The sequence below is a fragment of the Gopherus evgoodei genome, chromosome 1, assembly GCF_007399415.2.
Source record: "Gopherus evgoodei ecotype Sinaloan lineage chromosome 1, rGopEvg1_v1.p, whole genome shotgun sequence".
Lineage (NCBI taxonomy): Eukaryota > Metazoa > Chordata > Testudines > Testudinidae > Gopherus > Gopherus evgoodei.
Genome location: NC_044322.1, coordinates 227,481,722 through 227,553,810, shown reverse-complemented (window position 1 = coordinate 227,553,810; position 72,089 = coordinate 227,481,722). Strand labels below are relative to the sequence as shown.

The window sequence follows — 72,089 nt, the reverse complement described above, 5'->3', positions numbered from 1 at the left end:
TCACTGCCAAACATAAGCGACACAATATCTTTGCAAGCTGGCAGAACACACTTCTCACCTATCATATGTGGGTTCTTGGCATGAGTGATTCGTAGAGACACAACATAAGAGGTTTCCACAGCTGAGGACATTTGCTGTCAGAAACTTCCACCTGTATGAAGCCTGGCTTTCTTGGCCATTTCTTCTCTACGTTTGAAAAAATCCACGTTTTGATTTTTATGCTCAGGATGTCTAGTTTCAAGATGTCGCTGCAGTTTGCATGGTTTCATTGGTTCAGCAGACAAAACTTCGCAGCAAATGATGCATTGTGGATTTTCAATAACTGAGGTAATGATGCTGGTAAAACGAGGTTTAATGTAAGATTCAAGGTACTTTAGCTTTTTACCAATAGAGGTGGCCATTATTTTCAGGAGAAAATATGCACCTATGTGTCTGACTGTTACATTATAAATTACGTTATCTCCCCCCAATCTCAGTGTTCTGATTAGTTGCGTTTAATGTATCTCTTCAGCTGCTGAACAATCAAGCCCTCTTGTATTGTCTCAATCCCAGGGTCGGCCTTAGGGAAAATGGAACTGTGGGTGAACTTCTATTTTGGAGTCCTTTGGAGGCAGAGCAGGGCTGGGGTGGAGCTGGGCAGGCTGGACTGAGGCTGACAGCATGGAACCCCCATGTAACCACCTTGCGACCCCCTGAGGGGTCACAACCCCCAGTTTGAGAACCCTTGTACTAGTGTAAACCCTTTGTCACTGAGAACTAATGGAATTTCTCCTGGTAGCTCAAGTGATGGAGGTTTGTCTGTTTTGGAGAGAAAAGTCTTTAGTTCTCCATCCTATTTTGTGTGTGTGCGCGCACTTTGGCTGTTTGACTATCATGCCTTGCCAGAACACCTATTACTGCACAAATATGCCCACAAACAGTTACTGCAGTGGCTTCTCATCTGAATCACTTACCGTGCGATTATCAGCCCCTCAAAAGGAGGGATATATTGCAGATTCCCTATCTTGGTGACAGAATGCTCTCTCTGCAAAATAGTCAGTGATTGGAAGGCAGATAAGTTTTCCCTTCTCTTGCCAAGCCAAACCAACTGAAAAATGTGTCTGGCACTATTAGGTATATGAGATAGTTAAATGCTCCCCAGCCCCTCAGCCCTCTACAGCTATCTGTCAGCAGTGTAGGCCTAATCATTTTGTTGCCATAGGTAAGCTGCTGTACGGGTGTGTGGAATATTGTGTGTGTCCACTTCCTATATTTGCCAATTGATAGAGTTAGCTTAATGCCAAGATATTTAAAATCTATTAAGTAGTGTGTTTTTATTAAACATTTAATACAGTATATTCCCTGTTTTCCTTCCATTTTTTTCTCCTTTGCTCTATTCTCTTCTCCCCTTGGGTCTTGCCTGCTTTCTCTCTCACTTTCACCAGTGATCACTTTCTTTATTCCCATACCTGTCACTTATGCCATCTGCACTCTTTGCACTCCATAACAAACTTGCTCTTCCACTCTGTCCCATTCTCTTCTGCTTAACGCTCCATCTCGCCTGCTCACTCCTATTGAACAGTGCAGCAGAGCTGGGTGACGTGATTCAGAATCACTGGGCATCCCTGGGTCTATGTGACTGCTGTTGTCCAGGAATCTCCCCTAACCCATCAATTCCAGTGGAAGGGTGAAGGGTTCTCCTCTGCACAAACCAGGGGAAGTGGGAAGCAGCTGGGTGTTTTTTCCCAGCCCATCTCCCAGTCAGCGGGGGAGTAGCAGTGAATTTCTAGGTCTCTATAGTTGTTCTAAACCTACATGAAGAAATTTGTCAGATGTTTCCCCAAGTAAGCTGAGGGATCTGGGTAGCTGCCAGAGGGTCGTGTTCACATTCTGATGGATTTAAAGTCATTTTTGAAGTAGAAAAAGGCAGGGGAAAATAACCTTAAAACTGCAGAACATACAGAAAACCCTCCATCTCATCCCAGAGCCTCAGCTTAGCTGGAAAATTGCCCCTGAAAGTGTTATCCTTTGTCTCCATGGCTCCTTTTTATGGCCCCTCACCCATATGGCTGCTTCCTTCCTTATTACCCCTCCACTTCCTCCCTCTCTCTCCTCCCTCCCCTCCATGGCTGCTTCCCCTTCTGCCTCATTTCCCCTCCCTGCCCCATGGCTCCTTCGCGCTCCACTCCCGGCTTCTTCACTTTTCTGGCATATGCCTCTGCTTTTGAGTGCCTCCAGTTTTTGGATGCTTGGCCTGAGACACTGAGGGCCAGACTTTCTGAGGGGCTGAGCGCTGCAGCTCTCATTGACATCTGCTGGAGGTGTGGGCGCTCTGTGCGTTCAGAAAGAAAAAGAAGCTGAGGGAAAAAAAGAAGTTGTTCACCAAGGCAACGCTATTTAATCAACCAAAGTATCCAGAGTTTACTGCCAACAATATGAATTTCAGTAGACCACATTTAAGAAGGGGTGGGGAAGCAAATGCCAGCAAACTAGTGATGTCTTCCCTTTGCCCTTCTAGAATCCTTGCTAGGTGATTGTTGCTAGTATTCTTAGACACCTGGGGTACATCTACACTACAAGATTATTTCGATTTTACATAAACCGGTTTTGTAAAACAGATTGTATAAAGTTGAGTGCACGCGGCCACACAAAGCACAATAGTTCGGCGGTGTGCATCCATGTACCGAGGCTAGCATCGATTTCTGGAGCGTTGCACTGTGAGTAGCTATCCCGTAGCTATCCCATAGTTTCCGCAGTCTCCTCCGCCCATTGGAATTCTGGGTTGAGATCCCAATGCATGATGGGGCAAAAACAGTGTCGCGGGTGATTCTGGGTAAATGTCGTCACTCATTTTTTCCTCCGTGAAAGCAACAACAGATGATCATTTCGTGCCCTTTTTCCCTGGATTGCCCTGGCAGACGCCATAGCAGGGCAACCATGGAGCCCGTTTTGCCTTTTGTCACTGTCACCATATGTGTACTGGATGCTGCTGACAGAGACGGTACTGCAGTGCTACACAGCAGCATTCATTTGCCTTTGCAAGGTAGCAGAGACGGTTACCATTCCTATTGTACCGTCTGCCATGCCATTGTAAATTGGCGATGAGATGACGGTTATCAGTCGTTCTGTACCGTCTGCTGCTGTCATGGGTGCTCCTGGCTGGCCTTCGTTGAGGTCGGCCAGAGGCACAAAGACAAAAATGGGAATGACTCCCCCAGGTCATTCCCTCCTTTATGTTTTATCTAAAAATAGAGTCAGTCCTGCCTAGAATATGCCGCAAGTGTACTAGAGAACCAGTGTACCAGAGAACCAGAGAGCACAGCCGCTCCGTGTCAGATCCCGCAGAAATGATGAGCTGCATGCCATTCTAGGGAGTGCCCCTGCAACAACCCCACCCGTTGCTTCCCTCCTCTCCCAACCCTCCTGGGCTACCGTTGCAGTGTCCCCCCATTTGTGTGATGAAATAATTAAAGAATGCAGGAATAAGAAATACTGACTTTTTAGTAAGATTAAATGAGAGGGAGGCAGCCTCCAGCTGCTATGATAGTCCAGGCAGTACAGAATCCTTTTCTTTAGACATGGGGGGGGGGGCTGATGGAGCTCAGCCCCCAGTTGCTATGATGAAGACGGTTACCAGCCGTTCTGTGCCATCTGGTGGGAATGATCGGGAGTCATTCCTATTTTTACCAAGGCACCCTTGGCCGACCTCACTGAGGCCAGCCTGGAGCACTCACAGGATGATGAGGACCCTATCAGTCATTTTGTACTGTACCATCTGCTGGAGGGGAGGGGAGGGGAGAGGATGCTGCTGTTCAGTGCCGCAGCACCACGTCTACCAACAGCATGCAATAGACATACGGTGATGTTGAAAAGTCAAGAAACAATTTTTTTCCCTTTTCTTTCCCGGGTGTGTGTGTGTGTGTGTGTGTGTGTGAATTGACGAGATATACCCTGAACCACCCCGGACAATGTGTTTGACCCTACAGGCATTGGGAACTCAGCCAAGAATGCAAATGCTTTTTGGAGACTGCGGGGACTGTGGGATAGCTGGAGTCCTCAGTACCCCCTCCCTCTCTCCATGAGCATCCATTTGATTCTTTGGCTTTCTGTTATGCTTGTCACGCAGCACTGTGTTGCGTCCTGCTGTGGCCTCTATCTATCATAGCCTGGAGATTTTTTCAAATGCTTTGTCATTTCGTCTTCTGTAACGTCGCTGTGATAGAACAGATTTGTCTCCCCATACAGCGATCAGATCCAGTATCGCCCGTACGATCCATGCTGGAGCTCTTTTTTGATTTGGGACTGCATCGCCATCCGTGCTGATCAGAGCTCCATGCTGGGCAAACAGGAAATGAAATTCAAAAGTTCACGGGGCTTTTCCTGTCTACCTGGCCAGTGCATCCGAGTTCAGATTGCTGTCCAGAGCGGTCACAATGGTGCACTGTGGGATACCGCCTGGAGGCCAATACCATCGATTTGCGGCCACACTAACCCTAATCCGACATAGTAATACTGATTTCAGCGCTACTCCTCTCGTTGGGGAGGAGTACAGAAACCGGTTTAAAGAGCCCTTTATATCGATATAAAGGGCCTCGTTGTGTGGACAGGTACAGGGTTAAATCAGTTTAACACTGCTAAATTTGGTTTAAACGTGTAGTGTAGACCAGGCCTGAGTCTCTCTTGCCCTGCACCTTGTGTACTCACTTACACCAGTGCAGAGTGGGTGGATAGCAGTCATGCTAAGTTGGTAACATTTTACAGCCACTTTGCACTGGTATAAATGCCTATGCAAGATACAGGGCAATGGAGAACCAGGAGGAATAAGCTGTTCGTCTCCAAGCAGACTGCTGGCAAACTGACACCCATCTCTCCTGCTTTACTGCTCCTTCCAATTTAGCAAGTCATCAAGGAACTTGGGAAAGTGAACACAAGAACTTTGTTAATTTCTCCTTTAATTTTTCCATTCAATAATGCAAGGTGGCAAGAAGCCAGCACCCTGGGGCAGATGGAAAGGATGCCCTAGTGGCTGGGGAGCTAGCCTGAGACCCAAGTTCAATGTCCAGCTATGCTGTATGCTTCCTGTGTGACCCTGGATATGTCACTTTGTCTCTGTGCCTCAGTTCCTCATCTGTAAAATGGGGATAATAGCACTGCTCTGCCTCACTGTGGTGTTGTGAGGATACAAACATTTCAGATTGTCAGGCACTCAGATACTGTGCTAATGAGGACTCAATAAGATCTAAAATAAATAGTTTCCCCTGTTGATTGTATCACAGACGAGTGTAGAAGTGTGTGCCTCACAGCTAGACTCTGACTTTTTTGCCCTTTCCCACATTCCTTTCAGTAGGACATGAGCTCTGTGCTAACTGTTCAGCTCAAGCTATTTTATTGGCAGATGTTACCCATAAATGTCATGGGCCTGATACTCCCATTTGTTGCTCCAATTTGCACACCATCTCCACACCTAATAGAGTTAAATGTCCTCTTCATTTAATAAAGAACAAAGTAGGCCTGGCTCTACCCCATCTTGCTATTTGAATACTATACATAACTCTTAAAATTCCATTCTGTAACTAGCTGTTTACAAACAGACACATCTAAGACAAAATAGCTGCGTGGTCTTAAACTACATTTCCCAGAATACCTCTGGTCTAGGGTCAGGGGTCACACCCCCTTCTCAGGGATAAAGGCTTCAGTCTAACACGTGCATTACTTTACAGGGGATGCCTGTTGCAAGGAGAGCACCTGAGCCAGCAGCATAGTTCCAGCTCTCACTGATCATTCTATGGCATAATCAGACATACAGTTCCCTTTGACAACATCATGCTAAAGTAGCTCTTTGATGATCTGCCCATAGTTTGGGTTACTCCATTGAAATAACTCCTTTCATAACACCTCACCAATCCATAAAAGTACAGGCTTTTCAAGTATCTCTCCATGTTCAGTGTATTCCCGGCCTCAGATTAAGATCTATAAGTTTCACATAACACCAAAACAAGAGAGAGAAATTGCTAACCAGGGAAAAGAAAAAAATAAAACCACACTTGTCTATTTCTCTGTCCTTCTCTTGGGCTCTCAGTCCAGCTACCTCTTCCAGGCTTTAGTTCCCCAGCCCATGAGAGACTGTCTCTCTTTTTTTAATCAGGGGATGAGTGGCAGGAGCAGTTACATAAGTGCTGCAACGCTGCAGCACTAGCAGTTTTCTCTCCTGTCCATGCACTGTACCTATCACTTGGTGTGCAGAGTGTAAGCTGGGGATGTGGGGGTGGGAAGGAGCAGCGGGAAGGTGCACTTTAGGTCCAAAGACTGCCTGCCTTTTTGGAGCTCCCTGCTAGCTCTTGGCTGGGTTGCTTGAGGCAGGGCCAAGGAGACTGAGACAGCCTTATGGACAATCTGGCCCTGGGATCATCTCAGAGGAGGGTGTGTGGGTTATTGAATCTCCATGAGCTGTTATCAATGCTTGGCTATTCTGTCAAGAATCACAATGGGTTTTATGATGTGGATACATATCCCATGGGAACTGGGCTAGGAACTCCCAACTCATTTCACGTAGGCCACTGGTAGCAAGAGTGAGACCTGAGATCAGGGGAGCTGGAACAATTTGTATAGTGGGGATGCTGAGAGCCATTGAACCAAACTGTAAACCCTGTATGTGATGGAAACCACTTCAAGCCAGGGGGTGCTGCACCCCTAGTTCTCGCACCTATGCCTGAGGTGTTTGGATCCATGGCTATTGCATGTATGGCAGCTGCTACGTATAGATTTGTTTATTCCTTGGGAAACATACCTCTGATTCTTACAAAAGCAGAAGTCTGAAGAAAAGGCATTTGTTTATCCCTTGGGAAACATACCTCTGATTCTTACAAAAGCAGAAGTCTGAAGAAAAGGCAATAGCTGTCATTTGAGAAAAAAGGTTTATTGGAATTTTTGTAAAAGGAAACGGTTTTTGAATACATTATAAATATTTTGCCATGTGTGTAATTGTTCAAATAAATAAATAAATACTGCAATATAAACAAGTAGTTTCTTCTTAAAAGCTGGTGATGGCCAGCACCTCCTTCAAACAACGAAACTGTCAAATCCCACTTCAGTTCTGTATGGTTAAATATATGCTTTGATGTAAAAGCCATTCTACGTTTCATGACCATTGGCGGAGAATAATTTATTAAAATAACCCCTTTTTTCTCCATCCCAAATAACACCCCACCATTTCTTGTGTGTATGGTTGTAGTGTAGCATTACACAAGGGTGGAGTCCTGCAGCCCTTACTTACATGAGTCCTTACACTCATTAACTCAAGTCTTGGAGACTCCCTTGTAGTCATTGGAGCTAAGACAATTTATACAGCTAAACATCTGCCCCATTAAGTTCAGCAGGATCACTCATGTGACTATGGGCTGCAGTATCTGCCTTTAATTTAGATTATGGACCTCATTCTCTCCTCATGTATGCTGGTGTAATCAGGAGTAACTCCATTAAAGCAAATGGGATTACATTGATATAAGAGGAGAACTGGGCCCTATGAGAATATACATTTATTCTTAATGCTCAGCTTTAAATCCAGCATAAATCACTAAGGGCGAATGATTTTTTCCTTTTGGCTATTGCAAATGTTTGTTCCACTTTAAGGTTCTGGAAAAGCACCAATGTGCACGTAGTCTTTGTCTCATAACTACTATTGCAGTCCAGAGTTCTCTGGGAGCAAAGTCCAATCAGAAAGGTACAGGAATCAAGTGGAATTATTAAAAAGATAATATATAAATAGTCATACCTGACCATTGTACAGACAGCATGGGAGAGAGTCCTGCTAAAACTTAGATGGTAAGAACCTCTCCAACATCCTTTTAGACTTAAGTTTACCTTTTAAAGCTAAATTATATTTGTTGTGGATTTAAAGAATTTTCCTAGTCTTGGTACACTGGACCTGATTCTGCTCTCATGTCACTGGTCTAAATCTGGAGTAATTCCACTGAAATCAGTAGACTTACACAGAGGTAAAACTATTGAGAGAACAGAAATAGGCCCAATGTCCATTCCAGCTCAAACTTTGATGGTAAAGATATGTAAGAAAGAGAAAGCTAATTTAAAAGACAGCAGCAGGACAGATCCTGTGCTCATTTGTAAATCCAGAGCAATTCCACTGAAAGCAGTGGTCCTGATTCTGATACCACTTGACTGGTGTAACTCCATTGCTTCAGTGGAGTTAACTTCTGATTCTCACAGTTGTGAGATCAGAATCAGGCCTGCCATCCCTTATAGATGTCCTTATAGTCTAGACTATTATACAGTTATTAGGATGTCAAAGGGCTATTAAATGCATTTAATAAATATAGTATGCAGATAAATCTGCATCTGGAGGAGAAAATGCACAAATAAAAACACATTAAACATCCATTACATTAGACTCTTCTGCAGAGCACTTTGGGCCTGATTCTGATCTCTCTCTGGTGTAAATCAGGAGTAATTCCAAAGCAGTCACATGGACTTAAAACCCATGTAAGTGAGATCAGAATCAGGTCCAGTAAGAATGATGAGATGGGAAAATAGCTATATGTAGACACTGGGCCAGATCCTCACTGGTGCAAATTGGTTTAGCTGTGTTGAAGTCAGTGGAGCTATACCAAAGATCTGACCTTTAATCTATAATGAAAAGCACTGCACTGCAGTTCCTCTCAAGCAAAGGCCCTTCCAAAGCCAGAAAACAAGCTTCTGATGATGAGCACTAGCAAGGTTGCTGATCTTGTGAGGACTCCATTCTGATTTCCTTATGCCTCATTTCTGAAGTGTTCATTATGGCTGGAGTAGCAACAGGAAAACAAAGCGAGGCTTAGAGTCAATGTTCTTATCTCATGGATTCCTTTAAGTTTAAAGATGCAGGGTCAGATTCATCCCTGCTATAAAAGAGTCAGTTTATTTATATCATGGATTAATCTGGCCTGAGAAACTTCCTGAAACACTCCTGTATTTTAGCAGGTAGTGCTATGGTTTGTTCCACATCTGTCTGCACATTTGGTGCTAGTGACTTGATTCTGCCTGATGGAAGACACTTAGATGCAGGATCAGTCTGTCATTCCCTCATCTGGATAGGTAGCCATTTGAGTCAGGAAAGAGAACGCTGCCCGCTGGAGTTGAGTTCTTTCCTACCGCATGTCTGGGCAGGCTTCCCCATGTTAGAATTCTGATAAAATAAGAACTGTCTTGAACCATCATCCATACCCAGAGCCCAGCCTTTTTGGAGGCTTGAACACCTGTTTCAATTTTTTTCTTCCATATATTCATTACTCTGCTCTTGAGTTTTTCAGGGCGCACAGCTGAACTTCCACATTAATTTTAGAGCTTTTCTGCTTTAACTATACTTGTGGAGTACCAGACAATCTCATCATGAAAGATGAGTTTTCCAGCCCAGAAGGCCCAAGACGATTATGATAAAATTCAGACAGACCATCCAGACTTTACCTAGACCTAATCAACCCCCTGATCATTTTGAGGTGTGTTCATCTTGAATTTACTAGCTACAGATTTTGGTGCATCCACATCTTAACTAAAGATGAGTAGAACTCAAGGTGGGTGGATGTGCAAGTCCAATGAGCAAGCTTATCCATAATGTATACTGACCGCTCTGATCTAGAATTAGGCTGGCTTTTGTTCTTAGTACTTGGAGCTCTTAAGAAGAATGTATAAAGAAACACAGGGCTATGTAGGGACTTCACTGCTATCATTCTAGAGCACCTCATGATCACTTAGAATATCATGGAGACAGCAGGGATAGAACTCAGGTTCTCCTATTCCTGAAACATCCACTCTGACAATTCCAGCTAGATAAGACTCTCCATTAGCTATTAGCATTCTGGGGCCTATGACACACAGATGGGCAGCTGTGATTCTTTCTAACAGAAGTCTTTGGTGTGCTAAGCTGTCCAACACAGTATTATCACAATTTGTTATTTCTAGTATTTCCGATTTCTTTCTGAGTTGGAAATTCTAAGAATATAACTCTTCTCTCTGTATTTGTGCACTTCTGTTCTGGCACCTGGTTGCATAGTATAGCGGGAGCTATGAACAAAACCTCAAAGTAATTTCAGTTTGGGTTTAGTTTGAGCCAGTTCTTATTGTATCCCTACTAGTATGACAGTTATTAAGACCAAATTCTCCTATCATTTACTATACTTTCACACTAGTGTAACTCCTTTAACAGAGTTACTCCTGATTCTCACTGGTATGAGAGGAGACTCAGGCTCGAATCTTGTGCACAATAATGTTTTCTGTATAATACACAATCACTAATTAAAACAGCTGTGCTTGTGCAGCCTCCTGATCTAAAGTTTGAAGAGTAGGTCAGAAGCAAACTTCCCTGCCTACATTAGAGTTCTAAACATTCTAGGATCCAATTCTCCTGTCAGCCGTGTCAGTAGCATAACGTCAATGACTCAGCCTTCAGTGGAATAACTCTAATGGAAGCTAGAGGAGAGTCAAGACCCTAAAATGGTTGGTTGGTGTTAATACCTTGCAAAGCTTATTTCAAGTAAAATAAAGCTCCACCTGTAAAATAACATACAATTCCGTGTTCCTGTAATGTCATCTACAAGAACAAAGCTTGAGTTCAAATGTTTTCAATGCTTTTCAGATTTCTAACAGGCCTTGTGAAAGTTAAATATTGAATATAAAAGATTTTAGGGTTCTAGCCAGTTCTCTCTCTCTAACCTATTCACCTGTGTCTCCTGTCTGCAGAGGCGTGGCCCTGGCTATCTTGTAATGTAAAAGCGCGGACTTCCATTCCTTCTGACATCCATCATGGCGAGCGGGTCATCTGGGTTGACCACATCATTTGGATTGATTCTCATGGGTTCTCTAGGCAGGTGAGCAAAGTGAGTCTGCAACCTCTGAGGTCCTGTGTTAAAGGCCTCTCCCTGCGGGATCAAAATCTGGAGGGGATCAATGTCAGCATTTCTAGTGTGCCTGTGGGGTTCAGGTGTGTTGAATCGGATCAGAGGGATTTCATTTCTCCTGGGCAAAAACTGGGAGTACGGTGGTGGATTCATACCAGGGAAGAAAGCTTGTTTAGCCCTGCCCAGGCTGACCAGAAAGTTGTACTTGGGAGATTGGTACACATCATATCCATTTTCTAGTGTTCTTTGTTTAAATATGCAGTCCTCTTGACTGAAGTAATGCTTGAGAAACAAAAATAGAACAATCATTATTAGAAGTATTTAATTGTTAATAAGTGTCAATACAAAATGCAAAGGCGATGGGCCAGATCCTGCAGCCATTAGTCATGGGAGTAGGCCCACTGGCTTGAACAGGCTATTTTGTGAGAGAAAGGAGTACAGGACTGGACCTTTCAGTTTTGACAAGGGCCTTAGGGAGAGCTGTACAAATACAGACATCCTCCGGGTTACGCAAACCCGACTTACGCAAATCCGCAGTTATGGAAAAAATTCATAAGCTAGAAATAGTTGTTTTTTCTTTTTTTTTTTAATGGTCGGGTATACGTTTCCGACTTATGCAAAATTTGAGTTACACAAGGCGTTCTAGAACAGAACGCTTGCGTAAGTTGGGGAGCGTCTATAATTGACTTTTCAGTTTGATGGCTGAATTAAAAAGTCAGAGAAAATATGGTATGGGATCAACCAAAACCCATTTTTTTCCCCAAGTTTTTTGGTGAACTGAAAAGCTTTTAAAAATTGTTTTTGTGTTTTTAACCTTTAAAAAAAACAGTAAAATTCAAAATGAAAAGGATGCTTCAAATTTAAACATTTAATTTAGAAAAATATCAAAATCAAACATTTTGATTTAAAAAATAATTCCCTCCCCCCACTTCTAATAAAACCCCAAAAAACAATTTGACCTGGAGTCATAAAACATTTGGGTCAACTGAATCTGCACCTTTTCATTTAAAAATATATATATATATCTAGCGCTATTCTTAAGGCCCTATCCTGCAAGATGCGGAGGGCCACCTGTAAAGTTTTGAACGGCTCTCATTGACTCTCGTGGGAGCTGAGGTGCTTAGTTCCTTCTAGGATGTACTCAGTGCATTGCAGGATCCGACCCTTATCTCTCACCAGTCTCTGATTGAGACTAGGTAACAACTTAGTTTTATTCGAATAAAGATCTTTGCTGAAAACCTCTCAGGAACTCTGAGATACAAGAGGAATGTCAGATAAATATTTGGCTATCTTTATGAAGGCTCTCCTGTTGAAGCCACTTCCCAGCCTTGATTGCAGACAGCAAAAATTCTGGCCGATCACTATTGACTTAACTCTGACCTTGCTTGCTCCACTGTAACACCCGTGGTTTTTGTGGAGATTTCACGTGCACCAGTGTGGTAGAATGAAGCTCAGTATAACTGACTAAAAGGAGCAAGTTTAACCTAAACCAAGGGCCAGGTCCTTAACTGCTGTACATCTGCATAGCTCCATTGACTTGAGATATGCAACTTTACACCAGCTGAGGAGCTGGCCCTATAATAATAAGAGACCTGCTCTGCATTTCACTTCAGTCTTAGTAAAGTTAGGAGCACTCACCGATCCAAAGATATTTCCTTTAACGTCCATACATAGGTAGCGCCCGCTCTTTACACCTGTTATCACCACATAGCCAGCATCCTCAGATTTGATCATTAGGGCACCTGTTTAGAAAAATGTAGATGTAAATGGGGCATCGGTGATCCTTTTAGTATTAATTGATCTGACAGTTTCTTTGCATCCACTTCTTGTGTTTGGAGTTTAACTACAGTTTTGCAAAGTATCCTCTTATTCTTTAAAAAATGTAAGCTCAATACACAGAGCATTTTCCATATTTTTGTTTTGGCTTTACCTTTGTAAATATTTCTTGAACCCTTTTCTGAGCAAATTCCACTGTACATCTGGATTTCAGCTCTTCAGTATTTACCCTTAGTGGGAGATCCTTGCTTAAGCCACTCTTTCTCTCTAGAGCATGCAGCTTGGTTTTATGCCATGATAACAAGGAAAGTGTAGTTACAACGGGATTCATTGGCTGAATGCACACAACGCAGATGCAAAGTTAATTTGAACATCTTGCACTTCACCCCAGGGGAGATCATGATATCTTAGCAATACTGCAGCACCCTGAATATTTACTGTCACTTTCCATCCTGCTCATCTCATTGCCACAGGTGAATTTTATTATCAAAAGATTAACAAAGTGTGTAATCTTACTGGGGCTTATTCTCCACTTGGTCGCACAAGTATTATGGCCAGGTGACTAACTGAAGTATATGGAATAATATCAATGTAAAACTGGCATAACAGAGAGGAGATGCAGGCCCTTTTGTGTCTACTTTAATCAACAAGTCCTAACTGAGTTAATAATATACAATCATTCTGCTTCCTGGTTTGATCAAAACAGCCATAATTTATCACTCAGTGCTTTTTATATAAACATAAAACAAATTTTTCTCTTTCTTACACATTCCCCCTGACCCTTCCTGTCCATAGGAAGATTTTCATTCTTGATGAGTAGAATTGCAATGGATTAATAATATGTTAAACAATCTTCAATATTCCTAGAAGATCAGAGTTTGTTTTGAAATGGGCAGAGCCCTTTTAAAATATCATTAAGGACACCTGAATAAAGTACTTTGGTTTCTACAAGCTATGGTGTTAGGGCTAACCTTTCAACAACCAAAGAAGTGTAGCTGCATTGTGCAAGAAAAATAGATCTCCTTGGGCCAAACTGTGAACCTTTTAGTCCCACTGGAGAGTAGGGTGACCAGACAGCAAATGTGAAAAATCGGGACAGGGGTAGGGGGTAACAGCCACCTATATAAGAAAAAGCCCTGAATATCGGGACTGTCTCTATAAAATCAGGACATCTGGTCACCCTACTGGAGAGCAGTTATTTAAACGAGTAATATCATTGAACTCAATAAGGCAAACTCAAATGACTTAACTACTCACCAATTACCATCTGGCCATTTTCAAGTTCCCATTATTTAATGTGCAGTTGCATGTGCAACTACCTATTTTATATGTAAAAGTGTGCTTTATACACACACACACACGCACAGATTAGATGCCCACTTCTAAAACTTGTCTCTTGAGCAAATTTTCAGAGAAAGAAACCATAGATACCCTTGCAAATAAGCAATTAGGAAGGCAGTTGCATAGATGCAATTCTCCTTCTGTGCCCACCAGTGCAGGTTTTGTGGGCACAACCAGTTTGCATCCATTTACTCAATGTGCTTTTCTTTGAAAAATACGGTCCTTAGAGGCATAAGTGGCTTCACTGAACATGCCACTATCTGACTTAAATTTGGACCCTTGCAGAGTAAAGTAATGATATATCTTGAAGAGAAGATGCTGCTGATGGTTTTTGATTGCAGAGCACTACAGGTACTAGGATCTGTAGAACATTATTACTATTAAATGATCAGAGTTTACATTTTTTAAACCACTTTAACTTTTTTTAAACAAAAAGATTTTAACTAAATTCTATTTGTCACTTGGGGGCAATGCAACCATTTCATTAATCCTTGCTATCATTAATCTTTACTATCATTGTCTGAATACATCTCCAGCATATGATCTTAATATTAGCTCAGTATATTTTCAGTCTCCTGCTGATAGTTATCTGTTTCCCCGTCTAACCTGAGTTTGGATTTTTTCCATAGCCCTGCACAATAAAAAGTCTTGAGCTCTTTCCCGTGTTCTGGAGGCGGCTGTGTGACTAGTACACTACTTACTGTAAATGGATTGGTGAGGTGTGCCATCAACATAACCATCGGGGTTGATTTGCAGATGGAAACTGTTCTTCTCAGTAGATGTGTACAGGTGCATCAGGCTGTCTGTGTTTCCCCAGCTGGGATTCAGCAGTGGAGAGAAGTTGGGAAAGGCAGCAATAGCCTTGAAGCTGCATAGCACAAACAGCATGAAGTCCAGGCAGCTGCACTGACTGGGCTGTGACATGGTGCTCCTTCCTTAGTGGCTAGTGCAGTTATCTGAAACTTGATACTTTCTCACTACTGTGTGTGTCTCTCTTTGCCTTCTCTGCGTATATTTGGAGTATGAATCCTCAGATGGGTCCCCTACTTTTTTGCAGCGGCTTATAAAGGATAGCTGAATGACATCACACAGGAAAAACTTGTCCACATCCTTGGTTTTGTCAAAGCAACATTTTTAGGAGTGTCCTGAGACCTCAAAGACCCAGGGAAAAGGAATGCACGTAGGATCTCTGGAGGGAATGTAAGGTTTCTAAAGACAGCTCTCAAAAACTAATCATGCCTTCAAATAATGTCATCTGCAAAACTCTGACATCTGAAAGCTTTCTACTCCCCCACCAATAAATAAATAATAATAATAATAAAACAGCCCATTGTACTGTACAGAAATTATTTTGGGAAAAATCCTTTAGATTTGAAATTGAAATTTGTCATTTTTTCCTCCAGATTTATTTTTCCTGTGTTTCTGAATTAGGGCCGGATCCTATAAAAGTGCAGAGTACCTCCCTAGAGGGGCTAAGTGCCTTCAACTCCCATTCAAGTAAAAGGAAGTCAAGAACACTCTGGATCAGACCCATAATTAGTGTCCAAATCCATTAAAAGCCTATTTTGCAAATGCATGGGCCTGATTTTCCTTTCATGGTGGCGTAACTGCACTAAGTGTGTGTGGGGGGAAATCAAGCCCAGTGACATTAGCTCTCCTTTTATTTCTTCCTGTCTGAGTTCTTCACTTTGAGTCACTTAAATGATTTGCTTTTAAAGTGGTTAAGTAGCTGGAAACTTTTTATAAAACTATTGGAGAGAGACTCTGATAGTCCATTCCAGCTCTGTGCATCTAAGTAGCACTCACTTCACAGATTCTAGGTCTACTAACTGGAATAACCTTTGTGAATCTGAAATAGTTAACCTGTGAGCATTTTGTAGTACTGTAAATATAGCAAGCATGTTCTAAAAGACATGTAAAGGATGCTGTCAAGGTAAAACTTAGTATAAATGAAGAGAAATAAAAGTACAGCTGGGAGAAATTTTTTGGTTGGAATGTTTTTCAGTAAAAAACGCAGTCAGTGACAAACATATGGCAAATTCATGTGATTATTTTGCCACATAGTTTCAAAACCAAACAATTTCAGAATAATTTAAATATTATTTTGACATTTTGAAACAAAATGTTTCAATGTATTTGTTTGAAATGACTTTTCATTTCCAAATTTCCTTTAATTTTTTGTTACAATTTTTAAAAAAATGTTTGAAATAAAAACAGAATGCTTGTTTTGTAGAAATGGTCCATTCAACCCACAATAACAATTGTGTTTGACTTTTCAAAATTACCAAGAAACCTAAAAAATCCACTATTCACCCAGCTCTAATTAAAAAATAGTTTTGGATGTGACAAATGCTGCTCAGCTGTCCTGCCAGTTTTTGTGGTTTTAAGCAATATTTCCTATTTAAAAAGAAACAAAACGTTTTTCTGTCTTCTTTTGCTGTTTGAAAATCCCACACAAACAGGGTAGGAGAAACTGAGTGTGAATCTTTGAAACTGGACTATGCAAAAGTTGCTTCCAAATACACAAAATAATCTGAAGAATTAATGAAAAATAGATTAATTTATTTCACTTACAGAAATCAGAGGTTTTACTTTTAAGAATAGTAGGCACAATATTTTCAGAAAAAAATGTATTAAATTGGCAGTATACCTTTAAACATGATGCACCAAATTCTTAATTTTCTTAAGGAAATCTGGAGTAGTGCCATCAAAGGAAGGAGATTAATCCTAGATTTATACCAGTGTAACTAACAACAGAATCTGACCTGTTCTTTTTCTGTTCAATAATTGTTTGAATTAGCACAACTCTGCCAAATTCTGCTCTGTTACACCTGTGTAAATCTAGACTGACATCACTGGATACACACCTGTGTAAATGAGAGCAAAATGTGGCCTAAAGGGCAAGAACCTAAACTTGTGTAAACCAGCAACACTTCAGTGCCATCAGTGGAGCTGGACTGGTTTATACCACTGAAGATCTATCTCATAGTACATAGTACTCATGCATACTAGAAAGTGGTATGGTATAATGACTGTAAGGATTTATATTCTCTCTAACTACATTTTAACTAAATCCTATTAATTAAAGCTATATTAAAGAGATGTATCCATTTTTAGAGCTGTACAGTGAGGAAAAAAAATCTCAACTCCCTTATTTTAGTCAGATATTTGGAACATAAAAATTATCATACATGATCCAACCCATGGTATATCTAGTCCAGACCACTATTTGGGGGAGGATATAGCACCAGAAGCTTCAGAGGAAAGTGCAAGAAACCCTGTAATAAGCAAATGTGGGATAGCCTATGTCCTGGAAAATTTTCTCCAAACCTCTACTAGTTAGAGATTGATTCATATCCCAAAGCATGAAAATTTATAACCTTCATAAAACTTTTTTCAGTGTTTACTATATTTTCTTGGTATCCACCTAAACATCAAGTCTCTCTTGGTATATTAGCTTTAATTCAAATGAAACTACATGCTCCACCTCAGTGAATATCATCAGATACCCCATTCTTTCTGTGCTCTGTGTTAACCCTTGCCATTTTAGAAAGGTTTCCATAGGGTTTTGCTTAGCTGATTTTGCTTAGCTGTGTTTGTTTAAGCTCCAAGGCTAAAGCAAATTTGTTAAAAGTCTCTTCTGTCATATTGTTACCGTGGGTTTTGCTTTTTAAGGTTTTTGCTTTTTAATTTAATTTTTTTTATGTTTTAAAAATTGGAGTGTAAGTTTGGAGGGATTTTTATTTATGTATTTATTTTTAAAAAACAGTTTATTCCCTTTTTTGTTTCTTCCAGCTTGAACCATTTGTTACTTTGTATGTTGGTAATTTACTTGCTTCTCCAACACATTGAACTTTTGTATGTCAGTTTCTATGACTATTTGAGCTCTCTAGGTAGTTTTGGTGTGTTTGATAGAGGCGAGAAAGAAAGAGAGCAATGAATCCCCACAGTATATAGAGACTGAGCTATAGAGTCTTGTAGAGAGAAAGGGACAGATCTTGATGTTTTTTTGGGAAGAAAAAAAATTAACTGAGTTTGAGAACAAAAAATTCCAACAGCTTCTGAATTTCAGTATTGTTATGTTTATCTGGATTAAGTTAGCATTTAGGGGTCTTAGCTGAGATGTAGGCCCCATTGTGCTAGGCACTGTGAGCAGACATAGGAAGGAACAGTCCCTTCCTTGAAGAGTTTGCAGTCTAAATAGACAAGAGAGACTAAAGTATTATTACCACCGTTTTGCAGATGGGGAGCTAAAGCACAAAGAGATTAAGTGACTTGCCCAAGGTCACCCAGGAAGTCTGTAACAAAAACTGGAATTGAAACAAAATCCTCTGAGACTCAGGCTAATGTCTTAAGCATAGGATCATGTTTCCTCTATTGTTTTGTGATTAATCCAATAAGAGGGCTGGCCTAATATATTACTAGTTAATTTAAGTATTTACTGGAATAACAAAATTACTACTTTAAAAAAAATATTTTTCCTATTTCCTTATCTTTTCTTTTTTCCCAGTTTTCATGTGAGTACCCAGAAGGCTCTGGAAGCTTTCAGTAAGAAGAGGGGTATTTAAGGTTGTGGTTCTCCATTGATTTGATAGAAACAATTTTATAGGTTGGTTGGTTTCTGCAATGTGTCTTTGTTCCTTTGCTGACTTTCACTTCTATTTTTTCTTGGATTTAAACTGCTTGAGTTAGTTCAGAGAGAAAAGAAAAACAGTAGCACAAAATATAGGCAAGAATTGAGGTTAGACTTGAATGGCTATTTCCTTGTTTCCTTCACCTACTTGATGGGGTAGAATGTACTAAAGTGCTTCTTTCCTTAAAAATCACAGTAATGTGGCATACAGGAGTTCCTGGCTATCCTATGATGCTAGGATGTACTTTTATCAAGTGTTATCCTCCTTCATTGTTTTGCTAAAGGCTGGGACGAACCTGGAAACTTCTTGCTGAGGCCCTCTTAGAATGACTTGAGGGCCTATGTCTATTTAATATCTCCTCTTCTTGAAGCCTCAAGGCAAAGTAACCTCTAATCCTTCCAAGTTATCTAGGATAGGCCAGTAGCCAATGCTCCTTCTTGTACTTAACTTCAAGGACCAGTAACTCCATTAAGTGATTGGTGGAGTCACCAAAATGAGTACAGAAGGTGTTCTTGGTAATAAAGATGTCATCTACTCAAAGGTACTCAAGAGACGGGGATGGTTTGAAGAAGATGCCTCTAAAAGCAAGCTGGGGGTCCCCAAAAGAGAACCATGATGATACAGCTAAAGAAGAAAACGATTCAAGGGAGGAATGATGACTTTCAAATTCACAGACAGAAGGTGGCTGAAAAAAATGACACCGAGGACAATATGCAGGGGTGAAAGCAACTTAAAGGACTTACCAGTACTCCAGACTCCTTGGGGGCGGGGCCTCAACAGCAAGAGGCATAGCTTCTATTGGAAGAGGTGGGCTTTTAAATCCCCAGGCGCTTTGAATCAGGATATAAAGGGCCCGGGGTGTCGCTGCAGTAGCGGCCGCTGGGAGCCCTGGGCCCTTTAAATCACCCCTGAAGCTACCAGAGGTGCCTGGGAGCCCCGGGGGTGATTTAAAGGGCTCGGGGCTCCAGCTGCTGCTACTGCAGTGGGGCCCTGGGCCCTTTAAATCACCATCGGAGGGGGCCCCGGCCTCTGGCAGAGCTTTAATGGCAGGGGCAGCTCTAGGTATTTTGCCACCCCAAGCACGGCAGGCAGGCTGCCTTTGGTGGCTTGCCTGCGGGAGGTCCCTGGTTCCACGGATTCGGCGGCAGCCTGTGGGAGGTCCACTGAAGCCGTGGACCAGCAGACCCTCTGCAGGCATGCTGCCAAAGGCAGCCTGCCTGCCACCCTCACGGCGACCGGCAGATCGCCCCCCGTGGCTTGTTGCCCCAGGCATGCGCTTGCAGCGCTGGTGCCTGGAGCCACCCCTGTTTAAAGGGCTCGGGTCTCCGCTCAGTAGTGGCAGCCGGGAGCCCCTGGCCCTTTAAATCACCTCCAGAGCCCCACCACTGCTATCCTAAGGTTCCAGCAGCAGGGCTCATGTGGCGATTTAATGGGCCCTGGAGGGTAGTGGCAGTGGGAGCCCCGAGCTCTTTACATCACCACCCGAGCCGTGCTGCTGGAGCCCTGGGGTAGCAGCAGCAGCTGGGGTCTCCGGCAATGATTTAAAGGGCTCAGGGCTCCGGCTGCCACTGCTGCCCTGGGCCCTTTAAACTGACTTTGTTTGTAGCAATGACAATTACATAAAGTTGTATAAAAGCTAACCTGTGCTGCCACTCACTGCTGCCTGTGCTACCCTAGCTACACTACTATGTTTAGCATGCTAGCTCGATGACACACAGCCCCAGCTCCAAGTGTAGGCATACTCTAAGTGTTCTGAGAAACGCCATTCTTGTAGCGTTTACAAACTAACCAGAGGCAGACCCTGTTACTCTGGAGCCTGTTACACTTCAATATTGCAGATGAAAGAGGCAAAGAATAAACATTCAAATATAGGGGGAAAAACCCTTTATTGAAACTTTACTTACACTATACATCTAAAATGTCCTACTCGTTATTAGGCTTCTTGTTACAAGAATACATTATGTAGAATTGTTAGGATGAAGAGACCGATCAGCTCTACAAACTCCATTCTACTGTGGGAGATGAACATGTCTCCATCAGGAATACTTTTTATATCACCTTACTTTAGCGAGCTGTTCTATATCTCAGTCACTTTATGGGAGAAGAAACCCATCTTGATATCCACTCTAATCTTTGCGTGCTTCCTCAAGTGGCACATGTGATGGTGCTGTCCTCTCTGAAAGATGACCAGATCGTCTCCTACATTGCAGAGTGACCTTTACTTTAATTGCGTGATCAGATTGCTGCATCACTTTCCCTTTCTCTGATATTTTCCATCCATGTTTGTGCGTCTTCGTATTTTTTCTTGAGCTTTTGCTAGTATTTGCAACCATCTTAAGGTAGATCATCTGCAAATGTCATACAGTGCCATTTACTCCATCTTGTAACTCATTAATGAAGTTCTTAAATAAGAATGGCCCCAATTCTGATTCTGGACATCTTCCTCCTAACTAAGCACAAAGCCCTAACAGTCTCTTGCCCATCATTTGCTGTCTTTCAGCCAGGTAACAGTACATAGGGCAGGGCCCCTCTAAGCCATTAAATTAAAAATTTCAATAAGATTTTGCGAGCAACAGTATTTTTCTTAAGTGTTTATGAAGGGGGTAGAGTTGAGGGACAGAATGGTCAGAGATGGGATTATTATTGTTCTTATGGCAGGCTGCTATTACTGCTGCATTGTTAAGGTCAGATTTTTATTATTTAACATTCATGTTGTGATAGTAGCTAGAAGCCAACCAAAATAGTATCCTATTGTGCTAGGTGCTGTCCAAGGTTTTATTTTTTTTTAATGTAGAGTGTCTAAAGTTAATGTTTGATTACTTCAAATGCAAATCAACAAATCAGTATTATAGTCTGAGGTGGTAGTGCTACATAAACATAAGGTTCTCCAAGAGTTCCCATTATAAGCCCCTGTTTTCAGTTGCTTTTAACTTTGCCAAACTTTAACTGTTCAGACTGAAACCACCCATGCCAGATATCTGCCATGGGTTGAATATTTATGAAAAGTTTCTGCACAATGAGAATGAAATAGGGCTGTGTAGTGAAGAAGACTGTCTCTGGGACTGCTGCTTTATTTGTTGCAGAAGCTGGAAGGTGTCTTAGGAATGAGATGGGATTGCAGGAAGAGAAAAGATGGCTGCATGGTTAAGTCAGTTGAATGCTACCCTGGAGAATCATATTCTATCCTTGCCATTGCCACAGAGTTCCTATGTAATTCTGGGAAAGTCACTTAAACCAAACTTTTCACAGGAAGTCACTAGTTGTATGTTCCTCATTTTTTCAGTGTCCACTCTGAGACTCTGATATTTGATTTGCAGAAGTGCTGAGCACTTGCAACTTGCAGCTGTGCTTTGAAGACAAGAGCTATATATTGCTAACTATTCTGAAAACCAGCGCCTAGATATTTCAAATTGGGCCTCCCAAATTAATGAACCCTTTCTAGCTTAATCTTTCTGTGCCTCCATTCCCCAGCTGTAAAATGGGGATAACACCCAGTCATCTCAGAGAAGATAATTGTCATCACTTAGATACTATAGTGATGAGCACGGCAGAGAAACCCACAAGGAATTCTAAGGAGGGTTTAAACAGTGTGCTGTAAATCAGGCCTATGGCCACACACTGAGCTACGAGGAGAAAACAAAATATTGAATAGCTACTCAGTAAGTGAGCACCAGCATCCTGTGCACTGAGTGAGGCAGGGGTCCTGGGGAGAAAGCAACGTTGTCATGTAAAATCAAAGACTGTATCATAGTGTGCATACACAAGGATGAATTAAGATTGCCCAGGCATCTTTAATCTGGCATTTCTTTAACTTTTGAATGTTTGGATTTGCAATCTTAATATTCTTTTAATGTAGTTTTTTGGATGCAGTATATAGTTTAAAATTACTTTCTCACTTGTTACCTGCCAGAACCTCAGTTTGTGGTTTCTCCTTGATGTGATTGCTGCCACCACTAGTGAAAGCAGTTCCCTTCTGTCACTGTTAGTAACTTCAATCAACTTTGTCAAGAGCAACCCTGAACTCAGGTCTTGGAAGATTAAAAGGTCTCTTATGCTTTTTAACAGACAGCTATAAGAAGCTGCAATTTGTCCTGTCTGCCTGGGTTTGTGCACATAACAGATTGATCAAAGTGAGCATAAGAAGATCTCTTTAGGGTATATAATGAGATCATCTTCCAGAAATCTATCTGTAAGTAAAAATATACCTGCAAATCCAGGAAATGTTGACTACCTTTGAAAGTTTAGAAGCACCTGCACTGTTGTTGTTTAATGAGAAACAAAGGCCATAGTGCAAAGTAGCATGTGGCACTCCTGGGCAGTGTGGTGAGTGTGCTGAGCTATATCTGTAAAATGGGTGTAGTATTTGCTCTCCCAAGTGCCTTCCTAGCTGGGAGGCAGAAGGATGGAGCCACGGGCATTGCATCAGTGGTGGTGCCCTTGTGTTCTGGGAACAGCATTATCTGCATCCCCTTGGTGGAGAAGGGGCACCCTCTTCATATATATGCTCTTCAAGCTCTTATATATGAGACGTAGCCACAGGAGAGCCCATGCTTTGTTGCTGATTTGGGATCATCTCAGAAAAGTGTGTGCTTAAAAGTCCCTTTTAATAATCCCCACTGCACTGTGTGTCTTGCAAGAGTTCAGAGACTCCAGGCTTTTTTTTTTTAATCTTCCTCCCTTCCCCTCCTATAGAATGTTTATAATAGCTGCTTCTGGTGAGATCATGTGTTAGATGGTGGAAATAGAAGGGTTAGGTGTTTCTATAGCAGTTATTCCAGGAATAATAACATGCCGATTCAACAATATTGTGTGTGTGTGTGTGTGTGTGTGTGTGTGTACACGTGTACTCTCTTGCCACAGATTTTAGCCAAAGTGTTGTTAAACACATCCTGTACTGACCTTATTTGGATGACCCATCTTTGTCACACAGCCCACGACTAAAGCAAACATCCTGGCTAGGCTCACCTACGTGAAGCAAATCAAGTAAGCACAGCCCACTAGACTTAGGACTGCAGCATGTACCAGTAATTTCTGTGATGTGGGTGCCAAAGACATTATCTTGAATCTTAGTTCCCCCTTTTCCCCTCGACCATGGACTTGTAACAACAGTGAAAGTCTTGGAATGCAATTTTTAGCTTCAAAAATTGTAAATCAGCTGGGTGAGCCAGGTCAGACAGACAGTATGCTTTGCCGGGAAAAGGCAGTTTGACATGTTTTGCCTGCACAATGCAGGATGTGTGGGCTTCCTGAGCATTATTCGTCTTTTCTTTTAATGTCAAGAGGTCAGTGTCAGCGGGAGCGGTGGCATGAACTTTCTGTTCTGCTTGGTTGTTTCTAAGGCAAAACTTTTCACCAGCGGTTTTAAAACCCATGGACTTTCAAAATCCCACGAAAAAAAGGAACACCACCAGCCATGTACTGGATGAGAGGGGAAATAGATAACAAACCAACCAGCCCTTACGGTAAATCCCTCAATCACATATTTGTGATGCAATGGTGTGTTGTGCTGACCAGTTGCCAGGAAGCGCCTTGGTCTTGCTCCTGCTGGAGTCATTAACAAAACTCCCATGTGATTTCAGTGGGAGCTGGATCAGATCCTAAAACAGTAATGCCAAAAGTGTTCAGACTGGAGGGGGCCGATATTTGGATGCCTAACTTTAAGTAGCCTGAATTTTCACACATGCTGAGCTATCTGCAGCTCCCATTGTCTTGAGACTCAGTATCTTGTGCCAGTGAGTTTCATGGCTAAATGATATATCTTGTTTTTTATTTTCCACCCCCGCTTTAAGTTTTAAACATGTTGCTGTTTAATTTCATTGGGTGTCCTCTTGTTCTTGCTGGGAAGGTAAATGGTGTCATGACTGACCTTCTCTATCCCATTAACTATTTTTCTGTACATTTATTAGGTCTCCTTTAAATTTTTCTCCTCTCTAAACTAAACAGTTCCAATCAATTCAATTTCTTATACAGAAATCTCTCCATGTTTCTAATCATTTTCATTGCACTTCTCTGGACTGCTCCTATTCCTGCTGAGATGAAGGTATGGATGCCCCCTAGCTTTTTGCTTCATTGCAGCCCTGATTTGTACTGAGAGTGACCAGAGAGAAAGTGTGAAATATCAGGACAGGGAATGAGGAATTATAGGTGCCTATATAAGAAAAAGAAAAAATATTGGGAGTGTCCCTACAAAATTGGGACATCTGGTCACCCTATTTGTACTACACAGAAATAGAAACATTAACATGAAAAGCTATAAAGAACTAGAGAATGAGCCATCCCTTGTCTCATTGTAGAACATGATTCATCCTTCTGCCTCCCAGATCTCCATTCTGTTCCTACATTCACTTATACTGCACCAGAGCTTCAACTCTCTTGAATGGTTGACGATTCCTAACGCCAGTCATTGAACTGAGTGAGCTGAATAAATGGAAAGTAAGAAAATATTCCCTCTGCGCACTTGCAGAAGGTGCTACTGCTGTCAAAAGCTGGCTTATCACTTCAACAAAGTGCTCAGCTTGACTTTCACCTGTTCAGTGGTCATTCTCTAAAACTTGGCAGCAAATGTACTGCTTAATAATTTTTGTTTTTAATTTACGTGATTGTAACCTATTAAAATTTACCTTAACGTGGTGTCAATTTCAAATATAATTTTAAATAGTTTTGTTTTTAAAAATAAACCTGTATTTAATATAAAAAAAAAAGATTATTTTAATTTTTTGAAAACATCAATTTTTATCCACTCTGACTGTAGAAGACAGAGGAATTTATAGCATACATACATGTATTTAGGACTGACAAGTGATTTAAAAATTATTCACGATTAATTGCATGATTAAGAAAATCATGATTAATCGCACGATTAATTGCACTGTTAAACAATAATAGAATACCATCTATTTACATATTTTTGGATGTTTTCTACATTTTCAAATATATTGATTTCAATTACAACACAGAATACAAAGTGTACAGTACTCATTTTATCTTTGTTTTATTTTTGAATGCAGTTGGTTTTTGTACATAATTCTACATTTGTAAGTTCAGCTTTCATGATAAAGAGATTGCACTACAGTACTTGTATTAGGTGAATTGAAAAATACTATTTCTTTTATTTTTACAGTGCAAATATCTGTAATCAAAAATAATGTCAAACTTTAAAGCCTACAAGTCCACTCAGTCTTATTTCTTGTTCAGCCAATCACTCAGACATACAAGTTTGTTTACATTTGCAGGAGATAATGCTGACAGCTTCTTGTTCACAATGTCACCTGAAAGTGAGAATAGGTGTTTGCATGGCACTATTGTAGCTGGTGTCACAAGATATTTACTTGTCAGATTCGTTAAAGATTCATATTTCCCTTCATGCTTCAACCACCATTCCAGGGGACATGCATCCAGGGCCGGTTCTAGGCACCAGCAAAGCAAACAGGTGCTTGGGGTGGCAAGGATCCAGCATGGGAGCCGAGAACCAACAGGGGGTCCTGGGAGCTGTAGTTCTTTGGTTAGCTCCCTGCTTATAGAGCCAGCCCTGGAGCAGGGAAAAAACTACATTTCTCCCAAATCAAATATACTGATCCACTGTAACTTGCTGTAGAACAAGTAGGATAAAATTGAGCAAGAAATGCTTCCCAGTGGTTATTAGGACTGGAATTGCTGTTTTCAACAGCCACTGCTTTTTAAGTTTTATTTGTTTAAAAGGAAGACAGTGATACTGCATGGGCAAATTCCCTATAGAACAAAAGAATAATAAAGGCACCTCAACTTTTCCTCATTTACATAGGACAGTCTTATAATATGCATCCAGATATCCTCCAATCGCGCAAGCTGAAAATTGTTCCACTTTACTGCAGCTCTGTAACCATATGGGAACCAATCCTGTCTGTGTTCTGTGCACATCCAAAATTCCTGTTGAATGACCCACCCTGGGAGCGAGTTACCAGTGACCCAGGGCTGGGGCAGCAGGAGGGTGCAGTGGGGGGGGAGAGCCCAGGGCTGGGGCGGCAGGGGTGGGGGGGGCAAGAGCTGGGGTGGCAGGGTGTGTGTGTGGGGGGGGAATCCAGGGCTGGGACAGCAAGAGGGTGCAGGGCGGGGGGAGCCCAAGGCTGGGGTGGGGGCAGCCAAAATTTTTTTTGCTTGAGGCGGCAAAAAACCTAGAGCCAGCCCTGCATGCGTCCATGCTGATGATGGGTTCTGCTCAATAATGATCCTAAGCAGTGCAGACCGACACATGTTCATTTTCATCATCTGAGTCTGATGCCAGCAGCAGAAGTTTGATTTTCTTTTTTGGTGGTTCAGGTGCTGTAGTTTCCACATCAGAGTGTTGCTCTTTTAAGACTTCTGAAAGCATGCTTCACACCTTGTGCCTTTCAGATTTTGGAAGGCACTTCAGATTCTTAAACCTTGGGTCGAGTGCTCTAGCTATCTTTAGAAATCTCACATTGGTACCTTCTTTGTGTTTTGTCAGATCTGCATTGAAAGTGTTCTTAAAACAAACAACATGTGCTGGGTCATCATCCGAGACTGCTATAACATGAAATATATGGCAAAATGCGAGTAAAACACAGAGCAGGAGACATACAATTCTCCCCGCAGGAGTTCAGTCACAAATTTAAATAAATTTTTTTTAACGAGCGTCATCAGCATGTCCTCTGGAATGGTGGCTGAAGCATGAAGGGACATACAAATGTTTAGCATATTTGGCATGTAAATACCTTGCAATGCTAGCTACAAAAGTCCTATGCGAACACCTGTTTTCATTTTATGGTGATATTATAAATAAGAAGTGGGCAATATTATCCCCTGTAAATGTAAATTAACTTGTTTGTCTTAGAGATTGGCTGAACAAGAAGTAGGACTGAGTGGACTTAAAGGCTCTAATGTTTTGTATTGTATTTTTTTTAGTACAGTTATGTAAGAAAATAATAATTCTACATTTGTAAGTTTCACTTCCATGATAAAGAGCTTGCAATACAGTACTTGTATGAGGTGAACTGAAAAATACTATTTCATTTGTTTATCATTTTTACAGTGCAAATATTTGTAATAAATATTATATAAAGTGAGCACTGTACACTTTGTATTCTCTGTAATTGAAATCAATATATTTGAAAATGTAGAAAAACATTCAAAATATTTAATACATTTCAATTGGTATTCTATTGTTTATCAGTGGGATTAAAACTGCAATTAATCATGATTAATTTTTGTAATCGTGATTAATGTTTTTTAATCGCATGAGTTAACTGTGATTAATCGACAGCCCTAGTTTGTATTTTTAAGGCATCTAACAACTGTAAATAAGTGCTGATACGATGAGCTGCCATTCTTCTTTTTACAGTTAAGATATTTATAATATTCTCTATATCATGTATAGGGAATGCCGCAAGTACCGTAAATACCTTTAATAATGATAAAAAGGTAAAATGGAAACTTTAAGGGTGCCTACTGTATAAGATACAGGTAATGTCACTTAATTTCTCTTACTGCATTTCAGAGCATGATCAGACCCCTAAAACTTAGCCTCTCCACTCTGCCAGATCCTTTCATTTCCTAGTAATCCCTCAAAGAAATCCAACATAAATAGGTCCTCCACTTCTCCTTCTCCTATACTGGCTGATGCTCAGGCTTGGAAATAGCTGTATTTAGCCTGAGTGAGTTATTCAGGCTTAAAGGAAACTTTTGTTGTTTAATGGTCTTATCACCTTGTTTAATGTTTTACCAAGGCCACTGAACTGAGTTCAGACTCCCAGATAGAACTAATAGTGAAGCAGCAGAGATGCTAGTTTTTGGGATAACTTTGTCTCATGCACTTCACCACCTGTGAAATATGGTAATTGGCTTTATGATATTAGAAATATTTTGCTTTCCCAAGTTTTATTATTCATTTCAGTAAAGATTGACTTTTAGATCTAGAATTTTTCACACCATCATTACAGACATTTCTGCTCCTACACATCCTGCTATGTGCTGGCTCTGTTACGCTGGACAGTGGCAGACTTTAGAACTGAAGTGAGTCTATCACTGAAGTGATAGAGAGAGGATGACTTAGCACAGCATGACAAATGTTGGAAGAGAGAGAGTCAAAAGAGGAGCCCATTTTTATGGGACTGGGTCCAAGTCAACAAGGCACAGAATGGGCAAGGGATGGCAAATGAAAAGGAGAAAGTAGGCATGGGATGTGATGGGGGAAAGTGTTGTGGACAAGATACTGTTGTGAATTAGGATCATCTTAGGGTGAAATAGGAAAGCAAAGGTTTCACACCTAGCTAGGTAAAGACTGGAAAGAGAAGCCAAGATCGGTGCATGGAGAAGGGTATGGAAAGGTATCTAGGAACTTTGCAAAAGAGGGAAAAGTAGGAATTAGATACTGGATTGCAGAGGGAGTCCCTATAAAATATCTGAAGAGGCGTATGGTGGCAAATGTGGAAATGGGACATGTTTCTACTGTTTCACAAAAGGCACTAATCTGTGCACTTTAGGAGCCATAACTGGTCTGTATAACAAGAGGAATGGTGTATATTTTAATTGGAGAAACTTATTTAAAGGCAGTGGGCAAAAGAGCACTCTAGGTGTCAGCATAAGGGGCTGTAGAGGAAGGACCAGCAAATCAAAGACTGAGAGAACAAATCAGTCTGGGGATCCAGTTGGTTGAAGGAGCAAAAATATAGTAACTTTGTCCACTGAGTTATTCTTAGAAAGTGTTGAGGGAGCATGGCTGGTTTAGGCATAAGCAGGAAAGAAGAGGAAGTGGCTTCTGTTCAGCTCAAGATCTTAGCCATGGATTCATACTGCAGTCTGACTAAAGCAATGAAAGGAGAGGCAGGAAGTCATCAACCATTCAGTGGCTGGAAAGATGAACTGCACTCAGTGAGGGGGTGATGAAACACCACAGAGAGCTTGAGATTGCAGAGGTGTAGAGTGAGCTATTCAGATGAAGGGGTGAGTGGAAAGATAAAATGTGAATTCAGTCTTGGCTGTGGTTGTTAGTGACATCATCTCCTCAGCCCAAACAAGGAGACTGATCAGGTCAGAGGTGCCTGGGGAGGTAGCTTCCATAAGTGAGGGGACCATGGGAGAGTGCCAGGTGTCACTGAGGCAGGAGGTGTCAGTGGCAGTGTCTGTGATAATGTCATGGGCAAAGTAGGATATGCTACTGGGTAGATGATGAATCATGCCAGTTTGACAGGAGCTGAATGTGATGGGATGGTGGGTGATTCAGCAGCCATGGAGAGGAGATTGGAAAATGTCTGAAGGTGCAGGGGATCCACTCTGGTGGAAGAAAACAAGGAGGGCAGAAAGGGCAATGAGATTTAGTCTGAGGTAGCAACAGATATGAGGATCGGACAAGAGATGAGGCGGTGGGAGAAATGGAGGGTAAGACAGGAGTGGAAGCAACAAAACGAGGGATAAAGGAGAATAGGATGGTGGGTGAAGCAGGGAAGCATGGAGAGAATGAAGAATTGGGTGGGGAAGGGGAGTAGGAGTAATAGCTGAAGAGGAGGCTGAGGTGGGAAGAGGAAACAAAGGGAGAGACGGAGTGGGAAAGGGTAACAGAAGTCTGGATGGAGTGTGGAACACTGCACCAGGCAGCATGAAGAATTCAAAGCTTCTTCCAAAGAGAAGTGACTTTGTCTCAAGAGAGGCTACTGCTCATGAAGTCTGAGCCTTGGGTAGGGAAGGCTAGGTTCCTGGGACAAGAGGGAGCTGAGGGTCTGAGACTACAGAGGAAGGTGGTGGGACACTTCCGGGGCACAGTGGGAAGAAGGAAGGACAGAAATAAACAACCTGATAAAATTATAGGGAGTTCTCTCTCAACATGCAGTGGCAGTCAAAAAAAGCTAACAATGTTAGGAACCCTTAGGAAAGGGATAAGTCAGAAAATATCATAATTCTACTATAGGAATCAATGAATATGCCCATCACACCTTGAATACAGCTTTCCATTCTGGTCACCCGATCTCAAAAAAGATATACTAGAATGAGACAAGGCACAGAGAAGGTCAACGATAATGACTAGGAGTAAGGATCGGCTTCCATATGAGGAGAGATTAAAAAGCCTGGGGCTGTTCAGTTTGGAAGAGAGTCATCTAAGGGGGGAGCTGATAGAGGTCAATAAAATTGTGAATAGTGTGGGGAAAGTGTTATTTATCCCTTCACTTAACACAAAGACCAAGGATCACCCAATGAAATCAATAGGCAGCAAGTTTTAAACAAATATAAGGAAGTATTTCTTCATACAACACACAGTCAACCTGTGGAACTCGTTGTCAGGGGATGTTGTGAGGGACAAAAATATAACTGGGTTAAAAAAAGAAGTAGGTAAGTTCATGGAGGATAGGTCCATCAATGGCTATTCCCCAAGATGGTCAGAGACACAGCCCCATGCTCTGGGCATCCCTAAACGTCGAACTGCCAGAAACATCTGGCACTGGCCACTGTCAGAGGCAGGATACTGGGCTAGATGGACCCTTGGTCTGACTCTGTATGGCTGTTATGATAAAATAAATAGGCTAAAAAAGGAACTCTGCAAAACAACACACACTGTAGAGGTGGAGAGAAGCTTGACAGGTCTTTCACTTTATGAGCTCCCCATTGTCTCCTGTCTGGCTAAAAGAAAAAAGTTTCCCAAACAATCTTCTCACTTCCCTCCATTGCTGCTTCTCACTGCTGCTCCTAATTTGGTTCATATGAGACCCTAAGGGATAAATGCTGGGAGCACTGAATAAGAGAAAGCTCAAAGATGAACCAGATCTCGTGTTTCTTCATGACAAAGATGATGAACAGACAAGAGAGACAATTTACCACACAAGAATGGAAGCAGTGAAGTTTTACCCAGACCCAAAGCAGTTCATTTTTCAGAAATTTCTTCTTTTGAGAGAGAACCATTTGACTTATTAACTTTCCAGGTACAAATATCCAAATCTAAAGACCCGAGAGTTTTTTTCCCCTTTTGACACAAAGGTTTGCTAGTGCAGAGCATGTCAGGAATGTACCTTCCATTCTTGAGCTTGCCTCTGAGAGAGAGGCAGCCTCAGCTTACATGGACTCCCTTACATGGACTGTGTGACTCCCTTACATGGACACACCATCTGTCACTGGGTTAATTAGCTGTGATAACAAAACAACACCAAGAATGAACAGCACCACACTATTGTCAAGCAGTACCGGTGCCCTTTCAAGGAAAAACAAAACTCCTAGCTCCCCTTGAAGCTCTAGCCAATGTGTATTCTCAATACAGATACAATTGCCAGGAGCACCTGCCAGGTTTCGGGCAAGACAGCCATCAGCTGAGATGCATTAACATATTGGGCCTCAGTTTCCATGGATTTCACTAGGAGCTGTGGATGCTCAGCACCACACAGAATCAGGTCCTTGTATTGCAAAAATATTGTATTTACTCACTCAAGTATCATTACAAGCTACAAGTCTGCTCCTGTTCCCATTGAAGTGAATGGGAGTTTTTACCACTGGCTCCAACAGAAGCAAGATTGAGTGCATGTAATGTCATTAAGGCTCCATCTGAATGAAACCCCTTTTTTCATCTGAAGGGTCCCCCATTGCCATACATCTTTGCAGTTTAGAAAGGGAGGCACCTATTGTACATATCTACATCTCACTAAAGTGGCTTAAGGGCTGCGTATCTCTTGTGCGGGGTGGAGCACCCCTGTCTTTCGCTGAAGTCAATAGAAGTTGTGGGCATTCAGTAGTAACTTATAGCATCAGCTCCTAAACTATTTGCCAGGGCTTCACTGCCGAGAACAAAGCTGGTGGGTTGTAATGGAGATTTAAGTCCTCTGCTGCAGCATAGCACCTCTCTGAAGCAGTGTTAGCGGTGACTATTCATGCAATGCATGACCTTACAAGGGAATAATGATGAGCACTTCCAGGTAGGAACTGTCTCATTTTGTGTCTTGCATAACGCTGAGCGCACCCAGTGCTTAGCAAGTAATAAACAATAATTAAAAAATAGCTGCCCTGTAGGTGGAAGCACAAGCTGTAAAATCAAGAGGTCTTTAAAAAATTTTATTTTGAAACCTTAATTTGTTTGCAGGGAAAACTTTATAGTCCATAATTAGCATCACATATTAGCATGCCAAGTTCCAGCCGTGACATCTGATCAAGTGATTGCTGGAAAGGGATGCTTGAAACTCTTCCTAATCTCACAAACTTTCCCCCCTGGAGCATTATATGTTCCACCTAAGTCTGCTGATGAAGAATTGTCTATATCTTTTCTGACAGGTAGATGACTCTTTAAAATGGACAATTTAAGCTCCAAATTTGGCTTTAAAAAAAACAAAGCCAAAAGTATTCTTGTTATGTATCTACACATATAATAGATTTAATTCCAGCTGAAATTGTTTTTTAAAAAGAAATGATAAAAGGGGTCCTGGGAATATTTGCAACCCAGGCTTTAGGCTAACATATGGGAACCTGAAAATGAAGTAGACTAGAGGGAAAATGAAATGGACTCTTCTCTTTTCCTTGCCTAAAATGAAAGAAATGCACAAAGTAAGCAGCATGAACAATCAAAAGTAAATTAAATTTTTAAAAATTCTTTCATATATAAAGTGGTGGTGAGCATTTGTTTATGTCTTGTGATGGGGCAAGGCCAGATGGCTACAGTAAAGTGCTGAGGAATGAGCATGTTAGCCCCAGGCTAAACAAATCCCTAGTACCATGGTAACCAAATGGCAGTTGCTCCAGGTTAATCAAGGCACCTGGGGCCAATTAAGATCTTTCTAGAAGGCAGTGGAGATAGCTACATTGATTAGAACACCTGCAGCCAATCAAGGCAGGCTAATTAGGGCACCTGGGTTTAAAAAGGAGCTCACTCCAGTCAGGTGGGGAGGAGCCAAAGGAGAGAAAGTGTGTGTAGAGCTGGAAGCAGGGGGTGCAAGGAGCTGAGAGGGTGTGCTACTGGAGGATTGAGGAATTATCAGATAATCAAGCATTATCAGACACCAAGAGGAAGGTCCTGTGGTGACGATAAAGAAGGTGTTTGGAGGAGGCCATGGGGAAGTAGCCCAGGGAGTTGTAACTGTCATGCAGCTGTTATAGGAGGCACTATAGGCAGCTGCAATCCATGGGGCCCTGGGCTGGAACCTGGAGTAGAGGGTGGGCCTGGATTCCTTCCTTCCTCCCTCCCTCCCTCCCTCTCCCAACCTTGCGACTCCTGATCAGACACAGGAGGAGTTGACCCAGACTGTGGGTTCCACCAGATGGGAAGATCACTGAGGTGAGCAAATCTGCCAATAAGTGCAGGACCAAACAAGGTAAAGGAGGAACTTTGTCACAGGCTGTAACAAATAAATCCATACACAAAAACTACATTAAGATGGAGTTAAGGTGGAGAGCATGTATCTGTAAGGTAAAATACATTACCCAGAGGCTGTTGTTATCCCCAAATCAAGTGTTATGAACCCAGGAAATTCAGAGTTAGGACTAAATTTAAAAGAGACTTCAATATGCTGAAGTCTGTAAATTCACAGTTAGGGCACCCAAACAACCCTATGTTCATAGAATATCAGGGTTGGAAGGGACCTCAGGAGGTCATCTAATCCAACCCCCTGCTCAAAGCAGGACCAATTCCCAACTAAATCATACCAGCCAGGGTTTTGTCAAGCCTGACCTTAAAAACTCCTAAGAAAGGAGATTCCACTGCCTTCCTAAGTAACCCATTCCAGTACTTCACCACCCTCTGAGTGAAAAAGTTTTTCCTAATATCCAACCTAAATCTCCCCCACTGCAACTTGAGACCATTACTCCTTGTTCTGTCATCTGCTACCACTGAGAACAGTATAGATCTATCATCTTTGGAACCCGCTTTCAGGTCGTTGAAAGCAGCTATCATATCCCCCCTCACTCTTCTGTTCTGCAGATTAAATAATCCCAGTTCCCTAAGCCTCTCTTCATAAATCATGTGCTCTGGCCCCCTAATCATTTTTTGTTGCCCTCCGGTGGACTCTTTCTGATTTTTCCACATCCTTCTTGTAGTGTGGGGCCCAAAACTGGACGACACAGTACTCCAGATGAGGCCTCACCAATGCCGAATAGAGGGGAATGATCATGTCCCTCGATCTGCTGGCAATGCCCCTGCTTATACAGCCCAAAATGCCTTTAGCCTTGTTGTTGTTGCCATGCAATGACCATGTTGATGGTAATTAAGGCATTTTAGTGTCTGTGGTTCCAAATTAGATTCTCCTAATTTTTTAAATAAACATCCCCTGCACCCCTGGTGTCACTACAAGGCATACGAGCAGGCTGGGGAACAGTTGGGTCTATTCAGACTTCTCATCCTCACTCCCCTGAATGTGCTGGTCTAGCCTGAAAAGTCTCTGTAGCAATGGTACTGTGCGAAGTTCCATGTTTATTTACTCTCAATGATGTTACCAGTAAAAATACTTCAGGGCCTTGCATTTTGTGTAGTTATTTGCCCCTGGATGAAGTGGGTGTAAAATGTTACCGAGGCAGAATGGGTGGGGCTTGGGTTTTTTGTTTTGCACTTTTGTTTTTGTTTTGGACAGGTATAAATGGTTACACAAAGTGCAAGGTAGTGGAGAATCAGGTCAGTTGTTGGCTCAGCTTGCAAAGGCCTTAAACTCAACTTGATGGTATTTCTGTGGCTGGCTTTATGTAGTGCAAGAACTTTTGAATGCCAATGTCACAGTTTTGGGTAACCACACCTGTATTTTCCCTCCATGGACCATTCCAGGAGTTCCAGTCAGGCCCTAGGTCTCTGGGCGGGAACCCTTGTCCCAGTTTATTGCACAGCCTCCTGCCTTGTGCAACAATATCTCCCACAAACCAGTCTGCCTAAAAGGCCAGCACCTGTGCTTTGCTTTCTCTGAGGGCTGTGAATGGTGTATTGCCAGCCGCTAATAAGTTACCACCCACCTCTTTCTAAGCAGACGTTTATTCTTCAGGTAAAATCATTACAGAGGCAACATATAAATGTTCCTATATGCATGCTAACAGCTTACCTATCATCCCCATTAATTTTATGGGGCCTCCATAGACCAAAGCCATTCCAACCCTTCTGTGATGGGGTATCCACCCCACACAGGGCCTGAAGTGGTTAAGGTGGCCAGACGGGCCAATTAGCTGCCCAGGCTGCATCTGGAGAAGAAGTCAGGGAGCAGAGATTAATTTGACAAGGTTCAGATGGACAGGAACAGGCAAAGCTTGGCAGCTGAGAGTAGCTAGGGGTTGCAGGGAAGTAGTCTGCACTTACTCCCTGGGTGAAGGGAGGTGTGTTTGGGGCTATAGAGGGTAGCCTATTGGTTCTCCTTGGAAAGAGGGAGTTTGGGCTGGCATACCCATAGGGGGGAGATCCAGAATGGGGCAAGGGGTGAGGGGAGAAGCAGCAAGGTATGGGATAGTGTGGACCTTGACTGCTGAAAAGGGGGCCCCTAAGCTGGAACCTGGAGTAGAGGGCAGGCCTGGGTTCCCTTCCCAGCCGTTGGGGAAGTGGCACAGACCGGACAGTGGACTGCCTGGCACAGCTTGTGTTCAAGATTTGGTACCCTGGTGACCTGACTAGAGGGCCAAGTCACAAAAAGGGAGCTGCAGTTCCTGGCATGAGAAAAGGGCTGCAAACTGAGAGACAGAGATTGTGATGGAGTGCAACTGCAGGAGAGCTAATTCCCAACATTTCCAGAAAGAGGAGCCATCCTGTGGTGAGCAGAGCATTCCATCACACCTTCCCTAAGGGGCCGGGAGACCCCCTTAGACTGGAGTCCTGCCTTTTGCTGGATCAGAACGTAGGCCCTGAGTCAGTTTAAACTTGGGCTGTTTATCCAAACATTCTTTCTTGGTCTGGTGATCTCTGGAGAATGTAGTTTGAACCAGTATATGTGAGTGAGCCTTTCCAGGTGCTGGTATCACACAAGAGGTGTTAAAATCAGAGTGAATTTGCCTACCCCCTACCCCTTCCACTCCTCCTAGTTGAGCAGTGGTTACCCTTCCTCATGGAATTGCATGTGATCCCTGGCCCACAATGAAACAAACTTAATACAGTAAGATATCCCAAGACAGTGTAGGAAATTACCATTTCTGCCACAGCCATAACTGAACAATCCCAAAATTTCAGGGAAGGTTCAATGCATCAGGGTCAGAACCCTAATAATTTTTGGGGAAAATTGGGAAACTGATGAGGCAGGGGAGGAGAATGAGGGACACATGGAGCCCCTGCTATCTGTTTAGCACAGCCATAGTTTCAAGCACCTCAGCAATTGTCTATAGACCAAACAATGGGTTTGACGCTCATAATTAATACCTTCCAAAATAGCAATAACCCTGCTCATCCTCCCAAAATAATTTAATGTGTTGACATCCTAACTCCCTGAATGATTTATCTCCCTGACAAATAGGGTATAAAGGGGTCGCGCACACAACCCCAGACATGGAGTGTGGGGGGAGAATGGGAGACCCTCGTGTGTGGGATGTAGAACACAGAAAACCTCTGGGCAGGAGACTGGGTGGGAAGAAGGGAATGAAAGGAGACACAAAGCCCCTGACATTGGGATGGAGAATAGCAGACCCTGGAATGGGGGCCCACAAGACCTCTGGGAGAGGAGGAATTTGGGAGACCCTGCTATGGTGGGGGGCACAGAGCCCCTGACATTGGGGTGGAAGAGTGGAATGGAAGGCTTGGGTGGAAGTGGGAATAGGGTGCGTACACAGCTGCTGGAAGAGGGAAGAGAGGGGTCTGTGGTGTGGGAGGAGGAAGGACTGGGAAGCACACAGAACCCCTAGCAGGAGTGAGATGGGGGAGTTATGGAGAGTCCCTGAAAGAGGAGGATGGGTGGGAAGGTGGCACACAGGGAGCTTGGGCACAAGGAGGAGCAGGAGGGGAGGGAAATGGAAGAACACAAGGAGCCCCTGGCATGTGCAATGTGAGCTCAGTCCACAGAAGCTACAGAGCACATGACCCCTAATTTCTAACTGCTAGTCCTACAAACACAGTTTAGCACCCAGAAACAAACTGGATTCTTTCCTCCTTGGGCAAAAAAACCCCTTTAATCCTGGCAACAATGCACAAGTTCTCCCCTCAGTGGCTCTTGTTTAGCCCTATGCCCTAATTGTGACCTCAGCAACACCTGTGCAATCCCAGGGAAAGCCAATGGAGATTGCACATGTGTTAGAGGGCTTAATTTGAAGGCAAACGGGTGCACTGCTGTAATTGTTTTCTCATCCTGCCTTCAATGAGGCCACCATTTATTTGCTGCTATCTGTATTTTATTTTCTTCTTCTCCTTCCAGGTCAGTTTTAAATATTCCACCTCAACATTTTATGAGTGTAGCACAGCCAGCTTTGGGACACTGTCCCACGTCTGACCCAAAGCACTTTCCTTTTAGTGTAATCTTCAAAAGTGCCAGATGCGGCAATGCGCACAGTGTTATTTATTAACAGGGGCAAATACTACAATCTTGGACGATTTGTCTAGTCTGGGCCCAGGTGGGAGGAGACTGTGGATTTGTTTTACCTAATTTTAAACTTACCACAACTTCATGGGTTTCACATGAACTTTATTCAGCTTCTGCCCTGCAGGGGAGAAAAAGTGAGCAAGGAGCAGAGAAGAGTAACTTAAATGACAAAATACAATTTTAAAAAATTGTGACAAATAAAGGGGGGGAGAGAAGGTGAGAGAATTTCTAATGACAAAATAAACACTCATCCAGACAGGCACCCTTCTTCCCAATCTATCTAGAGACTGATCTGGGACCCATCACTCTGGGTGTGGTAGAGATAAAATGACACAATACCTGAATGTAGCGTATGGGTATGTCTACACTGCAGTTAGACATCTGTGGCTGGCCTGAACCAGCTGGCTTGGGCACATGGGGCTCAGGCTAAGTGGCTCCAGGGTCCCAGGCTCCAGCCTGAATGTCTACACTGCAATTAAACAGCCCCTTAGTCTGAGCCCAGCGTGCCCAGGTCAGCTGGCTCAGGCCATCCGCAGTTGTTTAATTGCAGTGTAGACATATGCTTAGGGTTTTTTCTATCCAATGTACATAACACATGCTCCCCTTTAGCTACACCCTTTATTTATGTTTGAATGAGATCTCTTGGGAATAAAACTGATGGGTTTAAATGACAGGGGAAATGGTTCTCAGACTAGTTGTGTGATCTCCAAAACACAGCTAGTAGTTTAAGACGTTTGTAAATCCTTGAAGTCCATGACATTCCCCCACACCTCACATGTGCAGAATTGCGCAAAAAACAAAAACAAAACCCAAAGCAATTTTCAACAGAAGCTGCAGTGACACTTAAAATGAATTCTGGTCTCCTTAATGGGCCTATAAACTGACACGGGGACAGAGTTATGAAAACTGGAATGGACAATATTGCACCCAAAACCATATGCCAGCTCAATTTTGCTCAAAAGCTGGAACGTTTGTGCCTAGATAACTCTATGATGGAAGCACTAGGAATGCACAGAGATTGGTTGATTAGATAGAAACTTGGCAAAGGTTGCTTAAAACTCAATCCAGGTTCACTCTAAACTTGGCTGAGGTTTGCTGAAAAAGTTCACAGACCTTTCAGTGAGCCATAACCCAGGTTCAGGTTTTTCTTTGTAAATCTGTATAGAAATGGATTTCTATAAAGTTTTAGCAGCAATAATAGTTCCCATGCTGCCTTCTCCATCATTACCCTGCTGCAAATAGCTTACTTGGCTAGTGAGGGTTACATACAGTAACTCAGACATGCAAGCTCATTGCAGTTGGATAAGCATGTTGACCATGGGCACACTGATTCAGCACCTGGTTCTAAAGGTCTTGTGTAACAATTTCAGCAGGTATAAATTTGTGTGCTTTCGAGCTGACTGGGACATGTATTTCATTTCAAAGAAAACAAACATTTTTCATTTTCCTTGAAATGTTTTGGGGTTTTCATCAAACTCAACCACCAATTTTTCAGTTTAAAAACATTTTTAAAAATTTTTTGAAAACCAAAGGGTTTTTTCTACCTGTTTTTGGGTCTTTTTTTGGATGGCAAAACAAAAGTTGGTTTTGTTGAAAGAGATTTTGTCATTCAAAAAACCTTACTTTGGTTTAAATTTTTAAAACATCCAACCATCTTCTATGTAGCTCTATTGACAGAAGTACAGTGCCTCACACCAGCTGGGGGAGGGGGCAGGAGCAGGGTTTGGGGGCAGGGGGAAAACCACCCCCCAGCACGAGCCGGCAGGGCGGAGCAGGTTGGGGCTGGGTCGCTCCACTTCCTGCTGCCCGGTGAGTGCAGGGCAGGCCCGGCCCCTGCTGCAGTCCCCTGGGAAGTAGCTCAGGGGAAGGGGTGGAGCAGGGGTAGGAAGAGGTGGGGCGGAGCAGTGGTGCGGGTTTTGGGGAAGATGTGGAGCAGGGGCAGCTTTGCTGGCTGGCTGAGCTGGCCAGGGGATTGGGCTGACCCCTGGAGTAGCACGCAGCTGCGTAGGGCACCAGGAAATATGGGGAAATTTGGTGCCCCAAATTTCCTGGTGTCCTATGCAGCTGTGTAGTTTGCGTATGGGTAAGGATGGCCCTGTAAATGTCCTTATTTCTCAGCAGCCTTTCCAGTCTAGCAAAAAGATGTCTGCAGATGTGGTGTATTTGATCAAGGGGCAAAGGCATGCACATGGTTATCTTAAAATGGCAGTTCTGCTCTGAAAAGTGACAATGGCATTTGAAGTTTTGCATTTGTGTTGCCAGATCAAATGAGCGAGATTTGACTCAAAATGTTTGCTTATCCTACCTGCCAGCCTTGTCAACTCAGTCTGGGATCTGAGAGTCAAGTGTGGGTTCTTTTCTTCTTGGTTTACCAATACTAGTAATACAGGTTCTACAGTAACATTATGCCCTGAATGATACTTGTAAACCTTAATGGGCCAAATTCACTGTGGTGTAACCCTAGTGACTTGAGTGGAGGTACACCAATGATGAATTTGTCCCATAGTGTTCAAATTATGTCATGTGAAACCCCATAACAGACTGGCACTTAGAACACAATTCTGTCATTGATGTTGACAAGAAGGAATAGATTCAGGCTTCTTTTCTGTGAGCTGTGTTGGTTCTGCTGAGGGAACAAGAGTCCCACAAAGTAAAAACACACATTTTTGTCCCTAAAGCTTGCATGCATGGCTCTGACTACACGCAAGAACATAGCTATTGAGTAAGAAGCTGCTATTTTTAAACCGTGGCTTTTCAGAGTTGAACTGCACTTTAGCCTGCCTGTCATTGCATTTGAATACAAAACCTTAAACTGTGAAAACTACAGGCCTGACTTTTCTATCATCAGTTTTATACCAGTTTCACTCCCTTAACTCCAGTTCAGTTGCACCAGTGTGGGTGGCAGGAGAAATACTGAGTGTAGTGAAAATCAGGACCCATTTAAAAAAAAAAGAAAAGCTGATTCTGCCTCATTGTTTTATGCTTTGAAAGTGAACACAGATTTATTATAAAAGTTTTGTTTAATATTCTTTATCGGGTCTGATTCTCCATGGCCCTGGTCCATGTACAATTACTTACACCAATGTAGAGTAGGTGTAAAAGGCTTCCTGATCAAAATTAAATTTAGAGGAAAGCTGCTTGTACTTGATAATATTTTCTACATATAATTATGCCTATATAGATAAATTAAGATGCTTAAATTATAAGAAAAGCCTCTCTGAATGACACAAGAAACCTGGAGCTAATGATTTAAGGTCAGCTCTGATGCCCATTGAAGTCAATGGAAAGACTTCTATTGGTTTTAGTGAGCACTGGATCAAACCCTTCGCCTCTGATCCTGCAAACATTTGTGCAGCCAGATAACTTTATGCATGTGAGTACAAGGTGTTGGGTCTAGAGGTTGACTTTGGGAGTCAGGACACCTGGTTCTTCCATTTGCACACTTAGGCATCTGGGGCAAAATCAGTATTTGGTCCTGCTAGTGAAGGCAGGGGGCTGGAATCAATGACCTTTCAGGGTCCCTTCCAGTTCTAGGAGATAGGTATATCCCAATGTCACTTTATCTCTCAATTCCTTAGCTTACTGAGCCAAACACTCTGTGTAATGTTTGTATTTCACAGGGGTTTTGAGACACTTAGCTAATTTTTGTAAAGTATTTTGAACTCTTAGCTGGAAGGTGCTTTCACTGCAATATGATTCATAGAGTCTAGATTCATAGACTCTAGGACTGGAAGGGACCTCGAGAGGTCATCGAGTCCAGTCCCCTGCCCTCATGGCAGGACCAAATACCGTCTAGACCATCCCTGATAGACATTTATCTAACCTACTCTTAAATATCTCCAGAGATGGAGATTCCACAACCTCCCTAGGCAATTTATTCCAGTGTTCAACCACCCTGACAGTTAGGAACTTTTTCCTAATGTCCAACCTAAATCTCCCTTGCTGCAGTTTAAGCCCATTGCCTCTTGTTCTATCATTAGAGGCTAAGGTGAACAAGTTTTCTCCCTCCTCCTGATGACACCCTTTTAGATACCTGAAAACTGCTATCATGTCCCCTCTCAGTCTTCTCTTTTCCAAACTAAACAAACCCAATTCTTTCAGCCTTCCTTCATAGGTCATGTTCTCAAGACCTTTAATGGTGGTTTCCTTACTACTTATATGGGGAGTTACATGAACCTGTAGTACACATGCTAATTTGTGAGTGCTGACAGTGTTCCCATTTTATAAAAGCTAATTTCAATGCCATCTACATATGCAATAACATATTAATTCTTAATCTTGCCCCTGGTAATACATAGGATATCAAATGGTTTGGGGCTTCAGTGCATTGCTATTATTCAAAATCATATTTTACAAAAAGCAATCAAAATTGTCCACCTGAGAGAGACAGAGAGGGTGGTGGGTGGGTGGGAAACCCTGAGCAAATGGTGGGGATTTGATTCTTATCCCACTAGGTTGATTCTGATCTTGCGCCAGTGGTAAGTCAGGATAACTCCATTTAAAACAATGTTTTACTCTGTAACTCCAGCGGTTTCAGTGGGGTTACTCCTGATTTAGACTAGTATGAAATCAGAATTAGGCCTAATGCCTTTCATGGAATTACATCTGCTTTTACATCACTGAAACGGAGATCAGAGTGAGACCCATTGTCTGATCATTCACGTAACCTGCTTCAGTGAATTCAAGTTATTAAGCATAGTCTTTGATTGTGGAGGGCCAATGGTCTCCTATGATGTAGGGAGCTCCTTTGACAGCTGTTGAATGCTTTTCACTTTCACTACACTCAGTATTTTACAAGAGATTTTTCCTGTGTCCAATAGTCAATGCTATTCCCACCCAGAGCACCTCTAATAAATACCAGACTCTGATCACCCAGAGGTGTCAAACACAGATAGGCTTAACAGGGGCCTGCCTGAGTGTTCATAAAATGGAATAGTTTAAAATTTTAAAATATTTATTTCAGAAGTCCTTGAATAAATATAACTGGCAAACCCTTCATTTAGCAGGTTCATAGGTTAGTCCTAATAAAACAGCATTGGGCCAGATCCTCAACTGGTGTGTAACTTCATGCAGCTGCATGGACTTCAGTAGAACTATTTTGATGTGCACCAGCTGAAGATCTGGCCTGTTAAATCCTAAACATGTAACAAAACTAGGAATTGTAAGGAGTCATGCCAGAAGGCAGGAATTTGGTCCTGATCAGGACTTTTGTATGCAGCCACAACACAAATAATAAACAATGAGAGAGAGATTTGCAATAAAGTGTTGGATAAAAGATTCAGGTGTCATCATCATTCAAGGACAGATGTGGGCGTACTGAGCCTTTGGTCTATGTCTAAAACCTCTTCATCAGACCGTGACTTCCAAAACAAATACTTTTTCCTGTTAAGCTGGATACAGAATTTGGTTGGAAAGAAGGAGTTTTGGCTCATGATTGAATACTTGGTTTTTTTCCCCAATGACAAATATTTCATCAGCCAGACTGGATCACTGGACTTAGCGATACATCCGATTTCCAGTCTGTAGCAAACCTAGGGATGCCCATGCTGTCTTACTTAATCTGTCTCACCATTAACAATTCAAATACCTGGAAAAGATTCATATGGGTCTGTTCACTCTTTAACTGTTTCCTGACAAGGATACTCACTACCCTTTTCACCTATATTCGGTCACTTGCTGCCTGTAACTTCAGGGTCTCAGGGACAAGTGCTCCAAAGTTTCATGCTGCCAAATGAATAGCATTTTCTCTCTAAAGTTTGGATCTAATTCTGTTCTCAGTTACACTGGTGTCAATCAGGAATAACTTCATTAAATCAATACGTGTGAGATAAGAATTAGGCTCTTTATTTTCTTTTAGTAGAGCACCTCTTGCATTTTGTGACCAATATCAGCTAGTTCTCTTTTCAAGATGTCTTGCCACCCTACAATTGGACCCCACATGAACGTTTTCATATTTTATTTTTTGCAAATTACACTTCTACCCTAATATAACGCGACTTGATATAATGTTGTAAAGCAGTGCTCTGGGGTGACGGGGCTGCGCACTCAGGTGGATCAAAGCAAGTTCAATATAAAGCGGTTTCACCTAAACACGATAAGATTTTTTGGCTCCTGAAGACACCATTACATTGAGGTAGAGGTGTATTGTATAAATCATTGGAAAAATTATTTAAAAAAAATTAAAAAGCAAGAAGTTACACCTGCTTTCTACTGACATGGGCAAGAGGAGAATCAAATCCACTGAGCCAGATCCTGGCCCATGATCTGGCCTGTTTGCTCCACTCTGGCATAAAGCTTCCATAAATGAACAACTGGGCATTCCTCTGCTGTAGGGGAATCCCCAGTTTATGTAGAACTGGCTTTACCACTGCTAGAGACAAGGTGGGTGAGGTAATCTGTCTAATATCCTAGGACTAATACTGCTACAGCAACCCTTTATATCATTTAACTCCATCTTCTTCTAGTTCCTTAGTGTAAGCAGGGCAGTAAAGCCCAAGCTTTAAAAAAATCATGTCAGGCCCCCCAAAACTGTGATAGGCCTTCAAAGCATGAGACTCCAGTAAAACAAACCGCATGTGAGGGGAAGTTTTTCTTTGCCTTCGGGTCTCTGAGCTTTTCAGGTCCACTTGGATCACATTGTCCTCAGTGGGCTTATCTGCATGAGGGGCTAGAAACTTTAGAGGAGAATCAGAGCTTTCTTTTTTTATTAATCACATGGTTCCAGCAGCTGGGACTTTAAGGAAGTTACCAGATATATTGTGACTCAAGATAATATTGTGAGACTTGGCAACGCTGCATAAGAGGTGTGTCAGGATGTGGCTGGAGCATACTGCACTTAATCCCCATATGGCAGAATGGTCCCTAGGGCACTGTTAAAATATAGCATAATTGTAAGCACTCCTGAGGCTGCCATGAATTATGCTGTGGACTTAACCAGCTGACTCCAGGAGAAAGGGCTTATTACGTTTTCTTCCTGTTCCCACTTGCACTGAACAGAGTTCAGGTGCAGTTGCGAATTCAGCCCACTGACTTGAATGAGAGTAAAGGATGCTCTATGCTTCACAGGACTGGACCCTCCAAATCCAGGCATAAAGTTCTTAACTGTCTTCAAAATGAAAACCAAAGGGGGAGAGAGAGGGATACAGCAAGTTAACAAATGGGTAATCTCTAAAGAACTTGGGTCTGCATTTCTTTCCAAGGCATGTCATTAGAGTTCGGCTCATTCAGCTCTCCTCAATTGATGATATTAGAATAGATTAAAAAAAAAAAACTAGGGAATTTTCCTGAAAAGCAAGTCCCTATCTGACAATGTAAGGTACTTATCCTGCTCCCTGTTACTGTAGTATCTGAGCACCACTGTTTTTAATGTGTATCCTCACAACACCCCTGTCAGGTAGGCAATAATGTAATCTCCAGTTTACAAATAAGGCTATGAGAAATCAAATCACCTGCATAAGGTCGCACAGGAAGTCTATGGCAGAGTAGAGAATTGAAGCTGGATCTCCTGAGGCACAAACTAGTGCATTAACCAGTGAATCATCCTTCTCCAAAGATTATACATAAAGATTTAATCTTGGTGGTGGAGGCTATACCAGAGAGATTTTTTTTCTCATATTGCAGAAACAGCAGCCAGAATGTACTGAAGTGTGAGGAACTATTTCCTTGTCTGTCTAATAACTTCTCTCTCACTAAAGCTATATTCCATAGAAGCATGTAATTCTTTCTCTAGGTACTCCTACTGTCATAATAAGCATCTCAATCGAACACATCAGCTTTAGGCTCAGAGGGTTTTGGGGATCAGGGAAGTATCTGTTTACCCCACTGGATAGTTTGCCAAGTGCATTTATGGTGAGGATTAAGTAAGGTAGGGGGAAGTTACTTTTCTCTGAAGCATTAGGTGCCACCTGCTGTACAAGGCAGGATATCAGAGTTAATGGACCAATGCACATTTCTTCCTTCTATGGTCTTCACTCTCTGGTTAGGACTCATTTTGCAAAATCAGTTTCTGCTTTAAATGACTGTGTCACTGCATGAGATGGGAACTCTCTTTTCCTCTGATTCACACAATCACTCAAGGGAGAAGCCCTCTCAGTACCAGTGCAGACAAGACTGATACCATCCACATATTATCGGGCGTTCCTTTCCTGTCCAGTCACTATGACAGGAGGAAAGAGCCCCATGCATCCTCCATCACCTTTATGCATCATGTCAACCCTGCATGCAGGCCAGAAAACTGACGCAGTGAGGACAGTGCAGCAGCATGGTGGCTAAACCAAGAGAATTAGCTGGCTGAGCCCTTCTCAGATTACCCATGTTCTGCACATCTCCATATCTGGTCAATTTGCTGAGCAGGCTTTGAAAATCCACACCTTGCAATTGTACTGCAAGGTAAATGGGAAATGCCCCTAGAGAGAGAACCTTACTCTGCTTTTCTTTTTCAAGTGACGTGCTCACTTTGCACGTGAGTGATGTTTTTTTATATCCATCTGGGTTGGGAAAGTACCTGCCTGGCACTTTCATCATCTATTTATGTTCAGGTGCCAGTATTGTATATTCTTTTTCTGGAGAACATGATTTATTTTTTCTGGGACATATCCCCTACATCTCAAAAAGGAAAAATTCTATCACTGCACTGGTTGTGTTAATTCTTACCCTGGTTTTGCCCTAGGGAAGCTGTGACCTCAGTGGGCCTATCTGCACCACCGTAAGTGAGATCAGAATCAGGCCATGGATTGTGAGTTTGGTTGATAAAGGTAATTATTAACATATCCTAAGACTTTGGTAAGGCATTGACTGAATCCTGCTGATTTACACCAGCATACATGAGATTACAGATAGCTTTACACTAATCATATAGCCAGGGAAGTTGCTAACAGGACACAGAGCCTTTCTTCTCTAGGTCACTAGTTCATATCAAAACTATTTGTTCACAATACAAAACCTATTACTGTCTGGCTGCTTTTTGGCCCATGAGAACTGAGGGCCAGCTGCTCAGCTGGTGTAATCAGCTCAGTGCCAGATGAGGATCTGGCCTGGTGTTGGCTTGATAGATTGAGTAAAATCCCCTTGGCTGTTTTTTTTTTGAGTTAGGAGATGTCGGGAGGACAAACTTTTTTCCTATTTTAAGAAAATTATATTTTTCCCCCAAGGGTACACCAGAAAACTGACATGTTGGGCTGGAACACTATTTGGTTGTGAGACCTTCAACATCTACATGAAGCAGCAAGTTTTGCTGGTCATTCAGCTCCCTATTCAGCAAAGCACATAAGCAAATCCTTAATTTCAAGCATGTGAGCAGTCCCATGTGCTTTGCTGAACAAGGGTCTCCTTAAGTGTCACCCCTCCGCCTACCCCCGAGGAAGAGCTATTACCTCACCCACCTTCAAAGTCATCCCAAGGGGGGTTTCTAATCTGCTTCCCCTAGCTCTGCCCAGGTCCTGCCCCCACTCCACCCCTTCCTCCAGTATATCCAGATCATCCCTGACAGGAATTTTATCCTGAAACAAATTACCTAGCAAAGTTGTAGAATAACCCTGGATTGGCCAGGGCTGTGAGTTCAATCCTTGAGGGGGCCAATTAGGGGTCTCGGGCAAAAATCAATACTTGGTCCTGCTAGTGAAGGCAGGGGGCCGGACTTGACCTTTCAAGGTCCCTTCCAGTTCTAGGAGATGGGGTATATCTCCAATTATTATTATTAAGGCCCCACCCGTCCCTGCTTCATCTCACCTCGCTCTGCCCCTGCCCCACCTCTTACTTGCCCAGTTAGCCCTCTCCCCTCAGTGCACTGCACCCTCGCTCCGCTCCTCTCCTCTCCTCTCCCTTCCCCCCACCCCCAGCACCTCCTGACACTGCAGGAGAAACATCCGATCTGTGGTAGAGGCTGAGAGGGAGGGGATGCACTGACCGGCAGGGCCTGCCAGGGGGTAGGAGGTGCTGGGGGGAGGTTCTAGTAGGGACGCTCCTCCTCATCCCCCCCACCCACCTGCCAGCCTGCCACTCGCCTCCCCATTTGCCTCCTCACCCCGCTCACCCTCCCACCTAACCTCCCACCCACATCCTGTGGGGGGCCCCCAAAGCGTGGGGCCCCGGTTCGCCATACCCTAGGGATGGCTCTGTCCACCTTGACATGCCCCTCGGTCAGTCTAGACTCAGTGCCCTAGCAAGCTGTTTGAGGGGTCACTGTAGTGCTGAAGATATGACCTTCAGGAGAGACTTATCATTTGTAAGAATAGGGTGAGGTGTGATAACTGGCCAAATTCCAAACTGAGCTATTTTCTGCCTATTTTATAAATTCCCAACTGCAAGTTCAGTTGGAAAAGGCTATTTCACTTGCCTTCTGCACAATTGTATAATGCTGCTGTGTGCTGTTAAATAGTTCCTGCATTTCATGCCAAAAGTAGATACTAGTACTCTTCAGTGGTGGGTTAAGTAATCCTTCTTTGTAGGTTGTATATCATTTTGTGGCCTGGATCCTTCAAGCTCTAGACACACAATTAGTCACATTTACTTCGGTGGACTGGATCAGGGGTTATGTACGCAAAGTCTTTTGTAATCTTTCAGGATGAATGATGTTATGTAAATGCAAGGCCATTTTTACTATCAGTTTATCTAGTGTTTTATAAGGTCACTCATCACAATGGTGTCTGAATGCCAAATACTGTATCCTATGAGTTCCAGGTTTATGCACAATGTATGCTAATGTGTTGAAAGGCTGATTTCACTTACTTCAGAACAAATTAGAAATATCTCCCCTGAAGTCGCAGGAGTGAGAGGTCAGTCAGGACCTTTATTCATAGAAATCTAGGGCTGGAAGGGACCTCAAGAGGTCATCACCTTCGCTGAGGCAAGATTCAGTATATCCAGACCATCCCTGACGAATTTTATCTAACCTGTTCTTAGAAATCTCCAGTGATGGGAATTCTACAACTTTGCTAGGTAACTTGTTCCAGAGCTTAACTACCTAGGCCATTTAGGGATTGGCCCTGCTTTGAGCAGGGAGTTGGCCTGGATGACCTCCTGAGGTCCCTTCCAGCTCTGATATTCTATGATTCTTATAGTTAGAAAGATTTTCTTAACATCCAATCTAAATCTCTCTTGCTGCAAATGAAGCCAAATTCTTCTCATTCTACTCTGTGGATACGGAGAACAATTGACCACCATCCTCTTTATAACAACCTCTTAGATATTTGAAGAAATATGTCATCCCCCACACTTATCCTCCCTCAGCCATTGCTTTTCAAGATTAGACATATCCAGTTCTTTCAACCTTTCCTCCTAAGTCATCTTTTCTAAACCTTACTTTTGTTGCTTTCCTCTGGACTCTCTCCAAATTGTTCACATCTTTCCTAAAGTGTGGTGCCCAAAACTGGCCATCCTACTCCAGCTGAGATCTCACTATGCTGAGTAGACAGAACAATTATCTCCCATGTCTTGGGGTATGTCTACACAGCAAAAAAAGAACCCTGTGGCAGAGAGTCTGAGTCTGGGTCAACTGACTCAGCTTCAAGCTAAGGGTATAAAAATAGCAGTGTAGACGTTCCTGCCCAAGTTCTGAAACCTAGTGAGTGGGGAAGGTCTTAGAGTTTAGGCTCTAACCAGAGCAGGAATGTCTATATTGCTATTTTTACCACAAGCCTGAGTCAGCTGACTTGTGCTCTGAGACTTGCTGCAATGGGTTTTTGTTTTTTTGCTGCATAGATGTACCCTTTCATACAACACCTCTTTTACTAATACACCCCAGAATTACATTTCCCTTTTTCAAACAGCATCACATTGTTGACTCATGTTCAATTTGTGATCCGTTATAACCCCTGATCCTTTTCTGCAGTATTACTGCCTCCCCAGTTATTCACCATTTTGTAGTTGTGCATTTGATTTTTTTTTCCTTCCAAAGTGTAGTACTTTGCACTTCTCTAATGAATTTCATCTTGTTGATTTCAGACCAATTCTCCAATTCATTATGGTCATTTTGAATTGCAATCCTATCCTCCAAAGTGCTTGCAACCCCTCCCGGCTTGGTTCCATGTTCAAATTTTATAAGTGTATTTTCTACTGCATCATCCAAGTCATTTATGAAAATATTGAATAGTGTCAGAGCCAGGCCAGACCTCTGTGGAACCCCTACTTGATATGTCTGCCCAATGTGACAGCAAACCATTGATAACTATTCTGAGAGTATGTCTTTTTTTAAAACCAATTTTGCACTCCTTGTGGTCATTTTAACTAGACTGTTTATGAGACTGTCATGTGGAATGGTGTCAAAAGCCGTACTAAAACCAAGATATATCATATCTACAGCTTCCCTGCTGTCCATTAAGCTGATTTGGGGCCTCATTTTGAGGGGGAGGCCATCTGCCGCTCCCTGCCCCAAGTTTCATACTGGAGCTCTGCCGGTGGCACATGTCCTAGTCCCAGGTAGAGCTCTTAACTGCAGTACAGCCTGAGCGTGGAACGTGAGTTCTGCAGAGGAGAGATGCTGCTCCTGGCTTGCATCCCAGGGAAGGGGATTTTGTTTATAAACAGAGGCAAAGTGATTAAGTTAAGAAAGGGATGGCAATTTAATTTAGTTTAAATAAAGGATCTGGACATTAGATGAGCCTGAAAGATCTGTAAAACAGGAATCCCGTGCATGCAGGTGTTGGAGAGACCTTAGGGGATGAGAAGTGTTATCAGCATAGAAAAAATACAGCCAAGATTACATTCAGAAAAGAGGGAGGTGTGTGTGGGAGGGGGGGTAGGTGAAAAGAAGGGGCCAAAACCAGGGCAAGGGATAGCAGTGGTATAGAGAAATTCCCACTCTACCTGTGGTACTTATGTGGCCCCATCACCATAGTATCTAAGCACCTCACAATGTCTAATCTATTTCTCCTCGCAGCCCCTCAGTGAGGTAGAACAGTGCTGTTATCCCCATTGTACAGATGGGGCACTGAGGCACAGAGACACAAAAGGCCAGATTTTCAAAGGTATTTAGGCTCCTAGTGGGATTTTCAAAAGCACCTAGCAGCATCTTTGGGTGGCTAAAATCCTTTGAAACTCTGTCCCTAAGGCACTGGCCTGAGGTCATACAGGAAGTCCGGGGGAAAGTAGGGAAATGAACCCAGGGGTCTCAGGTCTCACTCCCTATCTACTGAATCTGCATTTCTCTCTGCTGCATGCTGCAAAAAAATAGGCCTCTGATAGATGGGAGCGAAACCAAGAAGGCTTGTTCTCTGAGACTCCAGCAGAGTCCGAGGTGATTGGGAAGGATGTCGTGGTTGACAGCATGAAAAGCAGCACAGAGGTCAGTAAGGATGAAGGAAAGAAAGATAGAGAATGAGAGTTAGATGAGAAGAGATCACTTAACCCCCATGGGGGCATAACCTGCTGGATTGTAGAGCAATGGCTGCTGTGCAATTTTACATTTTAACTGAAACTCTTTTTGTGTTGTCATTTTTTGTTTTGAGTTCGAGAAAACAAAGGAATGAGAAAGTGTAGTATAAATATCAGATGTGTTTATGCCTCATTCTTAGGGTTTTAGCTGTATCAAAGCCAGTTCAAGAACAAAGAACAGAAATTGCATCCACCGAGTCCATAAAGTTGATGATTATTGTCGTGATTTGTATTATTCACTGGGCACCATCTGTATGCTCAACACTGCTCAGAATATGACAGAAAATTTAGTCTCTGAGCCAATGTGTATAAGATGTGTAGCCCTGGATAAGATGGCTCAAATATTTGAGTATGACGTGTATCGTTACTGAGCACATGTTAATATCTATGAGTGGAGGTTCTGATGGCAATAAACGTTTTCTGGATTAAGGACTGGAAGATTTGATCCTCCAACTTTTTTTCAAGAGGAATTGCTGTCCAGAGTTCCTGTACCTGTTTATTTTCCTTTCCTGCCTGCAATGGCCCTGATATACCTCAGAAGACTCTATTTTTTTTCTCAGCTTTAAAATGTGGAATTTTTCTTGGTGTTTGGTTTTAAATATTTTCCTGTGAGAACTGCAACCAAATCACTGTAGTGTTGTTTTAAGAGCCTTCTGGAAAGTAACTAGCCTTTAAACAGAAGTGAAAAGTGACTTGAAAGTGTCAGTTTCACTCCTGTTTAAAGTCAGTTTCTAGTCTTATTTTATTTTATTTTATTATTTGTAATAGAGTAACACCACTACAGCTCCAGGCAGCTGCAATATAAACTCTCAGGCCCATGCCCTAGTAGGATGTTTCCAAAAGTTGAATGATCTATTCCAATCTCGGTGAACTGCAAAAATTAAGTAGCCTAAATTACAGAAAGTAATCTAGATTTTTCTACAATTGTATTCAAGAGTTAGTAAAAGAGTAAGAATATAAATTACATTTTTTAAGCTAACCAGTGTCCCTTAAGTATCTTGCCACAAGATGTTAGAACATGTTAGCATTAGAGCTGAGGGAGTCTAATATTTATTTTTCTTTCTTCATATAGGAATTAGATACAGTGCTCCTGTCAGCTAATTTTTAAGTTATCTGCAAACAAAACAAAACACCCTAGAGTTTTCAGGTGCCTAAGTGCCCCTGGAATCACAGTTAAAGTTGACCCCTCCTCCCCCTACCAAAATCTGAAATGGTGCTCTTGGGCTGTCAAAGAAGAAAACTAGATTGATTGACATGATTGGTTCTTGGGGGGGGAAAATCCATGTTGACTATTACTCATCACCTTATTATCCCCTAGGTTTGAACAAACTGACTGTTTAATGTGTTCCAGTATTTTTCTAGGTAGTGAAGTTAAACTGACTGGTCTATCATTTTCCAGGCACTCCCTTTTCTCTTTGAGTGGAATATATTGTTTCTTTGTATATATTTTGATGTGAATTTATAATTCTCAAAGATAATCACTAATGGGTTGGAGATTGCTTCAGCTATCTTTACTGTCAAACAGAGTCCCTTTCTGTACAAGGGCAGAACACTTTCTATAATCATCTTCCCTCTGACATTATCTCTTTAGACATCCTGTCCTTCCCATCCCTTCCACACAGCTTCCTTTTCTCTTTCTTTCCAAGTCAATAACACCGGAGACATTTTAAATCTGACATCTAGTTGTTAAATAACAAATCACCACCAGAGGGCAATGATAACAGCAATAAAGCCAGCACAGTAATTAGCCTTGCTCTGTACAGAAATTCTAGCTATAATCAGAATAACAATTATGAACTCTGATGTGTTACACTGAAAATAGGCTGTCTAAACCCCACACCTTACAATCCAATGGATGGAAAAGGTAATATAAAATAATAGTTGTATGTAATTGCAATAATAATGTGCATATTATATCTTTCAGTGTTTTCTTTGAAAAATCAAGTCATTTACCAAGATGCCTAAGTAGACTTGGTAGCCCAACTTTCTGGAATCTATTTTTTAAAAATCCTAGTCATTCTAGTATCATAGGACCTGATCCTACAAAGACTTACACATGTGCTTAACCTTATGCAGATAAGCTGTCTCTCTGAGTTCAGTGGGATTGCTCATGTGTATAATTTTATGCACATGTATAAGAATATGTGGAATTGGGGCCTAAATCTCTCTTACTGGTCTTATCTACGTTAGGATTATTTGTCCAGAAATTTTTCATTCTTGTCTCTGGTTAAGTTTCACCGATGATGGGAGTATTGGTGAAGACAAAATGCCAGTGGATGCCAGCCTTTAAACCACCAAGCCAGGGAGACCTGCTGTGAAATGGGGTTAGTCTATATGGTGCTCAGAACTAGAACTGCATTAGAAAATGAAATTTTCTGCTGAAGAAAACTCCCAAGTTTTCAGCAAGAAGGTGAAAACCAAAATCTTTTAGCTAAGAAGGAAAATATTTCAAATCAGAAATACCATCACGTTACCTCATGGGAGTTGTAGGTTGGATGCCTCATGTCCATTCTTCTCCCTTGGCTGGGTGGACTACATTGCCTATGATGCACCACTCAGTGAGAGGAGGTGGTGCATCATGGTAGTCACATGGCTGCAGTGCATCAAGAAGTTGAATTCCAATATGGGGACTGGTTCACAGAGAAGAATGGGAGCATGAGGCACCAGGACTACAACACCCATGAGCCCTGCAGAAACAGTTCCAAAACAAAACCTTTCAGGTTGCAGCTGAGTTATTTAGGTTCTCAGCCAAAACCTTTTTTTGGTTTTGGGTGTTTAGTTTTTGATTGAAAAAATGAAATTTTCCGTGGGAAGGCTGCTCTTCTCACAAAAATGTGGTTTAGTCAAAAATCCCATTTTTCTGAAGAAAATCAGCTTTGACGGGAAAATTTTTGACCAGCTCTACTCAAAATACCACAGATCTGCCCTGGTGGTAGGAATGGTGGGATGTTTTAGCAAAATAATCTTCATGTAGACACAGTTTCTCATATTTCAATGTAACTTTATGTGGAGGGCATATCTGCTTTGAGAGTACAGTGTGAAGGAAGAGATCAGCCACTGTATGTAAACATTTCAAATTGCTACTCTATTTACAGCATGCTATGGGGCCTACCCGTTGTTGTAGGGTTACATGATCAAACACTGGTTTGTCAGGGTAGTTTGTGAGCTGCTGGACTGATGCTGCCTTTTTTAAAAATGCAAACCTACTTGCATTTCCCACCCCCACCAAATTCTGCTAAAACAATGATCAGACTCTGAGAGATAAAAGTAATATTGATAAAATTCAGTGCAAATCTTCACACAATGTCAGAAACTTCAGGCCAAATTCTGCAACCCTTACTCACCTGGGTACACCAAGGATACATCTGGGATGCTCTGCATGGGTAAGGAATTACTCAGGTAAAGGAGGGTTGAAAGCTTGATTTCTGGTTCCTTCTTGGAGTGTGAAGCAACAGGTGAAAAGGGATTAAAAAGTGGCCTGATGCTGAGAACCCCCAACTCTTACAGTATGTGGGAGTTAGTGATTCTCAGGATTGGGTTTGAAGCATCCACCTTATCTCTCTCAACCTAACAGGACCCGAAAGTGGGATGCATACTGAAGAGAAAAAGGTATAAGATGAGGGAGATATCATGAACTAAAGAGGGGAGCTTGACACTCACCGGGGATTAATTTCTTTAACATTAAGACACCCTCCCTTTGAAACCTATGTGGTATTTCAACTTTGTCTGACAAGTTTATCACTGGCAATGGACCTAAGAATGTGCATAACTTTAAGCACAGTTGAGTACTTTTCTGAATCACGACTGTAGCTATGAAAAGCATGACTTTTTCTCTATTGGTTCCGGTCCTTTTGCATTTATATGAATGTTAGAAAGGGGGCTGGGAGCCAGGGTTGCTGAGCTTTATTTCTGACTCTGCCACTTAGTCTGTTTTATGGTTGGGGGCAAGTCATTTTACTTTTCTGTGCCTCAGTTTCCCCATTTGTGAAATGTGTATGATAATACCTACATTGCAGGGGTATTGTGTTGCTTCCCATGGGTATCCAGCATTGGGAGGCACCTTGCTACCACCTGCCTTTAGCATGAAGGAGCCTTGTACATACCTGCCAAGAGTCAGTTCCTTAACACCGCCAGCTACGGGGCAACGCAAGTCTTTCCCTCTCAGCCCTTGCAGGCTCTGCTGTCCCTCATGCAGCATAGCAACAGGCATGCTCCAACCCCCAAGTCCTTTGAGTATCCTCCTGTGGTGCCCAGCCCCTTTTCAATGTTTCCAGGCCCACTGTTCCCAAAGGAATAGTTTACCGCAGCTTATCTAGTTATGCTTTAGAATGCAGCTCCACTTAACATATGGCACTTACATATACCTAGAGAAAGTACCGATAAGTATACATCTATTTAACCATAAAATAAAATAAAGTCCTTCTTACAGCATTTTTCAACCAGAATGGCTGAGCCCCTTCTTTCACAAGCCCATGCCCCGTGGCAGCTCGCCTCCCCTAATGAAGGATACCAGGGCATCTTTCTGCATTCCTGGATATACCAGCTTAGTCTTTTGTTCTTCACCTCTAAAACAGCATCTCCTCCCTGCCCCCAAGCTGTTCCCCTCTTCATGTTAATTTTCTTTCTGGAGTCCTCACAATCTCTTCAGTAAAATCTGACTCAGTGTGCAGATGGACACAGGGGTCAACCAGAGAGATAAGTGTCTCCCATCTCTTGTCAGGCTAAGGCACGCTACCTCTGGGTGACCTGCCTTTAACCTCAAGACCTTAGGAACATTATTTCCTATACCTAGATATCTGTATAGTTACATCTCCTTCCCTATTATCCACACCTACGTTTCACAAGGATTATAATGACCAGTGTGACACAGGCTTTCAGTAGACAACTTACATGACGCTCTTTGATGAACTAAAATATAAATACCAGACCCAGGGATCTCTGTAACCCTTATGCCCCTCTGCCAGTTGGTGTCAGGGTGCCCTTGGATAGTGTGAAGCTTACCTAATTATAATGTTCTTTGATCTCCTGGGATGAAAGGTGATTGATATATATTTATGCGAAGTGTTTTATTAAAAATGTTTCTATGCAAAGTAAGGTTAGACCTCAGTGACCTTGTAGCTAGGATCTACCTAAGTGTCTAATGAACATTCTGTACCTTTTCAATATGAGACTTGGGGTTGAGGGGCTGGAAACGGGGTGTTTCACTCCAGTGCATCAGCTGCTTGTATCCTTTTCCCTTTAACAGTTTCTAGACACCAGCAACGTGTTCAGACAGTCGTCATTCAATCTTCCTACAATAGAAACAGCCAGTGGAGGAAGTTTCTCCGACATTACCAGCTTCCTTAGTGATTCTGAGAGTGATATTTCAAATTCTTCTTGTCACTACAGAAGAGAATGAGTTGTTTTTTTTTAAAAAGGGATTCATGAGAGAGACTCGATAGTTAAGGTTTTAAGTTTCCATTATAAACCCAATTTTGGAAACATCCACGTCCTAACTTTTTAAGGAAAAAGTTTTTTCTTTCCATAGAAATTTTCTCCTCAGCCCCTGCCAGAGAACACTCTTTGAAGTTACTGTTAATTGGACAGGTAATTTTTGAATTATGAGACTCAGACATGGTGACAGGAGAGTTTTAAAAAGAGTCAAAAACTAATGCATCACTGCACAAATGTTTTAGCTGTGGGGGGTAAGAGGGACACTGGCAACTTGCCAAAAGCCTAAGCCTTTCCTCTGATCTTCGTATAAACTTAGAGAGGATTTTAATCAAAGAAAAGTTATTTTACAGATAGACTAAAGTGATTTCTCCGAGGTCAGATAGTGAGTCAGTTGTGAACTCAGAAATCCTAGCTCCCAGTCCGCGGTGCCAAACATTGTTCACCTCTTCTGCTCTTTCTAAATGTACAGCCAAGTCAGAAACACGTGAATGTCAGTCCAAAAATCCAGCCAAAGACCTTTTTGGACACTATCCGTATTTCACAGAAATACTGCCTGTCGTGCTGATCAGTAGTGTCTCATTGTTTCCTTGTACTCCCCCATCCACCTGTTGTCTCTTGTCTTATACTTAGATTCAAAGCTCTTTGGGGCAGGGACTGTCTTTTTGTTCTGTTTATACAGCACCTAGCACAGTGGGATCCTAGTGCAGGACTGGGGCTCCCAGGCCTTTCTGCAACTAGTCCCTTTGCTAATGCAGGCTTGTTTCCTATTGCATATTCATCAGTGCTGTGCCTAGTCTAGCTGCAAACGACTTCAGCAGTGTGAGAGAATTACTCCATTTTTAAATGATTTCTCTATGTGGTGAGAGAAGTGAGCTGGCTTCCTAATATTCAGCAAGAACAGCATATATTGTACAGGGCCACATATTACTGCGCATGTTGTTAGCTTAACCAGCTGTGTAGATATGTAGATTTTACACACATGCACAGCGAGATTGTTCTTATTTTGACCCTACAAAGGGGCCTTGTGCATCTTAACAATTACTTGATGTTCAGTGTGGCATTCTCCAGTCTGTATCAGCACAGCATTGGCTTAGTTCTATTGTCTGAGCCAGAGGTCCCCCAGCTACTGGTACTAAAGATCTTTGCGAGTGGGACTCTAGGCTCCCAATGCCACCATTTATGAGGCTTTCTTCGTGGGTCCATGCATATCACCTCTACCATTTTCCCAGGCAGTTGTGTGCACTGTAACCTGCCATAGAGCCATAGGCACCAACTTTTCCTGGCGCCGGTGGGGCTCGCACTCCTCCCTGCCCACCCCGACTCCACCTTTCCCTGCCCCTGCCCCGCCCCTATTCCAACCCCTTCCCCAAAGTCCCTGCTCCAACTCCGCCCCCTCCCTGCCCCTATTGGACTGCTTCTCCAAATCCCCGCCCCGGCCCTGCTTCTTCCCTGAGCATGCCGCATTCTCCCTCCTCCTCCCTCCCTCCCAGCCATGTGAAACAGCTGTTTCGCAGCACAAGTGCTGGGAGAGGGGGGAAAAGCAGGACACGATGTGCTCAGGGGAGGAGGCGGAGGTGAGCTGGGGCAAGGGGGTGGGCAGGGAGCTGCCGGTGGGTCCAGAGCACCCACCAATTTTTCCCCAGGGCGGGAGAGCACCCACTGAGTCAGCGCCTATGCATAGAGCTTGGACCAGACCCCAGCTTTGCCATCATGAGAGCAGCCCAAATTCTGAGGGCTAGAGTATGCTCAGTCAGAGGAGAGGTGGTGAGCACTGGATGGCACAGTCCTGGGGTCAGTGTGGTGCATTGGTAGAGGTCTCTAAAACTACTGGTTTAGATTTAAAAGGAATAAAAAGGGAAACTGTCAGTCTTATTTGCAGATCCTGCTCAGTTGGTCATGGGGTACTCTCCAGATCTTCATTTTGTGTGCCAAGAGAAGGAAAATCCAATTGTATGTCCCAAAGATGAAATCTGAGGTATAGAGGGTCCATGAATGTAGCCAATTGCTAGATGGTGCAGAAATCCCCAAAAAGAACCCTATGTATAAGCCAGGCGCTAAAAGTGGAGGCTCATCATGTAATTCAGTAGCATCATGGGACATGTGGGAACTCAAAAATAAATAGCTAATGAGAGTGCCACCTGCTGCCTCATAAGGATAGCAGGATATCAAAGAAGCCAGAGACTGAGTAATGGATGGATTATGGGTCTCTGCCGCGGAATGCCAAGGGGAGCATGACAGTGGTGGGGAAGGCAGAAAAGACTTACCTGGGATACTTGGCTCTGGGTAGGGGTAGGGAAAGCTTTAAAGGAGGAACTTCAATAAAGAAAAAAGGTTGGAAATTAAAGAAGGCAGGAGGGAGAGAGATAAGGCAAGAGGGAGAGAATGAGTGAAGGACGCCAGGAATGGTGCAGTATTTAGGTTATTCGATTTTATTTTTTAATTCAATTTTACTTGCCAGTTCTACTGGGCATGTGAACATCTCCCCTTCCCCAGCAAATTTCCCACAGCTTTGCAGGGCTGGGAAAGAAACAAGGGAGGTGAGCAGAAGAACATTTCTGAGGCAAGAACTTGAGCCAAATTGCTGAGGCTGCTGGTGGGCCTGGGAGCCAGGGCCAGACCCTGATGAGACACCCCTGTGGCAGAGCATGGTTACCAGGGTGCAGGAACTTGTGGAAATTGAAATGTCGTCTTGTTTCAAACTGGTATTTGGAAGAGGATGAGGACTCTAAACTGAGCAGATGCAAAGTTCAGCTAAGATTTTTCCCTGCCTGTGACAACAATCTGGTGTTTATTTAGCACCTTTCATCCCCTTCTTCCCACCGAGTGCTCACCGGCAGGGCACGGGAAGTGCTGCAACAATCCATGCTCCAGGGTGGGGGGTCACAGGGTGGGGCTTCCTCCCCTGGATTCCTTGCTGCAAACAGCCCTCATGTACACTAGTGGCAAGTTCACCACCATGTGTGTTATTTACAATGTGTTTTACAAGTGTTTGTTCACCACAGCATAAGGCTTTCCCCCAAACCTCTACCTGCTACCAAGGTACAAGTGGGGAGCAGGGAAAAGAGTTCTCACCTTTCCGAGATCTGAGGCTGCTTTGCCCTTCTTGCCAGCCTTTCCCCTGCCTCTCCCTTAAGCATCCTCAGCTGGCAAGTGGAATCTCCTTTTTGATTGGATAATTACCTCAGCCCTTTGGCTCGAGTGGAGACTCCTACCAAGCGCTGAGAGCAGTAAGTCATCTTTAGGTTATTCACGCTCTGTCACTGGGGTGTCTCGGCAGGGTCTGGCCATGGCTATGTTCCCAGTGGTAGCAGCTTGCATCAGGAAGCGCCAGCTTTACCTTTTCCAAGGTACAGCAAGGGCTGGTGGCGAACACACTTTCCCCAGCATGTCAGTTCCTGGCCTCCACAGGGATAATGGATGAAATCCTCTGCAGATGTAAATTCTTGGATTTCCATTGACTTCAAGTTGATTTACAGCTGTTGGGAATCTAGCCCAGTGTTTTCAGCCACCAAGAGTCGGGCTGTGTCCCTCTGCCCATCCCACCATTACCTGGTCTAACTGGCTGTTAGCACTATACTTGAACTCTTTGTAGCATATAGAAGAACCACTTCATTCACCAAGGAAGGGCAGTCAGCTTTAGGGTGGAACGTGGCATCTCCGCACAGCCCCAATACAGGATGTTTTAGGATCAGAAATGAAGAGTCCCCAGCCAGAACTGCAGGGGAAATTTAGCTAGGCAGAATGTAATTGCACAGTTTGGCATCTGGCCAGGACAATGGGATTAATACTTCTCCTCTTGAATAACTACAAGTAGTCAGTCTTGGATTTACGTTGGCTCTCAAATACCATCCTGGGTATTAGAGTTCAACAGAGTGATGGGGCAGAAAAGAGTGACTGTTCCCGTCCCACCAACCTTTTGTAATGGATTTTCTTTTACGTTATTTCCCCAATTGGCAGGAGTTTGAAATTGAGGTGAGAGATGTCTGACCCCCTAATTTAAGGACTGGCTCAGTACTGATTCAGGAAAATAGGCATCACCTACCAAATAATTGAGATGGGGAGGGGTTTTCAAAAGCGCCTATAAGAGTTAAGCATCCAAAGCCCCCAAATCCCAGCCACTGTGGCCTGTAGCACACTGGATTTTCCTTGGAGGTCTCCTATGCCAATGCTCACCTGGAGTAACTGTTTATTTGTAAGAACTGACGAGGTCACAGCCTGCGGTGACTAAGAGCTACACTTAGCTAAAATCTGCAGCTCAAAATCTTTAGAAGTGACCATTTTAAAAAATGCCTTCCCAATTAACTCAATTGTGTGTAAAGTAGCTGTGGGGTTTGGGCCATTCCTAGTAAGCAATAAACTAATGCTTGTTTGAAATGATAAGTTTAAGAACATTAATGACAGAAGAATCATACTAGAATTTCCCCAGATAAAGATCCACAAACCCAAAGAATTCAGTGGATCTACTTTGACCAGACTCCACCTTTTGCTTTTTCAGTTTAGACTCCTACTGTTCCCCCAAACCTTCCAATTTCTCAGCTGCTAAGTAGAATTTGCTCTTGGCTTCCCAGAGAGGACACGTGAATCGTACAGAAGCTCACAGCTCTGCCTTAACTCTGATGACAGGGCGTCTGACTGCAGCCGTGAATAAAAACCAGCAGTAGACATCATTGCTTCTGAATATAGCAGTTCTGAAATAAGCACAAAGCAGTTTAATAGGGAGTCAAAACACAAGAAATGTATCAAAAGAATTTATTTTACGAATACATTAAACAGTTGTGCACAGCACATATGTATAAAAATAGAAGCAATTACATTTTATAAATGATTGGAGAGGTTTTTTTGTGTTTCCTACAAATTTACAATCTTATTTGTAAGTTCATACTGAGTCAGAAGATGAGGTATATCTTGGTGGCCAGAAAACAATGCTAGAACTTTGGCACCATTTTATTGTGCAAAATAGAATATTGGAATTGAAATAGTTAATGAGGTATACAAAGATGACTCTGCTTTCCTGGCGTGTGTGTGGAGCAGCTTATTTACATAAGTAAGATCCTGATCTAGCTCTGAGAGAGACAGACCCTGACATATGTAGGAGTTGGATCAGATCCGAAGTTGTTATGGGGTTTGCCTATGAAAAAAACAATCCTTGTAATAAGCAACATTAGTCCTTAAGGTGCCACAAGACTCTTTGTTGCTTTTTACAGATCCAGACTAACATGGCTACCCCTCTGATACTTGAATCCTTGTAATGGGATTCTCCTATGGATTTGTTACCTATGTACAAGGAAAGAGCTACATAGGCCAATAATCAGTGTGCATGCTGTATTTTTGACATGCCGACATTTTTTGAGCACGTAATGTGGTTCAGAATAACTTGCTAAAGGGCACTGATGAGTGAATATGCTCTGATAATGAGAAACGGGTTCCATATTTTGCCCCATACTGCAAAAACCTCCATTCCACTAAGTTTTTTACTTGGGGGAGTAACTCACCTCAGTGAAGACTTGCCCATGCAAGTTCAGGTTTGTAAGATTGTACCCAAATTCTCTCAGTAACTTCTATGTAAAGCATATATAAATGAAAGGTGTTTTTTCTAATTGTCAGCTCTGCAATCTCACTCTGAGATCTGCAAAGTAAGCTGTACTTTCTGACTCCTTATTACTCATGGTGAAGTAGGAGGAGTCTGCTGGTGGAATTCAGCTGACAATTTGCAAGCAATGCATGAGGCAGAACAAAATCAGGGCCGCTCTCCTGCAGCTGTTTTGCTTCTACAGGCCTAACAACAGTGAAACTTGGCTTGGGCTGTAATGTAAAACGCCATGAGTTGAAGGCACAAGTGGAACAGATGTGGATTAAGCATGTGCCATTTGACTGTCACTTTTCTGAACATAACCACGCGTTAGAGAGGGATCACAGTCAAAGCATCTCGCCAAACGCCTGCTTATCCAACGGGTATACAACTCCACCATGCTGCGGCATCACCTGCAGAAGGCAGCACTTCTGAGAGTGATATGATCCACCACACACACTGATCTACTCTGCACTATCTTTGTTACAAGTTCTGCTTTCCCTGGCACTGACTCTACAAAAGCTGTGGGGAAATATGGCAGTGTTCAGACTAATTCAGTAGAATTAGTGGCCTGGATATCCAAATACCCAAACAAACTGCACCTGCAGGGGGCCTGCATTTATACAGACCAGGTCAGCCCATCAGTAACTTGACTCCATCATCTAGTGTGTACTGTAATGTCACTGGTGACATATAGAGTTAATGGGGCTGATTCTGATCTTGTATGCCATTGTAGGGCAGGCTCCAGGCACCAGCTTATCAAGCAGGTGCTTGGGGTGGCAACTCCGAAGTGGGGCGGCACTTTCAGGGATTCCGCAGCAATCCGGCGGAGGGTCCCTCTCTCCTGCTCGGAGCGAAGGACCTCCCGCTGAATTGCCGCAGATCACGAGTGCGTTTTTTTTTTGTTTTTTGGCTGCTTGGGGCGGCAAAACCCCTGGAGCCGGCTCTGGCCAGTTGTACACTTGCATAACACCATTCACTTCAGTGGTGGTACTCCTGATTTAAACCAGTGTAACTGAGAACAGAATTTGCTCCCAGTGTATCAACATTTGAGCTAAAGTGTAATCAAATACAGCTGATGTATCAACATTCAAAACATTATTTCTTTTTCCATTGACTGTGCTACCCCTCTTTAAATGTCCTTTCAAGACAACTAGGAATAAAATAGACCAGCTCCTCCACTGGTGTCTCAGCGTAGATCCACTGGCTTCACTGGAGCTCTGCCTATATATGCCAGCTGGGGATCTAACTGCTTTTCTCAAACTATTGCTCTGACCCTCCTTCAAACATCCTGCTTTTCCTCTTAAAAATGCAAAGCTTTCCAAAGCAAATAGCTTCAAACATGGCAGACATCTACAGTATGCCAACCCTGCTTCTCCTTCCATGCTACCGTACTCAATAACTCAATCATTTTTTTTCTTTGCCTTATCAAAAATGTCCAACTCACATGTCCTACCTTTTTCTCTTTGTTTACACAGTGATCACAAGATGTCTGAGCAATTCAGAAAGTCTACCTTTTGAGCAAAATAAATTCAAGTATAAATCACACAAAAGTAACTGGAAAATGGTTTCTTGTTAATAAAATTTTCACAATAACTTGAAAAGTGTGCATGTACATATGCATACACAGAGCGACGTTAGACCAAATCCTCTGGTGTAAATTGGTGTAACTGATGTCAATGGAGTGATGCTGATTTACACCAGCTGATGACTTGGCCCTTACAGTGTATGTCATAGGTCAAAAGGCCCACATTCATTACAAATATACATCCACTGCAAATAGAATGGCATGTCAAGGCTGATGATATTCAGCATTTTGGTTGCATGTGGGAGATTATCTTGCACTCGGACATACGCTTCTGCAGCAACATGGTGGGTTCTATGCAGAAAATGCTCATGCTCTGATGCTGCATTGAGTCTAGTTTCAAATATAGGAGCACCCCATCATGCAGGCATCTCAAGGCTTCTGGTAACTGACATTTATAGCAACTATTGACTTAAGGCCTCTTAAAATACTCCTTAAAGGCACAGAGAATGTGGCATGACTGGTATTCTGGAAAAAGGTTATCTAAACAGTTGGGTAGGGTTGTATGTCTTTCGAGTGTATTTATAGGAGAGGTTTGGGGGGCAACACATGAAATTTGCAAACAGCCCTTGCAAGTAAATAAGTGTTTATCTTTACCAGTTGGAATTATGACATAACTTCCTCCACCGCAGCCCCCAAAGAGAATGTTTTGGACAACATGGAAGCTCTGTATTTGACTGAGATAAGGAAAAGAAGAATAAGGCAATAGGACATGCCTGAACTATCAAACAAAAAAGCATTCATCTGGGTCTAAGAAGGACTCTCCAGAATGACAGGCAGCGTATGTTTTAAACAAAGATGTTCTCTAACATATCTCTTTGTGGGAAGCTCCCATGAATGCCATATGTTTTACAAGTTAAATACTGCAGCCTAATTCCAGCACTCAGAGATCACCGTAGTGAAAGTGAAATAAAATAGATGGATTTTTAAATATTTGCCTCCCTGTGTGTGTGTATATGTGCGGGCACCTTGGCACCTGGATATGGTGACTGGTGCATTAAAAATGCATAGCTACAGCGATGGTGTGTGTGTGTGTGTGTGTGTGTGTGTGTGTGTGTGTGTGTGTGTGTGTGTGTGTGTGTGTGTGTAAAATTAAATATGGCCACAAATGTGTATATACGAGATGGGCCTGAACAGTATTGATGTGAACAATCCTAAATGCTGAAGGGTTCAAAATCTTGAACTCAAGACACACATTTTGCAGCTCAGGCCCATCTCTAATATAGGGGGGCCAGATCCTGAGGTCCTTGCTCAGTCCTTACGCAGAGCATGTCTACACAACAGGTGCTACAGTGACACAGCCACAGCTATATTGCTGTAGCACCATAGTATAGACTCTTCCTACATTGCTAGAAGGGGGTTTTCTGTCACTGTAGGTAATCCACCTCTCCGAGTGGCAGAAGCTAAGGTGAGGGAAGAATTCTTCCATCAACCTAGCCACCTCTTCAGCAGTGGTTAGGCTGGGATAACTATGGTGCTCAGGGGGTGTGAATTTTTCAAACCTCCCCACCTCCGAGCAATATAACTAGGTCAATCTAAATTTTAAGTGTAGAACTGGGCTCAGGCAAACTGACTTCGTTCCTGATCCTGCAGAGACATCCACATGGGTGGAGCCTTAGGCCCTTGTGGAGTCATCAATGACTTCAGTGGGATTTTGTCGGCAAACAAGTTTGCTCACATGGAACCATATGTGATCCCTAGTGAGTAAAACTGAATGAGGACTTTTGGATTCAACACTATTTATATGGAGGGCAGGGGAGCCCCTCAGATAGTGTAAACTGGTGTAGCTCCATTGAAGTCCATCCCGCTGAGGATTTGGCCCATTATATGTATTAATAAAAACGCTCAATCAAAAGGCTACTATGTGAGGTAATTAAAATCAAACAATAACAACAAAAAGTATCTGTGGCTGCTTTACAAGTTCCAGATACTTGTTGCCCTTCAGTCAGGGTTGCATTTTTTTTCTGTAAAGCACCAGTTCAGGTGGGTGCACCCAGATAGAATTTGTATATACTGAGAACAAGAGAAGCAGCATATACTGTGTAATGGATTGAATACAAACTTCTCTATCCAAATATACATATATCCACAAACAGCATAAATACTTTACCTGGGAGATTATTCACATGTGCAAAATGAAATAGATATTTTTTTCCTGTGGTTTAATATGTTGTATTTGTTTTCATATTCTGGGCAAGAAATGTGTCACTGTCATCGCAGGAGAGACTTTGTTTCCTTTTTTCACTCTCCCGTGTTTGCTGAGTGCTATGTAAGCCCCTTGGTAAGCACTTGATTCATATGCATTGTAGTTATTGGGCAGCAGGGTTTCTCTAAATTTGCATTCATCTTGAAAAATTGCCTGGAGGAAAAACAAAAGGAACAAAGCAGTTACCATAAATACTTTTAAAAGAACCAAGTGATTTTTCTTATTATTATTTGTACAGCAGAAGAACCTGTTGTGGTATGGAACAGGTGGTGCCGTAGAGTCTGTGTCCAACAATAAAACTCCTTAAGCACTATTCAGTGTCAGATGTAAGCTGATGCCACCTGTTCAGATAATGGACTATGTACTTCTTGTCACCCATTAACAAGTTAATTCATACTAAATCAGGGATTTCTTAATTTTCTCTGCAAAGAATCATTTACATCATTGTCATGCTAATTTGTTGTACACATGACATGGATTTATTCCTCCTCCCCTCAAAAAAAATGATTTGTCATTTATAGAGGAATAATGTTACCTGCCAGAAATCCTGCAACCCTTTTTCACATGAACGGTCCTGCCGAGTGAGAACTATGTGCTTTAATAAGGGTTCTGCAGGATCAGATCCCAAATTGGTTCTAAACTTTTTTTTTTAATCTGATTTAAATTTTACAGGATCAGACACACCACCAAAGAGCTCTCAGGCATGAGTGTTTGTACGTTTTTCATGCTGGGTCACTTAAATCTGAAGAATTGGCTTCCATATATTTTCATGGGGACCTTTTTATTACTTCACGTACTGTAATAAGTACACATGTAAACTGGCATATAAATGTTCAGTTGGCAAAAGGGGCTGCATTATTGTGTGACAGGACAAACGAAAATGATTCCATGAGATCAAATGTCCTGCATATGTAATACCACTAACACTGATGCTGTAATGCTTTCAGTTCATGCTCTTCTGATCAGATATTTCTGGAACAAATCCATTCAAGGTCCCACAGGTTTTAACCAAGGATGGTACATTTTGCAATGGAAAATACACAACTATTATTGTTTTCTAAAATGTCTTTTAAAAGTTTTTTTTAGTGGGGGTGAACTGAAACCGTTAAAAAAGGCAGGGGGCAGGGAGGCAGGACTCCTGGGGCAGGCCTGATCCAGCAGTCCCTAAACAGGGCTCAATCCAGCACCTGGTACTATTTGCATGCTTAAAAATGTGCATGTATGTACATTGCTGCTTTGTGGCCTTGAGTTGTCCTATTGGGATTATTTGTATGAATAAGAATCATTCATGTCAGTAAAAGTTCCAGGATCTGGCCATCGTTTAATGTTTTATTAAAGAACCAAAAATTTTTCTTGAAGTGACAAATTTTTCCAAGGAAATAACTCAGTTGTTTGCACAAAAGAAATTTTCAGCAAACTCTATTCTTTATTTGTAGATAGGCCATTCATTAGAGCTAGATGGGGAACAGGTTTTCCTGTCTCCCCAAATTTTCCAGATATCAGAACAGTTTTCCCTCTTGCATCAGGACAAGGAGTTGAAATTTGAAAAATATTCATAAACCGAAAAAACAAACAAACAAAACCCCTTTTTGTTTGGGTAGGGTGAAATACGTTGTTTCTAATTTGATCACTTTTTTTTACTATCTTAAATTTCAAAACAAAAAGTGGTTTCAGACTGGAAAACTGGAATCACAAGTGTCTAAACAAAACATTTTAGACAACCTTGAAACTTTTTTCAAAAGAAAAACTGAGTTGAAAAATTTCTCAAAAGTTACCCTTTTGCGCAAAAAAAGTAGGTTTTGCTGAATCAGCATTTTCCAATTAAAAAGAGTTTAACTGAAAAATCCCCAACCAGCTCTACTATTTGTGCTTCTTGCAGGACTCTGCCACTTTAAAGTGGCAATCTCTGGAGGTGTTGCTTCTTTTTACTGTTGAAACTGAAAGAAGTATTTTGGGGAGGTAAGGTGACCAGATGTCCCTATTTTATAGCATCAGTCACGATTCTGGGGGCTTTTTCTTATATAGGCACCTATTACTCCCCACCCCTGTCCTGATTTTTCACACTTGCCCTCTAGTCACCCTATCCGGATGTGAAAGTTAAACTGCATTCAGCAGTCACTAATCCCTTTCACAACTCTTGCACTGTTCAACCAATTGTTTTGTATAATGATGATGAACAATGTTGTTAGTGGCAATGAGTATTTTTTTCTTCTTTGAGCCTGATACTAGCTACAAAGCAGGCTTCTGGGAGGCTTCCTGATGTCCATATGACCCTCAGTATTTGTAGATTCTGGGAACCAAACTTCCTGCTTATCCTGTGAGTCCACCCAGGTTTTCCCCATGTAAAAAAATTTGAAAGCAACTCCAGTAGAGGAATCTCATGGGGTTTTTCTTGCCCACCAGTGGTCCCCACTCTCCGCAATGGGATTTTTGCCCAGGAAAAGGTGTGTCCTCTCTCTTACCTCTAACAGAACTCTTGACAGAACAAGGCTTACCTGTGCTAGAAAGGGTTTGCAAGACATGTAGACAGAAAAGCCATTTATTGATCATTTCCCCTTAGTGACATGTTCATATTTCTGAGGTGCCCCCTGTACAATCATGCTGGAATGCTATATGGGAACAATACACTGACATCATGTCAATTGCTGCACTGACTGCCTTGGATGAAAGTGTGCCCAAAAGGGTCACTGTAATAATTGAAAGACTGTTTTATTCACCTGCGATCTCAGTTTTTAAATGGAGGGGAAAAAATTCCCAAGGCTGCTTAATCAGAGTTTCATGCCCAATGTTTAAGACTTGAAAAATAAACTTGCACTTGTACTCACCGTTCCATATAACCTCCCTTTGTTGTTCATTGCTACAAAGAGAGCACTTTTCACCCCAAACAGGCTAACAACACCTCGTTCCACAGTTGATATTTCTAAAAGACCTAAAAAACAGAAAGAAGTTTACTCTTATAATGCTCAAAGAAAATTAACAACATAATTATTAAAACCCTTATGAGAATGTCCTTCGGAACTTAAAATCTTCCTATTATCCCTACTATGGAATTCCAAAAATATACAGAGTATCACATTCTTTATTAAATTCTGTAGGTTTTTAGAATAACATTTATAAAATACTATTCACTTGCTAAGAATCCTGTTGGTTTCATCTCTGTTAAACTAGAAAGTCCTATAGAATTTGGGAATAATTCCTAATTAGTAAATCATACCCATTGACTGTTCAATACTGTCATTCTTGCCACAAGAAATGTGAGCTTTGTGTCATGAAACTTGCCACAAACTTTTAGCTGCAGATGGTTTTATAAATTGCACTTCACAAGAAATTCAAATAAATAGTTAAAAATACATTTCTTTTAATCTTGCAGATTAAAAACAATGGCAATGCTAATAAACATGGATTAGTTGTGCCCTTTCAAATCCTTCACGTCCTTAAGGCTAGCAAACTGCTATTCAAAAGTCATGCTAATATGCTGAGTGAATTGAAAACCTCAAGATTCAAATATCAAACAAAAATGCATGAGTGAAAAAATGCATCAGAAAAAAAAGTTTGCAAACTGGTTAGTCTTTTCTACTTTGTAAAGTAAAGCAGAGTAAAAATAAGTTGGTATCTAATTTTGTCCAAGCATTCATGACATGTTTCAGCCTGGAGGTTTCTAGTGCTGATTTGATCCTGGATAGTTTTAAAAGGCAACAGATGTAGTTAAGACTAATAATATCAAGCAGTAACATTTGTGTCCTACGCAGGGTAATTACTAGAGATCACTGCAATTAAGTAACATCTATTTGATTTCATTTCTGGATGCAACTCACTGTATTGGTTTTCATTATGAACACCGCTTATCCTTCCATCTGGGAGGATTTGAAGGTGAAACCCGATGCCCACATTGCAGTAAAGCCTCCGCTGCCTCTTGATTCCTAGCAAATAGTCACTCTCCCAGTTCACATCTGATTTCTCTCCTGACATCCCAGCAATGGACCTGGACAACAGAGACTCCCATCCTCTCTCCAGCAATGTGCCATTAGTTCTGCTTACAACTGGATACGATGAAACAATCCCAGCTAGAAAACCCAAGAGAACAAAAGCAGGCAACGTCCAGTGAACGCTGGCTTCACAGGACATAGTGATGAGAAGTCTTTGTGCAATGGCCATCCGGTTCACCTCTCGGGCACGTGGTCAGAATTAATAGCCCTAAAAATACCGCCCTTCTTGTTTTTCTCCCTTCCGCATGGTGGCAGAGGCTTATTTTTGGAAGGCGGATGAAGATTGCTGACATGAAACTAAAGCCTGAGAGCAGTTGGGTTGGGAACAGAGACAGGCCAGCAGAACTCTCACTGGTGGGGACCATGTTTTGTAGCTTCTGCTGTCTGGTGGGCAGCCTCAATATACTGGATTGACCTATCTTTATAGTTCAGAGGCTGTCCCACCCTGCAGCATCACTGTGACATCAACAGCTCACTAAAGGTAAACTCGCCATGGCTGTAACACTAACCTGCTCTCTTCTCCCGGGCTGGCTGAGGTTGGATGAATGCTGTCATCCAATATATGAGGCAGGAATTAAGTTTTGTTGGATGGTTGGCAGGGGTTGCTGAATGCAAAGGGAACAAATTGGGTGGGTAGTCAGATATCTTGCAGGCTTCCTTGTTTAGAGAAGAAGGTGCAACAACAGTTGTGGACGAGGGAGTGATAGAAACCTTGCCAGCCTCTTCCTCCACAGGATATTCACTGAATTTACAATAGGATAGCTCAGGCAGATCAAGGCAATGTTTGGGAAGGACAGGTAATAAATGGCTGCCTTTATATTTCTTTAAGCACTTAACAAACCCAAGGCACCTTACCCTGAATCATCTGAGTGCAAATAGCAGACCTATCTGTAAGGCAACTTCCATTTGTGGGGTGGATTTACTACGACTCCCAGGCATTTGACTGAACGTCTCTGAGCCTCTGTTTTCTTGTCTCTAAAATGCAGAGGATATTTCTCTACCAAGCTCCACGTGCCCACGGGATCTTAAAGTATGATTTGGATTTTGCTCATGGTTGTTATTCCCCCTATTTTATACAGGGGTAAAAATACAGAGGCTGTGGGCCAAATCCTCAGGTGTTGCAGAGTAGCACTCAGCGCGCTCGTTGTAGAGGAGGATGAGACATAGGTGACTTGCCACCACCTTTCTGTCCCCTGCCCCCTAGGTCTGGTGGTCTGTGGCTGAACATGCCCCTGCAACAAGCTAGAGAACCATCAGGACATCTCCAACTTGCACTGGCAGATAACTCCCAAAGAGTCACTATGCTGGCAGAATCACTGGTGTGCATTGTGCTCCAGCCCACGCACCCTCGCCCACCCTGGGAGGCTCCCTGCCCAAGGCAAGAGGCTGGGCCAGGAGCAGATTGCATAGGATTAGTTATGCCAGCTGAGGATTCCCCTTCACTGGGGGAATCCTGAGGTGCTCCCTTAAGCAGCTTTTAGTCCATTTTAAGCTTAAGAGGGGCTGAAGATCTTGTTCAGATGGGCTAGGTTACTTGCCTGAGTAAAAGTGTTGTGCAGGTAACTCCCGCTTGCCTCTCCTCCCACACTGAGTTGAGGGATGAAACTTGCATGTACCTCAGCTGATGGGCAAGGCCTTCTGCCACTCAGCACCCCCAGTACAGCTGAGGCAGGAATAGAAGTGTGGGCCCTGAACAACTCCTATATAGGGGTATGTGGCCACTGGATTGTGCAGATTTCCTAGCGTTAGTAAATAATCTAGAAAATTATAGCCCCACTGAAAAGTATGAGATTACAGCCTGACCGAAATTGTATAGAAAGGTAAACGGCAGTACTGGTCAGTAAAATGCCAAGCAGTAGCTAAAGCAGCTAAATACTTTGTCTTCTGTAGAGGGTGCCTTTG

At 42.5% G+C, this 72,089-nt stretch overlaps 2 protein-coding genes across 2 annotated transcripts; both read right to left on the bottom strand.

Annotated features, from left to right (window-relative positions):
* Positions 1–10,721: 10,721 nt before the first annotated feature.
* FGF23 (fibroblast growth factor 23) lies at positions 10,722–14,906 on the bottom strand. Its single transcript, XM_030553162.1, has 3 exons — positions 14,684–14,906; positions 12,504–12,607; positions 10,722–11,147 (listed from the first exon to the last, which is right to left on the bottom strand). Exons 1-3 carry the CDS (start codon positions 14,904–14,906, stop codon positions 10,722–10,724), a joined length of 753 nt encoding a protein of 250 aa, XP_030409022.1.
* A 51,271-nt stretch (positions 14,907–66,177) lies between these two features.
* On the bottom strand, positions 66,178–70,356 carry FGF6 (fibroblast growth factor 6). Its single transcript, XM_030553152.1, has 3 exons — positions 70,017–70,356; positions 69,027–69,130; positions 66,178–66,354 (listed from the first exon to the last, which is right to left on the bottom strand). Exons 1-3 carry the CDS (start codon positions 70,354–70,356, stop codon positions 66,178–66,180), a joined length of 621 nt encoding a protein of 206 aa, XP_030409012.1.
* Positions 70,357–72,089: the final 1,733 nt, after the last annotated feature.

Bases quoted from the DNA above. Each gene is read 5' to 3' on its own strand.
- FGF6 (XM_030553152.1), bottom strand. From the start codon at position 70,356: ATGGCCATTGCACAAAGACTTCTCATCACTATGTCCTGTGAAGCCAGC. The intron at 69,131-70,016 runs GTGAGTTGCATC...TCTGTTTTTTAG, and splicing joins TCATAATGAAAACCAATACA to GTCTTTTAGAAATATCAACT. The intron at 66,355-69,026 runs GTGAGTACAAGT...TTTTTCCTCCAG, and splicing joins AAGGGAGGTTATATGGAACG to GCAATTTTTCAAGATGAATG.
- FGF23 (XM_030553162.1), bottom strand. From the start codon at position 14,906: ATGTCACAGCCCAGTCAGTGCAGCTGCCTGGACTTCATGCTGTTTGTG. The intron at 12,608-14,683 runs GTAAGTAGTGTA...TTTTCTAAACAG, and splicing joins ACCTCACCAATCCATTTACA to GTGCCCTAATGATCAAATCT. The intron at 11,148-12,503 runs GTGAGTGCTCCT...TTGTTTCTCAAG, and splicing joins AAGGAAATATCTTTGGATCG to CATTACTTCAGTCAAGAGGA.